The sequence below is a fragment of the Mercenaria mercenaria genome, chromosome 9 (genome assembly GCF_021730395.1).
Source record: "Mercenaria mercenaria strain notata chromosome 9, MADL_Memer_1, whole genome shotgun sequence".
Classification (NCBI taxonomy): Eukaryota; Metazoa; Mollusca; class Bivalvia; order Venerida; family Veneridae; genus Mercenaria; species Mercenaria mercenaria.
In genome coordinates, this window is record NC_069369.1 from 5892979 (window position 1) to 5965067 (window position 72089).

At 34.9% G+C, this 72089-nt stretch overlaps 2 protein-coding genes across 2 annotated transcripts in view; one reads left to right on the forward strand and one right to left on the reverse strand.

Moving 5' to 3' along the window:
- Positions 1–15846: 15846 nt before the first annotated feature.
- On the forward strand, positions 15847–34003 carry LOC123546401 (charged multivesicular body protein 3-like). The gene is made up of 6 exons (XM_045332640.2): positions 15847–15963; positions 20813–20873; positions 23098–23277; positions 24173–24294; positions 27035–27149; positions 27839–34003. The coding sequence occupies exons 1-6, from the start codon at positions 15919–15921 to the stop codon at positions 27970–27972; spliced, it is 657 nt and encodes a 218-aa protein (XP_045188575.1). The 5' UTR covers positions 15847–15918; the 3' UTR covers positions 27973–34003.
- A 27522-nt stretch (positions 34004–61525) lies between these two features.
- LOC123546402 (receptor expression-enhancing protein 2-like) overlaps positions 61526–72089 on the reverse strand; it is a 22602-nt gene continuing 12038 nt past the window's right edge. Inside the window, exons 2-5 of the mRNA XM_053550749.1 lie at positions 67429–67501; positions 66933–67009; positions 66145–66265; positions 61526–61672 (exon numbers count right to left, since the gene is read on the reverse strand). Of these exons, the coding sequence (XP_053406724.1) occupies positions 61541–61672; positions 66145–66265; positions 66933–67009; positions 67429–67501 (403 nt within the window). The 3' untranslated portion in view covers positions 61526–61540. The remainder of the gene's footprint in view (positions 61673–66144; positions 66266–66932; positions 67010–67428; positions 67502–72089) is intronic.

Genomic DNA, 72089 nt, shown 5'->3' on the forward strand with positions numbered 1-72089 from the left:
TTAAGATGGGGATGGGCTTAGAGTCAAATAATATTGATTCAGTTTGACGTAGATGCATAGATAATTTATTGATCAATTAACCATCGGCTTACTGGTTCCAGATGCTCAGATAATACCTATTCTATATATAACCTTTTGGGCCATGGAAAAATACTACCATTAATGTTGGCTGATGACGAGCAGATGAAACATCAACCTGTTTCTATTGGTCTGATAGTTAAGACTTGGACCAGGCCAAATACGCACGATTCTAATGGTATGTGGCAATGATCACGTTAATAAAGCTGTTTATATGTCATACATTATGAAGTTGAGCTCAGACATTATAACTTAGATGCTTATTTCTAAATATGTATAAATATGTATACCTTGAGCTGTGTCAAAATCGTATATGAACCGAAATATAATGATAATATAATACTACAATTACTCTGCTTTTTTATCATTATTACATCATTGTTTTCGTTTGAGAACAAGATTAACAACAATTATTTCAAACGCATCTTTGGCATCCTTCGAACTATTTTACAGACCATTTAAAAGATAAAACAATAAAGAAATTACCATAGCAAGACAAAATGTTTTCTATGGCTTTGTTTTATTTCGGAGCAATGTTTTAGTCTTTACTTTAAGCAACAATTACTCTATTACTTTGTTTGTACTTTAACTTGTTTTCTATTGCTTTTTTAATTGTTCTCTACTTCGTTAGAACTTGTTAAATGAATTGATGCTTTCAGAGGAAAAAAGATTACTTAACACTGTTATTTCTGCATTCTTTGACAGCGTTTGTCTTAAGCAGAGTTGCAATGCTGCTTAAAGTATGTTTGGAAGCATCCGGCCTCCAAACACTTTAAACTGCCATGCCTTCGTGTATTCTTTATACAACAAGTGTATTTTATATCCAGATGGTAACTTCATAGTCTTTAAATGAAAGTTAGGAAAACTAGTAGAGATAATATCAAGAATCGGTCCGAGAACACAATTTTAATCAATGGTTATTGTCTTTCTCTATCTCAATTGCCTCAATCAAGAAATCGTATCGCAAAATAATTATGCGTTTAAAAGGTGGTCATTCTGATTTTGGACATGCCTTGATTTGTGAGAAACGTTTTGGAGTTGCACTGCTCCACCGTAAAAACTCCTGAATCTATTTGAGTAATGTCATTGTATAGGGAATATTTATAAATTCTGGTTTTTAAAACCTAATGGCCAAACTAAGATATCATTTTTCAAATAAAAGTGTAAAAAAGGCGTATTGAAACAGGTACATTACAGTATTTACAAACTTTAAAAGAATAAAGAATAAAGTTTTTTCCAAAAGTTAAGAAAAATGAACGTTTTCTATTTCCTCCCTTTTGTCTATCTTGATGGAGCAACCAAATCGAGTTTTGGCGTCAGAAACAGTTACAAATAGGTCTGCATAAATAAACGTTTATCCTTTAAGAAATTTGATAAAAGTAAATAAAATCACACGATAACTCCATGTAACAAATATAGATACTGTGCAAAAAATATTGCTGAAATGTGGTTGACTACCTTTAACCTAACTTAAATCTGAGTGGGAAAGTGATTTAAAAATATATATTAGCATTCAGGGCATTGATCAATGCTTTCGTTATAGCTTGTCGTCTAAAATGATAAGGCTTCAATGTTTTAATATAAAAAACCGTGGTCTTAGCATTATTTTGATTATGATAGGAAATAAACTCACCTTACCTGTGAAGTTTCCACTTTTCTCTATTTTATCTTCAAATTGTCTGGAAAATATGTATCTGCTTTGGACAGTGACTTATTTCACCATGGCTTCAGCTTATAAGCTGAAATACGGTAAGGGAATTTAATAACTTGGAGGGTCGGTTTTTCAGATATTTTCCTTGCAAGATAACATGTCAAGCATTTTGAGATATAAATTCCTCCTAATGTTAGATTCTTTTCATACTATTTTCAGATGAATATTTTGTTGTCATTTCATGTGTAAAAAAATACTGACCTTTTAAACACCTATTTTTTCTAAAGTATTAGTTTCCTATTAAGCTGTAGACGCAAACAAAACATTTTAAATGAATATGTGACCACGTGTTATGACAGTAGTGAGGCTGAACAGTGTGCCTCCCGGTGGTTAGAATAAAGTTCACTAGCGGAATGCATTAAATTCTAACACTCATTATACCTATGTGTGTCCTTTCCGAAAGTAGCTTGTGTTCATTCTACGTCTCTTTAGCTATAGTCACTACAGTTCCAACCTCCTCGCCGACCCATCCCCCAGACCGCCGCAAAATCAGAATATTAATAAAAGTACTGTTATGACACCTTGTTGAAATAAATATTTCGATATAGTTGGAAATCAACTGCGTCGCCGTTCTTGAAAAAAGCATTTTGTTTAACGAAGAAGACGAACCATGGATGTAATATTTATTTGATTTAATGCAATATGCAATTGTAAATATAAAATTTTAAAAAATAAAATATTTTGCATCTAACACAGAGTCATCGAATTTGACATCGCCAGCCATCACTGTAGCAACTAGCTCAGCCACAACAAACGCCCTGATAACAAACGCAGCCTCAGCTCAGTCAAACATTTCTGCCTTATTTAAAAAAGCTACAATTAGATTTCATTCAATTCAACCAAAAGGTAAGATTTATTTTAGTCAATATTCTAGGAAATGCAGGCATATTTATGAATATATATCAAATCAATGGAGTAGACTGAATATCAGAATTCCAGATGAGAAGATAAGGTGGAGGTTCGGTTTGTTTGTGTGGCGGCCGTAAAATGTCTCCCCCTATCTTCAATCAGAACTGTTATATTTCGATCTCTTCAGATCGTTCAGCACGACATTTATGTTTTGTTAGAGTATTGTTAAATTTTTCAGCTTGACCATTTCGGCTTGGGTGGTTCCAATACTCCCACTTTAATAGCTTTGGGTATTGTTTAATCACCCCCTGGATATGGCGCCTGCTTTTTAATTTTGTCTTTTGACAGTTCCTATGATACGTAGGCTCCATAACCTCAGATCCCGCTCTACATTCCAGTTTGTTTAGTTCTGCTCATTGTTTTTTCGTTTAGGGCAAAGCCATCATTTTCACTGGGTACATACGCCGCTTTTCATGGAATTGCACTCTCAGCATCATTGAAGGTTCTATGTGCACCCCCGTATGAATACATCTACGATGTCTTGTACTTATAACATGTGTAAATGTTGAGTTCTGCTCAACCCGGGGCTAGAGAGCGTGAACGATAGCTTGCATTTCCACTACCGTCTATGAACAGCCTCAATCAAACCGAGCCTGCAACATTTTAGTTAATGTCGTGTTAAACGACCTGTGGTTTTCTACTTTTTCTATTGTAAATATTATTAAAATAATGATACACACTCATGAAATGAAATCTGTTCAAATATTAGTACACAATCTTATGAGCAAAATTAATGCAAAAAGAACAAAGAATACTAAACTATTACAATATGCCCATCACAGCAAATACATTTTAGCTTAAACAAGAGCTGTCAGCGGACAGCGTGCTCGACAAGTCTCAGTGCTTGATAGTAAAATATAAGCTATGAGTAAAACTTTAACATTACAATAAGCATATTCTAAGTCGAAAAGTAGCCATAATTCAGTCAATATGCTTGATAGAGTTGCCTCCTCCTTTTTACAGACTGGGGTCATGATGGTAAACAAGTATGCAAAATATCAAAGCAATATCTCAATGGACTTTGAAAATATTTGGGGTGGTACGCAAATTTATATTACAATAAGTATATTCTAAGTCGAAAAGGAGCAATAATTCAGTCAAAATGCTTGATAGAGTTGCCTCCTTTTTACAGACTGGGGTCATGATGGTAAACAAGTATGCAAAATATGAAAGCAATATCTCAATGGACTTTGAAAATATTTGGGGTGGTACGCAAACTTTAACATTACAATAAGCATATTCTAAGTCGAAAAGGAGCCATAATTCAGTCAAAATGCTTGATAGAGTTGCCTCCTCCTTTTTACAGACTGGATGGTAAACAAGTATGCAAAATATGAAAGCAATATCTCAATGGACTTTGAAAATATTTGGGGTGGTACTCAAACTTTGCGTGACGCTCACGCTCACGCCAACGCCAGGGCGAGTAGAATAGCTCCCCATTCTTCGAATAGTCGAGCTAAAAATAGTTATAGAGAAAACACTGCCTATTCACAATTTTGATAAATTCAGGGGTTATTACTCTTGAGATACTTATCCGATTGTTATCAGACTTTACTTAGATTTTATAGAGATAGATAGTCTGTTTCAATTTTTGTACCAGAAGACACTTTTAATTTTCAGAATTTTGAGTAGTTTCAAGGTAATAAGTTCAGACCAAGTGAGACATTCCAATTGCTTATCTACCTTGACCCAGGGAGTATGCCCTTAAATATCTCAGCTGGTAAATAAGACATAGTCTGTTTGACCTTGAGACACTAACTTTTCTGAATTTTTCGTAATTGAAATGTCATAACTCAAGTGCTACAGGGACGATCCGGTTGGTTATCAAAGAAAGCCGGTTTCTATTTTTTACAACATTCTGTGAATATCGGATAGGAACTGTACACGGAAGAGAGTGGATAAGTTATGTGGGCGCTATAAATTTTCCAATTCTAATAAAACTCATACTTTCGATTCTGGATGATGTCGAGTATATGTTGCTTACCCGTAATTAAGATTTATGAAGTTATTTACTTTCTTACAGATCTTGTCGCAAAACGAGGGAATAAAGGCTGCTAATCTACAAATTTCAACAACATATTATTACTAAGTTCCGAGAAAAAGTTCTTTGACATTTACAAGGCCGTGTGCAAAACAGACCCTCACAATTGTAGACCTGACTCAATTCTATCAACTTTTGTCAAATATAATTACTCCATTTACCTACCTAAGTTTACCTATCAGTCAGGTTAAAACATAACTGTTCTTGCCAAATTTCTCTTGTAAGTCTCACTTACGCATGTAGTTGTTTTTTTTTTAATATTTGCAATGGAGAATGATAGATGCCGTGTATTTATCTGCGGGAAGCTTTTGCCCGCCCTAGTCATCCATCAGATTAGCTCTTCAGTCATTGGCAAATCATATTTACGTTCTAAATCACATTCGGGAAATGATAACAAAATGTCTGCATCATTTCGTTGAACTGGTGGCCACCTTCAATAAGGATCCAGCCAGGTCCTTACACAAACTGAATAATGAATAATGATTTAAAACAAATGGTTTACAAAAATCTCCATAATCACATTTTCATGGAAGATATTAACTTTGTAGAAGACATGTGAACAGTTTTGCTTGGGGGTTGCTTCGGATTCGGGCCGGATAGGCAAGGAGCGTTGCGCGCGCGTAAAGGCCTTAACTTGCCATTAATTCTTCGCAAGGGAATTTATCTGGTATTGTTTCCGGGGAGTTCATCGGGCTACTGTTGGTGCATGTCGGGATGTGTTGATGCGTGTCTTTCGGAATTAACCAAACTGGTTTTATACAGTTGGACACGGCTGGTTGTGTTTGCAATGTCATGTGGAATATTTGAATGGCACTTTTCTGCGTGCCAGTTCATTCATTTCATTTTTACAACTTGATGTTGCACGACTCATAGGTACAGTGGTGAAGAGCACATACTTTATGTGTCAAGCCGCCCTATACACAAACTTAGATCGAAATAAGAGATCGTAAGCCCAGTTTTTAATCTGTTTTCTTGCAAAATCTGTTTCAGGAACGTTGGCCAACAAGTGGGTAAGTTCGTCTGGAAACAGAATATTTTATCTAGTTCGCAACGCAAAACTTGAATTCTCAGCATGCACGTCTTTCTGTGAGCTAGCTGGGAAACATTCTTCACTTGCTGTACTTGGAGAGATGATAGATCCCTGGTTTGACGACAATGGTATCGTATTGTCCGATGAGAAGTATTGGGTGGACAAAGAGGGTTCGGTAAGCCTGAAGTTAAACATAGATATTTTCTTCATATGTTCAAATATCACCAAAAAAAAAAAATGAAATACCATATGAAAAGGAATGTATTTAACTTATAATTATACGTTTCATCCTATCACGTTAAAGGATAGAACTCCCAAATAATATATAAAATGGCTGCAAATGATGCAACCTTTTCCACTGTCAAACTCTAAAATGATAGGCTAGGGTTTTTAAAAAGTCCGTGTCTTGTTTACTTTAACATTACTCGTCAAAGAATACTGTCTTTTTAAAATTTCTTATTCTCAGATTTAACGGTATTCACTCGTATAACTTTTGAATTTATTTGCAGCCGGTTGGATGTCATTGCATGTCAGCACAGACCTATCCAAGGGGAGTATACTGTCCTAAAATATTTGGAGAACATGACACATGCGATTATGCGACTTTGTACAAACGAAGTATTTTAAAATCGCTATCATGTACTGAAAAGTATGGATGCATATGTCAGAGGCGTATTTAAGATTGCTGCAAGAGCGTGACATGCTTATTTTAAAAGATGAAACATTGGAAACATGTATATATAGAAAATGACATAAGATTTAACAAATGAAGTATATTTTTCATTTAAATGACAAAACTTTTAATCATCTAACTAACACATTTTTGACAACACTTCTGAATTTCCTTTTACACAAGATTGAAGAACTGTCTAAGTAACTGAAATGTCATTTGAAAGTTGCAATGCGAAGCATTCGTTTGATTTATATTGGACTGTTTCAAAAAATGTCAAAACAGTTTCAGTGTGCATCAACGTATCATAATTCATTAGAATACGGAGTAGGTTGATTTGCGTTGTCAAAACCTGAATGAATCATTTTAGTTTTAGTATTCTATGCTGAAACGGAACAGACTCTAAATGATTTGAGACCAGACTTACACTCAATAACAAGGACAAAGAACCGGCAGGAATATCCACGTTCCCAACTTACATGAGGTTGAGCTTGTGTCAAGTAGTTAACGACTTATAAGCTCGTCAAGCATACACACTTACAAGCAATAGCATCAGTATTATGTCGCAGATGAATAGTTGAGAACAATATCAACTGAAGCTGCAAAGATTGTTTCACACACCTTTTCTCGCTGCGGTTGTAACCGATAATCCGCGGGTAAAACCAATTCTCATATTTATCAACATATTGCGCGGATCAAGTTTTGTAACATAAATTGACATTAAACTCAGCAGCTAGGATGTCAATGTTGTGAATTGTTTAATATTGGATTAGAGTGTGCGTTCTAATTACTTTTTATTTCAAAATGAAATTGTTTTTCCAAAAATAACAAACACTTAATGTTGATTAGATCGCACGGGTCGTTCTGACACTTAATACGTCAGTTTGATTTTAAACGCTATATTTTTTTATTTTGTTTTATTTTATTGGGACTTTAACGTCACAGTGACACATTTATAGGTCATATGGCGACTTTCCAGCTTTGATTGTTGAGGAAGACCCCAGGTGCGCCTCCGTACATTATTTCATCACGGGCGGGTACCTGGGTAGAACCACCGACCTTCCGTAAGTCAGCTTGATGGCTTCCTCATAGGAAGAATTCGTCACCCTTGAGGTACAAGTACCTTAACCACTCTGTCAAGATCACCGATCAAGAAAAATTCTGTAAGTGTTGATTCTAGATATGCTCATTTTAGATGATTTATGAGAACATATGTATTCCATACAATATTTAATCTCTAGATCTCTGTAGAAAGTCGTTCATATGTCAAACGTTTCTCCTGATTATATACTAGTAAGTCTTATACTTTTGGAGATTAAAACTGCAACAAAAGAATATGATTTTTCTTATAGTCTGCCTATATATCTAAAAAAGAGGCCTAGAAATTGGCTTTGATGGCATTTTTTGTTAATGCCCGACAGCCATGTTCATTGTTAACTTTATAAAAATTGGAAACTTTTCAGGGCGGGCTGTCGCCTTCTAAGGGTCATAGTAAGGTCACAGCACAAGGTCAAAGGTCAGTTAGTGCATTTTGTGTTATAAACTTCAGATATTTGCAATTTTTGCTACATTTTAATACAAAGTTGTAATTTTTCGGTGATAATTATGAATCTCAGAGGTAAGATAAATTACTTCAAACAGATTTATTGCATTTGAGACTGGCAAAATTCAAAACGACTAAAGTTATTTCTATAGAATGAGCTTAAATGTTCGTACGCTCTAATATTTTATTCATTTATGAAAGTTATCTTTCTCAGGCTTCTAAAATTTCCGTTTCCTGGCTAACAGTTTCCATAATGGCTGGTTGATTACCTGTATAATTGTCTGTATGAACAGTACAGGTAGAAAAAATCTATGGCGCATATTTTATAAAGGCAAGTACAGTCAAACTTCGTTTGCTCGAATTCGGATTATCCAATTACTACTTCTGCTCGCTCGAACTCGGTGTCAGGTCTATATAATGTATACCTCACGTTGGCTTGTACTACTGATATCTCGAACATGTTGCTTGTCCTATCAAGCTCTAGCGAAAATAGTTTGACTAGTAACTGTTGACAGATCTAAAGACAGACATAGAACTCCAGAACGTAAAAATAGCAAACTCGGTTTGATTAAGTCTGTTTGTGAGATAAAATCAAATGTAAAAATTCTCTCAAGCATTATCTATAACTGTCCATGCTGTCAATCAAAACTCTATTCCATTGGTTTACGCACGTATATCAGCATGAAAAATGGTACTTTTCATATTTTTGAATCGGCTAAAAAAAATGTTTCTTTGCACATTGAAATTAGGCTATTATAAGAACTTGTAACCGCTCTTTAAGTGTTTCAATATCTAAAATTTTGTAAATATTTGTTTATGTTGCTTCTTTAGATGTCATAACTTCAAAAAAGCTCTATAATTGTCAGAGAATTCGATAGTGTATCGAATGTTATTAGTATGATCTTTATGACTGTGAATATTGGGACAAAGCATGTTTGTTTTCCTGATACAACACCTGTAGATTTCCGAGTGATTAATTGGTGATAGAACCGTGTAGAGCAAACTTACCAATGTATCACGAAGGAATCTACTGATGTTATAAAATAAACACTTGTGAGCTAATGCTATTGTAGCCTTAAACGTGTAAAAATAAATATATTGTCAATTAAATTCAGTGCGGAATGTTAGAATGAATAGAAAAAAACTTGTTACCCTTATATATAAAAATGAATAAATTCCATAACACTTCACAAGCTATGGACGGGTTAGTCTGACATAGTTTATCAATCGACATTATTTGTTTATTACAAATCCATAATTTTGAATTTCAAATCTCTTCTTCATGCACTTCTCATACTGCAGGAAGTTATTTTTACGCATTTCATATCTCTTGGTAACTATCGAACCACCATATTTCATTATTTTGATTAGCTGAACCATCATATGTCAGTAATCATGAAAATATCGGAAGGTATAACTTCGATGTCTGAATGAACGAGCTTGAATGCTACTATTATAAAAAAATTCTAAAGCAACCTTCTGTTGTTTTTATATCTTTAATTTTACATTTTTATTTGTAAAACATCTGAATGACTAATGTTTAAGTTTCAAGACACAAGCTTTGTTTTCACAATGTTATCAAGGACATCCTGTCTGAAACAATGTGTCAGATCTGTAAATTGATAATGGTAATGATAAAAAGCAGAAAATACCGTGGTGAATTTTTAGAATAAAATTATGCAAATATCACATTAAGAGCTTCGGTAATAGAAAATCTAGTTCTTGAAATGTGCTACTTAATTGGAAATACCTAAAATATGATGATAAATGCCTGAGTTATAGTAAAAAAGAACTATATTACAGTAAATCAAGGGAATAGTGTATAGATTAACTAGTTGAAATCCTACAGATCACTTCTGTTTAGTTTATTACCGTACATGTACTGTGTAAACCTATGCTCTGACCAACATTTCAGTTATTCTTCTTAAATGATCCTATTTAACTATCGTCACGTGGACAAAGTAACATAAATATATATCATATAATGAATCATCACCAGATTTGAAATCATTTCTTTAGAGGCTGGAAAAGGATTCCATATAATATTATAAATGTTACTTTCAACATTATTTCAGTCATGTAACGGCGGTCATTTAACTTAATTAGTGTTTTTGGAGTCTCTACAAGTAGAGCCTTTTCCCTGCAATTAACTGCCAACATCTCCAAATGATTCAGAAAGTGGAGGACGAAATCACTCCTGACAATATCTATTCTCAAATCGTCATGGAGAACATTCACCTCTCTCGTTGATCGAACTCACGACCCCGCGATCCATAGATCTGCGCTTTACTGATTGAGCTAAAATACTTGTTTGTATACATGACAGTAAAGTGATTTTAACTATTTACGTGAGAATTTTATACATTTATATGTAATTCATTTCCCGGTGTAGTCTTCTTTCTCAAAACCTATTATATTTTCTCTTTCATTTCTTAAAAGGTGTACAATATGTAAATATTCTTATATGGTCAGTTCAAAGCTTAAATTCAAGTTTTATTGCTGCCTGAATGCAAGAAATGCATTTGCAGTGTCATTTTGTAATCATTTGCTCAACAATTTTTCTAACTGCACATCTGACTTTTGTTTTTATCTCTGCCAAATTTTGACAGATTTGAATGAAAATTGGACACATTGTTTAATGATCAGTTCTGTTAAATAAATGTAACAACGGTATCAATTGTTCGAACATTCGTTGTGCCATGACAGTTTAAATAAGGTACCCCCGCCCCCTACCAAAAAAGTCACTAAATGAATGCAACTTGGTGCTGGTCTGTATGCGACAAGTACTGTCTTCTGCGGGATTAAACAATTTTGTCATTAATTTGGTGTCATTAATGACGTCACAAACCTGATAAAAAATTAATATGTACATATTGAAAATATTACAGATATTCCATTACAACTAAACAGAGTTGAACATTCAGAATATAATAATTCTAATATCATTGAATTAATAGGATCAAAGTGTACTACTGTGATTTGGAATTTACTAATGTGACTTTTAATTTAAGGGTTACCTTATTGTTACCGTTACAGTTAAATGAATTTACATCAGGCTATGATCGTTTTTATGTTATATTATAATAGAATAATCATTTAACATTGTGTAAAACATTCATTCAAATCTGTCAAAAAAGGGAAAAACAGGTGTGGAGTCAGAAAACTTGTTGAGTATATTGTTAATATACGCACCATTTCGCTACCGTTAATAACTTAGAAGTCATTTTGAAAGTTCAGTTTTGACCTTGACATGTCTGTGACCTTGAAATTATATTGAAAAAAAAAACCCTTACAACATTTCCAAAAATATTTGTCTAGTTCATCCACATATAAAGATTAACAAACATGTTAAGTAAAACACACTTTGCCATCGTATGCCACTTTCCCCCAGATAAATATTATTCTATATAAAATTATATATATTAGATATATATTTTATATATTATCATCAGTTTTATTTACAAAATAGTAAAGGGCATTGAGACACAATATTTAAACCAATTTAGATGGTATATAGAAATAAAACGAGTGCACAGCCGCATAGTTTATTTGTAAAATGCACTTAATTGACCTTTGACCCCATTGTACTGTAATGAGGAACCCTAGAAGGCGACAGCCCCTTTTAAATTTCATGTCCGATTCTAAGGAACACTTTAATACTAATATCCGAGCATTAACAAAAAATGCCATCAGAAGTCACATTTTCCCAAGATATTGGCAGACTATTATCACTGCAGCAACATTACAAAAATAAGTAATAGGGATCGAGTATATGCTGTTTTGCATTCGAGTGATAAAGTTATGTATATGTTTTTGCTACACCACAATTATCTTTGTTACACATGTATAACTATTACATTTTGATTTACCTCCCAAAAGAGTCTAGCATTTTCATTAGATGAAAGTTGGTCACGTGGTGACCCCCTATATTTCTGTTGAGGGTCAGTAGATTATCATCTGGTTCTAGGCTAAAATACGTGGTCGATAAAACAAATCAATTATAGCGTTTGTTAGTGGCCCTTCACGGAAATATGTGGGGCCAATATGGTAAATAGGGAGACTCGGCTAACGCTTCGCCCCCGGGAACAATACTGACCCCACATAATTCCATGGGTCACTAACAAACCCAGTAATTAATAATATTTTCCCATTTGCAAGTATAAAACAAAATTAATTGAAAGAGCAAGTACTAGATGCTAACAGGTTTCAGATGTAAATACTCATTCTAGATACAATTATATAATCTAGCAAATAGTAATTTTATGACCGTAAAGCTGCATAACAAACTCCTCATGACATGAAGGTATTCACGACATACTTAGGTCAAGCGCCACCACTGCAATTTGGTGTGCTCTTTTGAATACATTTTCTTTCATCAAATAAGGCCGCTTATTTAAAGTGTTTATGCTTAAATATCATTGCTAGTTAGGAAAAATGGGTGTGTTGCTTAACAAAAATGTGCCCCCGTGTGTGAATACATATTCAAAAGACATTATGAAGGCGATGTTCAGTGAGCAAGTCACAATACAGAGCTCGAGATTTTGGGTCCAAGTGCGATTTTGGTCAAAAATGGAGTTTTTGGCTAATCTGACAGACTGACATGTTCCAAGTAAACAGCTACAATTTGACAACAGAAATCAGCCGTTGTCATGGAGAAATTACCCATTTTCGGACACCATGTTTTCGTCTAACTGTATCAAATGTGTGGCAGTATATCTTGATGATACCTCATTCTTAAAATAATATCAAGATAAACGAACATAATAAGTTAACAAACACAACATGCAATTATGTAAAACTGAATTTAAAAAATAACAGCTTTTTATCAGGTTTCATGATATTTTTGGATATTATTAAAACCGCCCTTATTATCGCGAAACTTTTCATGACAACTTTCCTTAAGTAGCGTCAGTTCAAAGCACTAAGTAGCATAACTTCATGCTAAGATATTTAACCAGTCTTTGAGATACGTTTACTGTTTTCGTGAATCCTCCATTATCAACGTGGACACTTCCTTTTTCATGAAGACTAATTTTTAAGTGGTGGCAGTTTCATGCCACCCGCCATATCACAATGGTACGTAAATTAATTCAAATGTTAACCGTGTTAAACTTCATCCAAAGTTATAAACTGTCACATCATAAAACTGTGTATGCTTGAAGTTGTATATGATCATTGTTTGCTGGAAAGTCGCTCTTGAAAATATCTCTTCAGCTTGTATGCATATGCCAGACAAAAATTAATTCTGTGGACACATTGTTTCAATAAAAAAAAATGTTTCACAGCAATCTTGTGCAACTTTTGAAAAATTAAAAGCTTTAAATAGCTAGTTAGAACTGACAGTAACGTAAATATCGTTTTGCATGTAATACGTAATTTAGGGAAAAGACACGAGTTTCGAAATGGATATTATTTTCCAAGCTTCTAAAGAGGAAACAAATATATTCACGTTCTGGAGCAAATTCATTAAAGTATTTAAAAAGTCATCATTTTTTGAACATTTTGTATAGTCATTCCAACATACCTATACGGTATTAATGGCAAATTTATGTAAAATACAAGTAAATGAAGCAATTCCATTCAATGTATATTTATGGTACTATTAATAAATAACAGGCCCCTACTTTGTTTTATTAGATGTGATTCTCCTACTTGTTACTCGTTAATTTCCCATATTTGGTAATGACCATATCATACTGAATTAAAAATGATAATGACATCGTGTCCGAAAAATTGTCCACCGTTACTTTCACAAATAACTGTATCTTCAACATTTACTGTCGTATTTATTTTCAGTTTTGTTTATGTTTCCGACAGCTCTGTCTGATAAGACATTATCTGAGATGTTCAGAATAATCCGCTACAAAATTCTTTTTAGGAAAATCTCGTAATACTGGGGCAACGGGATAAATAAAAATCTTAGGTTTAAACATGATCACAAGGCAGTCGAGTTGTTCTGAAGCATCTCAGGAACTAAGCAGTATTAAAAGTAAGCCTATCAAAAATCTCATTATTCAATAAGCATGTACACTCATTTGACAGAGGTTCAACGTAGCCGACGAGACGAACCTACCATGCAATATGTAAAGGCCCATAAAATTTGAAACTGTGGAAAAAGAACGTTTGGTATGAGTGTAGAAACGGCTACAGTAAATACATCAGAGATATGATCTCCTGTGAAATTGTACTCGCTCATAAAGATGAAGAGATGCGTCAGTATAAGAGTGCCCTTCTTACAGTCCAACAGAGCGATTTGACCACGGATGCGACTACCCTGCACAAGCAATAAACAGTCACTTGAAAGCAGTCCTCACCACGACATACACCGCTCCGACATGTGGAGTGGATTGCCCTCACAACGACACTGGGCAAAATCCCAAATCGGTTCCTGTCATCAATACGTGAACAAGACTTACAGCTATGGGTAACCTCCTCTGTACGTACCCTAAAGTTGTACTGGATCTTATACAAATGTCTCTAGGCGTGGTAACCGTGTCATTGATTTCTTTAACTTTTTTTTCTAAACTTCATTGCCTTTTTGATATGGCTCACGGTATCACACCCCATCAATGCTGTTATTCTCTGACAAAGTTGCCGCAAACAAGAAATACTGTGTAAGATTATATCTTATTTCTTTCATGACGCAGTACCTAAACTTTTAAACCATTGATGTTAATTTTAAAAACTAAAGGCGGTAATGGATATATATATCTTTTAAGCCCAGATACAACACGGAAATTCTGATTTAATATTTTTAAGCGTATTGTGAATCCAAAATCTGTGAAGTTCCTCGTGCAAATAGTTCTGTCTATGAAGTACTTTTAAATTGTAATTAGATTATCACTGGAAGAACTTTCCTGACTATAAACGACGGTAGTTGTCCAATACAAGCAATGTAAAGTATGACTTACAAAAATTGTTTTGAAGATTAAAGAAATTAATTTAGAAACACTATATACTTCAAATGAACTTTTGATACAATGTTTTGTGCAACCTTTTACACAATATATACATTCACCGTATATTTTTATGGAAAGAAGAAAAAACAATTTTATTATTGGGTAATGATAAAATCTGTAAAAAGATCCTTTGGAAGCAAAGAATGCAACCAAGAAGAATAATAGCAGACTCGGTTTGATTGAGTCTGTTCATGAGAGGTAATGAAATGTGCAACACCTCTCACGCCCCTTGCACCGGCCTAAGCGGAACTCTATTACACATATGTTGAATGGACTCCGTGATCCCAAAGGACCAGAAAATATAACAACACTTAATCCAATGTCAAGGACGGCCCTTTCCGCGAGATTGCACGTGCGCTGAATCAGACGCCATTCACAGAAAACATGAGCAGAGCAAATGGCATAGTTCAAAGTTTTACAAAATTTTAAAAAGATCATTAAATTATAGCTAAAACTAATTTTTCTGACGGTAAAGATCAAAATTGAATCGACACATGTACATGATTTTTTCATATTTAAAATACTTTAGGCGTACAAAAATGTTTGTTTCCGGTATCCCGAGCTACCCAAAATTTTTGGCCCGACCCTAAATATTTTTATTGCCTTGGAGAATAATATTTTCAACACAAAAAGAATTTCCGAAAAGTCTCTCTTAATAAAAAAATCCAAAATAAAAATTCCTACCTACCTACCCTAATTACCGGAAACAAAGAATTTTTTAGGCCTGTACTGTATTTTTTATCGGAAGGCGAAATTCCAAATGCTTTCCTGGTTCTTCATTGTGCAAGGAGTGAAGCATCAATCAACTGGACTCTTATCCAAATGTCAGTAAATTTTAGATTGAGGAGCACAACCCCTGGAATGATTGCCGCTGGAAAGTACAGTACGGTACGGTAGCGAACGGGTAATTTACGCTCATTACCTCCCTTGGCGGAAGTTTACATTTTGTCACAAATAAATGAGAAATTTTGCCAAAAATGGGACTTTTCGGCAAAGATCAGCAGAAATCGCCAAAAGATATGGTATATTTAATTAATTTTGTTAAGTTTATCATTGTTGGGTATCAGAGAAAGTTGTCATAATAAAGATATGTTGGGAAACTGCTTAAAACAGTCCATGGGAATACGCTCTACCAGGTCGGAGGACATCACAAATCGATGTGTTCACTACAAATCTGTAGTTATCACTAGTAACTACTGACCTGTATATAAATCTGAATAAAAAATTAAAATACCCTTTTAAGTTTGTAAACAAAGAAATATCCTGTTGTTCAGAAAGGCCGAGGCTACATAAACGGCTGCCGTGCGAATAATGTATTACGGACACGGCAGACCTGTCATTAGACTAAAAAATGTTATTCACAAGGCAGCCGTGTCCCTTCAAGAATATTTACATGGTAGCAATTGTAAGGGACCATTGAAGAAACCTACCGAAAGGATTTTTCTGCTGAACAGTCAGGGGTGTAACTGTTTCAAGTTATCGCAGTTTATAACCCATTTGACTTGACTTATTGCTTAAACTTTCATAACTTGTTTCAGTTATCATAAAATAAAACAAAGCCCTCCTGTGCCAATTCCTCATTTTGAATGAGACTTATGCAATTATTTCCTGAATCCTTGACCTTTTATCTTTCCAGTAAATTTTTACGCAAGACTGATAAAGTTTTACGCAAAAGTTTTAAAGCTATAAAACTCTTAAAGGTGGTCAATCACATTTAAACAACATTTAATGACATTTTTTACTTTTTGTATATTCTGGTAGAGAATTATTTAAGGAACAAAAAGACCGATTACATAGAGTTAGATTCCTATTTGAAATGTATATTTTATTATTTTTATAAAATTTTGTAATTACTCCCCTTTAATATGAAAGTATATAAAAAGCTGGGTATTTCTTTTTATTTCGATACAATGTCTAGTTTTACATTTGCATTTGATAGACATATCAAATATTGAACAATCTGAACCAAAATGCAAGTTTTAAAGCTGTGTGTAGCTTCTGAATTCATTTAGTTCCAATCTATCTTGGTTGCGCAACCAAGATAGGCAAAGGGAGGTAATAATAATTTTTCAAACTTGCGTTTCTAATGAATTCCATCTAAATACATAATTTTTAATGCAAATATTTTACAAATATGTTTCAATATGTCTAATATTTATACATTTCCTTAGGCAAAGTATGTTTATCAAAGTTATACTTATGATAAAATAACTCTATCTTGGTTGTGCAACCAGGATAGGAAAATGAAATTTTAAAAATACCTCCAGTGAAAATCTAATTTGTATTCAGTGTTAAGTGAACATAAATGAGTGTAAATGATCAGATGCTAAAGTTTTTAACAAATCCGTTACATGGCCAAAATCTGATTATCCACCTTTAATATCCCATTTTGCTTATCAGGTCATGCCCAGCCTAAAAGAGAATTTGATTAACCACAGTTTGCTACTAATTTCACTTTAAAGGTCACTTTTTGAGAACAGCAAAAGCACTTTTTTTGAGTAACTTACCCAAGTTAACTATATTTTATAACTAATACAGGTTATAAAATGCTTGAAAAAGTAACTGAAATAGGTTACATAACTTAAAACAGTTACACCCCTGATTGCTGAAAGTAGGGATTTTGCAATTTATTTTTAGATACATTTTCGCTCTTTGTTGTATTTCAAGGCCCAGAATTTTCAGTTATGTAAATGTGTTATGACTTTTTCCAAAGCATGCAATATTTCATACCTGAACAATATGGTATATGTATGTGGTGAAAAATGAACAATTTCATAATATTATTTTTTCCCTAGCACATGGTAGCTGGACTACCTAGGAGTGTGGAATTCCTATGTCCTACTTGGGTTTTTATTTCATTTGTCTACAGACCTGCGTATATTTTCAGGTATAAATTACGCTAAAAGCAAGAATAATTTAGTAAGAAGTTTATGGAGGTGATGAAATAATCTTATATACGAAATCCATGTTTTCTCCACCAAGGGCCTCTTGATTGCTGCAGTTTTGGAAAAACCATACTCTTGCATCTAAATATAGAATTTTGTCCATGTTATGATTGGCTCTTGGTCTTGGTCCCCTGTGATTTTACACACGGTAACTCTACGAATAGAAACTGGAAACGTTAACAGTTCTTGCCAACTTTTGGACAAATTCGTTGTTAGAACTTTGGTCGCAAACAAAAACTGAAGTCAATAATCAGGTAAAAACAAAAATCAAGAGCAGAGAGAGATCGCGAGTACGATTCAAAACGAGTCAGATAATTTCAAAAGTCTTGATTTTTAGCTCACCTGAGCAATGCTCAGGTGAGTTTTTCTGATCGCTCGATGTCCGGCGTCCATCGTCTGGCGTCTGTCGTCTGTCGTCCGTCGTCTGTCAACATTTAGCTTGTGTATGCGATAGAGGCTGTATTTTTCAGTTAATCTTCATGAATATTGGTCAGAATGATAACCTTGATGAAATCTAGGCCGAGTTCGAAAATGGGTCATCTCGGGTCAAAAACTAGGTCACTAGGTCAAATCAAAGAAAAACCTTGTGTATGCGATAGAGGCTGTATTTTTCATTTAATCTTCATGAATATTGGTCAGAATGATAACTTTGATGAAATCGAGGCCGAGTTCGAAAATGGGTCATCTCGGGTCAAAAACTAGGTCACTAGGTCAAATCAAAGAAAAACCTTGTGTATGCGATAGAGGTGGTATTTTTCAATTAATCTTCATGAATATTGGTCAGAATGATAACCTTGATGAAATCTAAGCCGAGTTTGAAAATGGGTCATCTCGGGTCAAAAACTAGGTCACTAGGTCAAATAAAAGAAAAACCTTGTGTATGCGATAGAGGCTGTATTTTTCAATTTTTCTTCATGAATATTGGTCAGAATGATAACCTTGATGAAATCTAAGCCGAGTCCGAAAATGGGTCATCTCATGTCAAAAACTAGGTCACTAGGTCAAATCAAAGAAAAACCTTGTGTATGCGATAGAGGCTGTATTTTTCAATTGATCTTCACGAATTTTGGTCAGAATGATTGCCTTGATGAAATCTAGGCCGAGTTCGAAAATGGGTCATCTCGGGTCAAAAACTAGGTCACTAGGTCAAATCAAAGAAAAACCTTGTGTATGCGATAGAGGCGGTATTTTTCAATTGATCTTCATGAATTTTGGTCAGAATGATTACCTTGATGAAATCTAGGCCGAGTTCGAAAATGGGTCATCTGGGGTCAAAAACTAGGTCACTAGGTCATATCACGTAAAAACCTTGTGTATGCAATAGAGGCTGTATTTTTCAATTGATCTTCATGAATTTTGGTCAGAATGATTGCCTTGATGAAATTTAGACCATGTTCGAAAATGGGTCATCTGGGGTCAAAAACTAGGTCACTAGGTCAAATCAAAGAAAAACCTTGTGTATGCAATAGAGGCTGTATTTTTCAACTGATCTTCATGAAATTTAGCCAGAATGATTACCTTGATAAAATCTAGGCTGATTTCGAAAATGGGTCATCTGGGGTCTAAAACTAGGTCACTAGGTCAAATTGAAGAAAAACATTGTGTATGCAATAGAGGATGTATTTTTCAATTGATCTTCATGAAATTTGGTCAGAGTGATTGCCTTGATGAAAACTAGGTCGGTTTTGAATATGGGTTATCTGAGGTCAAAAAGTAGGTCACTAGGTCAAATTTAAAAAAAAATCTTGTGTATGCGATAGAGACTGTTTTTTTCAGTTGATATTTATGAAATTTGGTCAGGTTGATTTGCCTTAATGAAATCTAGGTCGAATTTGAATATGGGTCATCTGAGGTCAAAAACTAGGTCACTTGGTCAAATCAAAGAAAAAACTTCTGTATGTGATAGAGGCTGTATTTTTCAGTTGATCTTCATGAATTTTGGTCAGAATGATTGCCTTGATAAAATCTAGGTCGAGTTTGAACATGGGTCATCTAGGGTCAAAAACTAGGTCATATCTAAGAAAATGCTTGTTTTATCGCAAGAGACCAATTTTTTGGTCCAATCTTAATGAAAATTGGTCAGAATATTTGTTTCCATGAAATCACTAGGTCAAACATGTTTTACACTGTTATGGAGTGTTTCTTAGGTGAGCGACCTAGGGCCATCTTGGCCCTCTTGTTTTATTTCACCTGGCTTCGCATTGGCAATGTTTCAGCATCCCATTTTGGTTATACTGAATCTGTTGAAGGTTACCTAGCCTCGCGGATGTGACTTCAGCCTTGTATACAGGCAGAAGTGCTGATAGCTTTTTTTGTCATGGTTACAGTAATACACTGTATTATGTTTGCTTTTGTCTCTACCTGTAGATTATAAAAAACACTTGACGTAAATAAAAAAAATTAGTTGCAGTTTAATGAAGATTTTAATGTTGAAAATCTAGATGAATGAAATTTGACTGTGGGCAAGTGGATTTTTATGTCTTACTGGTATGGTGATATTAAAGGAACAGCAGACTAAGATGTAAGATTGCTGTGGCCCTAGTAGAAATTATTTGCATGGCTGCCGTGTCCCTAAGAAATTATTTGCACGAGTGCCTTGTAAATAGTCACTTGGGTTCAGAAAAGCTTGCAATAAATTAACTTCTGCTATCGGAACAGAGTTGTTAAAAACAGTTCTGAGGAAAGACGCACGGCTTGCTGCCACGGATAAAAAGAAACGTTTGAGATCCTCTAAACTTAAGCTAGTGGTCTGGAACTGATATAACAATAAAGAATGGAAAAAATATGGGGGAAATAGAGACATACTTGATCCTTGTTTCTTGGCAAGAAAGGAATGTAAGACCTAGTTCACGTGGTTATACAGGGTTAATGTGACCAAGTAAAGGCACCAGAATATTATGAATTCACACACAAAAAATCTTTACAGGTAAATGAATGGACACACAAATTGAGAAAGGAAGGCTATGTACTGGAACGTCAAATTAAGGGTAAGTATCTTTTCCTTATCTACAGTAAAATGTTATGTTAAATTTCTCTTTATTATGGCTATTTGAACAAGCTCATATCTCTCAGTACATAGACGGGAGGTCGATTCCTAAGTCTGAATGTTTGTCAACCCAGTTGCTCATAGTTTAGTCAGTTAGTTAAGAAGTCAGCTGGAGAACTTTATTACTAATCTGTATCTCATACAGATATAAAAATACAATGTACATTTAAAAACTCAGAAAAGCAAGAGATATTGTTCTATTGAAGATATCTGATGTGTCACAGGTTTAGACAAGAGGGTCATGATGACCCTGAACCGCTCACCTGAGTAATAGGAGTCACGTGTTTCAAATGGCAAACCTATGCTAAAATATTAGTAAGTAGGTCAGTAGGTCAAATTCATGGTCACTGAAAGTCAGTTTTAAAATCGGTATGCAAAACTGTACATGTCATCCAAATTTCAAGGCTGTATCTTAAAAAACAAGAAAGTAGGTCAAGGTCACAGTAAGGTGGACCCGTAATCACTTGGGTACATCAGGTAAATAGGATTAAGCAGTCTAGGAAATAATTATGATCTGATAATTTTTGAAGTATTTTTTCCTACATAACTCGTATAACAAGTGACCCCCAGGGCGGGGCCTCTTTTTACCCCAGGAGCATAATTTGAACAATTCTGTTAGAGGTCCACTAGGCAATGCTACATACCAAATATCAAAAGCCTAGGCCTTTTAGTTTCAGACAAGAAGATTTTTAACGTTTTCTCCTATATAAATCTATGTAAAATTTGGGACCCCCAGGGTGGGGCCTCTTTTCACCCCAGGGGCACGATTTGAACAATTTTCATAGACGACCATTAGGTAATGTCACTTGCCAAATATCAAGGCTCTATGCCTTGCAGTTTTGGACAAGAAGATTTTTAAAGTTTTTCCTGTATAAGTCTTTGTAAAACTTGGGACCCCCGGGGCGGGGCCTCTTTTCATCCCAGGGGCACAATTTGAACAATCTTCATAGAGGACCATAAGATGATGTCACTTGCCAAATATCAAGGCTCTATGCCTTGCAGTTTTGGACAAGAAGATTTTTAAAGTTTTTCCTTTCGGTCGCCATGGCAACCAGAGTTCTGCATGGAATGAAATTCTTTTAACAATTTTGAAAGGGGACCACCCAAGGATCATTCCTTTGAAGTTTGGTGTAATTCTGCCCAGTGGTTTTCAAGAAGAAGATTTTTCTAGAAAATGTTGACGGACGGACGACTGACACTGCATGACGGACAATGGACATTGACCGGTCACAATAGCTCACCATGAGCCTTTGGCTCAGGTGAGCGAAAAAAGGTGCAGCCATGTTGGGAATCAAATGTCACAGAGTGAGAAAAATGTGCAGCCAGACCCGGACTAGGTTCATAAAACTTGGTATGTGAAAAGAGGGCATTATGTAGATTATGCACATACATGATTTATGCCTGTAGGTCATAGCTAAGTCAAGGTCACTATTGAAGATCAAGTAAAAATTGTTTCTGCTCAGTAACTTTTATATGCATTGATGTATTATCTTAGTGCTACACACAAATGTTCCCCATGATCAGACAATATATCAATCAGAGGTCAAAATTACCATTGAAGGTTAAGAATTTCTGCTCCATAACTATTAATTGCATTGAAGGATTATCTTAGTACTGCACACAAATGTTCCCCATGATGAGACAATGCTTTTAGGTCAAGTTCATTATTGAAATTTAAGTAAAAATATTTTTTGTTTCTTTCCTCCTAAATGCCTTAAAGCATTTTTAGTCCTAACACTGTTGCCAACAACAACAAGGGAAGACCACTAATAACAATTTCCACAGATAGGTGTATTGCCGCTGCAATACTCAGTCACTTGATTATATATATTTTTATATTTGTCTTACTTCTTAATGTCCATTTAATGCTACAGAGAATAAAATACAATTCAGTTTTGATAAATTTACTTTCATTTGGTGTAACAATTTAGCAACAATGTCTGCCAGATTATACAACAATAACAGACTACTGCTACATATGATATGACAACATATTTAAATAAATAACCGTTAGAAAGTGCACTTAGCTCTACAAAATGATACGAATTTAAGCGACCAATGCTACATATATGATATCTGAAAAATCGTTAAAAGGTGTATATTGCTCTTTTAGTCAACGATTATTCTCTCATCTGTAATTACTTGAATTTTTTCTCTGTGTTAAGCCATACAGAGAGAAGAAGAGAAAACAAAGAGACAGTTGAAGGATTCAGCTAAGAAAGGAGAGAAGGCAGCCTGCAGTATACTAGCAAAGGAAATTATTGGAGCGAGAAAAACTGTCAACAGATTATATGCCTCAAAAGCCCATCTTAATTCTATATCGATGAATATGAAAAACCAGCTAGGTAAATTTTTACAAGGGAAAATTTCTTTAATTGTACAGTTCTTACAGATTCATTAAGTTCTTACCAGGGAAAATTTCTAAGTTCTTACTAGGGAAAATTTCTTACTAGGGGAAATTTCTAAGTTCTTACTAGGGGAAATTTCTATATTCATTAAGTTCTTATTTCTGCTTATCTAATTGATATTCTAGGGAAATTTTCTTTATTTCTAGGTGATGAGTGGTTACTTTTTACTAGAGCACCCATATTTTCATTTTATGTATACTTGGTATCAATATTTATCACTACTTTATGGTGTACAGTGCACATTCATTGACCCAAGCTGTAAAGTCTGTGTTAGTAAGAAGAAGTAAAAAAGGATAAAGGTGTTGGGTGCTCTCTTTTTTGAGCCATATTTTTGTTACAAATATTCAAGTATTATATTAACTTGGCAGAAACATGAACTCTAGTTTGAAAATTTTTTGTCCAATTTGCAAGATGTAGGTAATGAGAGGTCCAAGAATTCTTTGGTCTTGCACTTTCTTATAATAAATCTTGTCCATGTTTTATACCTTAAAATTTATAGGCCTGTTTTGAAACACTGGACATATTATTTTCACCCCTTTATGAGTAGGCATTGTTAGTACATTAGGATAAAATCAGTGTCTGTACAATAATTGGTTTTATTTGAACTCACTTGACCCAAGCTAAAACAGTCCTATAGAGAAGCTTTCCATGTATTTGTGAGTGACAGGTATTAAGTAATGGTATAAGGTACATGTATAAGTAATGGAAATATTTTTTTGGGACAGGACTTATAATCCACAACTGTAGTAATACAGAAGATGTTTCACTATTAAGCTGTTTACAAGTTTTGGTTCTAATGTTGATATGCCTGTATTTGCTTGAATGTTTGCAGCGACATTACGGATAGCAGGTGCTCTTGAGAAGAGTACAGATGTGATGAAGTCAATGCAGGCATTGATAAAGCTTCCTGAGATACAGAGGACTATGATGGAAATGTCCAAAGAAATGATGAAGGTATGTTAACTTTAGGTAATAGACCCTTATCCGTCATCATGCTGGACACGATTGATTCTGTCTTTGCGACCAGTGCAGACCAAGATCAGCCTGCAGTCTGATCATGGTCTGCACTGTTCGCTATTCAGCCAGTATCTTTTTGGTAAGCACCCCTTTTAACAGTTAATGGTACTGTCTAAATTGGAAGATGGACAAGTTCATTATAGAAATGTAGCAGGGTAAGGGTTAATGACAGTTGTCAAATTCTATTTGATTACATATTCTTCTTGTGCTATTTCAGTTTCAGGATAAGTTAAGAAAGCCATGTGCCGAGTTCCATTTACATCCAAAGAATTCTGAAAAGTATATAAGAATACATGATTGCACTGAAATTATTGATTGCAGTTATACATTGACTACCATTATTTGAGCTTGACTGGGAAGAAAGTTTAAAGTTAGTGTTTGTAATATCATGTAGAATATCGGAGTGTCATTAGTCACCTTGAGCACACCACTGCCTTTTATAGATTTTGTTTATCTTATACCTGAATGTACCGGTAATTGTGCACATGTCTAGTTATTATATGTACTTCTGATTATTTACATCTGTAGTGTACAGTATTGTTAATACTGTGAATTCATTTAATGTCGTTCATCATCATCATCAGTAATCGCCTCATTCTAGAAGAGTATACTTGTAATCTGAGTTCTTATGAATATTCGTGGTTTTTGCCATAATAGCTTTTTTTATGAGAATATGTGAGGATTTGAAATTAACAGGTTTCAAATTTTGAACATAAAAATGAATAAGAATGTTACTTGTATATTGGGATTTAACCCTTATCATGCTGGACACGATTGATTCTGCCTTTGTGACCAGTGTAGATCATGATAAGCCTGCACATCCATGCAGTCTGATCAAGATCTGCACTGTTTGCCATTCAGTCAGTATCTTTTTGGTAAGCACCCCTTTTAACAGTTAATGGTACTGTCCAAATTTAAAAATGGGCAAGTTCATTGTAGGAATTTAGAGTTAATTTTGTGGATTGACTCAACCACAAAATCCACAAAAATTAGTCCCCTGTTAAAATTACTGATTTCATGGTTTTTAGCTCAACTATTTGAAGTATAGTCCGAGCTGTTCTACTCACCCTGGTGTCGGCGTCACATCTTGGTTAAAGTTTTGCATACAAGTATGTATAGCTAACATTTAAAGGCATATAGCTTTGAAAGTTATTTTGTTTCTTTTTCCAGGTCAATTACCAACCTCACTGGGTCAAGTTCCAAAACACTTACTTGTATTCTGGCCAAATTATGCCCCCTTTTGGACTTAGAAAATCTTGGTTGAAGTTTGTCATGCAAGTTACTATCTCAAAAACTAATACAGATATTGGATTGAAACTTCACACATTTTTGTGGGTTTGAAACTCTATACGTATTTAACATTTAGGGTAATATTCCTGCTTCTGGGACAACAATTCATATAGTCGAGCATTAGCTGTCTTACAAACAGCTCTTGTTATAGCAAGGTGTATATTAAGATAAAATAGAGAGAACAGTGACATGTTGGGATGTGTTATTGCAGGCTGGAATTGAGATGTGTTATTGCATGTTATTGCAGGCTGGAATTGAGATGTGTTGTTGCAGGCTGGAATTGAGATGTATTATTGCAGGCTGGAATTGAGATGTGTTGTTGCAGGCTGGAATTGAGATGTGTTATTGCAGGCTGGAATTGAGATGTGTTATTGCAGGCTGGAATTGAGGTGTGTTATTGCAGGCTGGAATTGAGGTGTGTTATTGCAGGCTGGAATTGAGGTGTGTTATTGCAGGCTGGAATTGAGATGTGTTATTGCAGGCTGGAATTGAGATGTGTTATTACAGGCTGGAATTGAGATGTGTTATTGCAGGCTGGAATTGAGATGTGTTATTGCAGGCTGGAATTGAGATGTGGTATTGCAGGCTGGAATTGAGATGTGTTATTGCAGGCTGGAATTGAGATGTGTTATTGCAGGCTGGAATTGAGATGTGTTGTTGCAGGCTGGAATTGAGATGTGGTATTGCAGGCTGGAATTGAGATGTGTTGTTGCAGGCTGGAATTGAGATGTGTTATTGCAGGCTGGAATTGAGATGTGTTATTGCAGGCTGGAATTGAGATGTGTTATTGCAGGCTGGAATTGAGGTGTGTTATTGCAGGCTGGAATTGAGGTGTGTTATTGCAGGCTGGAATTGAGATGTGGTATTGCAGGCTGGAATTGAGATGTGTTATTGCAGGCTGGAATTGAGATGTGTTATTGCAGGCTGGAATTGAGATGTGGTATTGCATGCTGGAATTGAGATGTGTTATTGCAGGCTGGAATTGAGATGTGTTATTGCAGGCTGGAATTGAGATGTGTTATTGCAGGCTGGAATTGAGATGTGTTATTATTGCAGGCTGGAATTGAGATCTATGTGTTATTATTGCAGGCTGGAATTGAGATCTATGTGTTATTACTGCAGGCTGGAATTGAGATCTATGTGTTATTATTGCAGGCTGGAATTGCGATTTGTTATTATTGCAGACTGGAATTGAGATGTGTTATTATTGCAGGCTGCAATTGAGATGTGTTATTATTGCAGACTGGAATTGAGATGTGTTATTGTTGCAGACTGGAATTGAGATGTGTTATTATTGCAGGCTGGAATTGAGATGTGTTATTATTGCATGCTGGAATTAAGATGTGTTATTATTGCAGACTGGAACTTAAATGTGTTATTATTGCAGGCTGGAATCATTGAGGAGATGATGGAGGACACAATGGAGGGCCTTGATGACTCCGAGGAAATGGAAGAGGCTGCACAAGAGGAAGTTGATAAAGTCTTGTATGAATTAACTGCTGGTTAGTACTCTTCTGGGTTTTGGGCTATTTTTCCAAATGTTTAAATAATGTGCTGGCAGAATGTTAATTGAACCATGTTCCTAGACAGTGTTGTATGAAGTGCTAACTTTTTTATAACATACAGAAAATAATGACCTAAAATAGAAAAGTGCTTTGAATGATATTGGTAAAGTCATTTACCATGTAAGGCATTACACTGGTACTACTCTGCAAGGGATTGCATCAGTATAAAAAGAATACATGAGAGATTGTGTTTACAGCAGCAGTACCATTAGTCATTGACCTTTTCATATCATTTTCGGAGGTACTATAGTCATGCTAGTCCACGATTGGTCTTAACATTTTTTCTTTCCAACTAGATTAAATGATACTTTCCATTTGTTTTGTAAATATGCCCCAAAATAAACTATGAGTTTTTTTCAGCGAAGTTTTGACCTTGTCTTTTTAAGTTCATTTGAGTGTGGCGTATATATCAATGGCATTTGAATCTGTCTCAAATCGTACTGCTAAAGATACATGAGTTTTTGGGATTGAATTCTTTTATGTAAGGAAGTTATTCAGCTGTCCTGCATTGATGGTTCATCCAAGATACAGTTTGAATGTGTATAATATGCAACATAGCCAATAAACATCTAAAATTTGTCTTAAGACTTAGTTAGAATAAACAAATATGTTATTTGTAATTCTAGGAGAATTAGGTAAAGCACCAACTGCAGTCACAGACACGTTACCAGCCACTAGTGAACCAGAGGGCGCCACTGCTGCAGTAAGTGATGATGAGGCGGAAGATCTCATGGCAAAACTGACGGCATTGCGGAGCTAGTTGTTACAGCTGTGATATATGTTACATAGACTGTTGTACCCATGCTGACAGTGAAATGATATAGTAGAGAGTAGAACAGAGAATAGTGTAGTGCTTGGGGAATTTAGTAAAGTGGGAAGTAAAATTTGTGTTTTGAAAAAATTTAAATACCAGAGTTGTTCAGAATTTCAGCATATCAGTCTACAAATGTTTCCTTATTGATGGATAACATTACAGTTTTTGAAAGGTCTTTATAGTTAAAATGTAGGATAGAAGCGTCATGCTTCTATGATTTGACAGTCACCAATACTATATTTACCTATACATATATATGCATGAAACTTGTTAGTGAGTTTTTTTACCATAAATTTATTTATATATATATATTATTTACTACCAGCTTTACTACATGTCCCTTGCATTATAAAAAAGACTAGTTTTAGGATAAATTCTGCAGGTCAGTTAATCGAAGAAGTATAAAATCTGTAGAAAATGAACAAAAACTGGAACCACATCATGGTAAAAAGGACCAACTGGCATTCATTTTCATTTTCAGAATTATTAATAAAAATGTCAAAATAAATGATGTCAAATACTAATTCATGCCCATGACACAAATACTACAATGTTTATAAAACTAAAGAACATATATTTCATCAAATAGATATCTTTTAGATACATTTTACCATGGCGTGGTTCACTATGAAGATGCGTATAGCAAAAGTTGTGTACCATGTCATGATATTATAATGATGTTTCATACTTTGTTTATAATGATAATATTGTTTGTCTGGGTGACATTGTAACTTATAAACATGTTTGATTATGTAAGTGTCTGTGTAGATTCATCATTTGTTTGAATAAGCTGGTAAGAGAGTGTCTGAATACCATTTCCAGATTTCTACATTTCAGGTTCATGTGTATATTCTGAAAGTCACTAAGGCTTGGGTAGTTTTTAGCTCATCTGATTTTTTGAAAAAAAATGATGAGTTATTGTCATCACTTGAGCGGTTGTCGGCGTCGGCGTTGCCTGGTTAAGTTTTATGTTTAGGTCAGCTTTTCTCCTAAACTATCAAAGCTATTGCTTTGAAACTTGGAATACTTGTTCACCATCATAAGCTGACCCTGTATAGCAAGAAACATAACTCCATCTTGCTTTTTGCAAGATTTATAGCCCCTTTTGTACTTAGAAAATATCATATTTCTTGGTTAAGTTTTATGTTTAGGTCAACTTTTCTCCTAAACTATCAAAGCTTTTGCTTTGAAACTTGGAATATTTGTTCACCATCATAAGCAGACCCTGTACATCAAGAAACATAACTCCATCTTGCTTTTTGCAAGAATTATTGTCCCTTTTGGACTTAGAAAATTTGTTTTCTTGGTTAAATTTTATGTTTAGGTCAGCTTTTATCCTAAACTATCAAAGCTATTCCTTTAAAACTTGCAACACTTGTTCACCATCATAAGCTGACCCTGTACAGCAAGAAACATAACTCCATCCTGCTTTTTGCAAGATTTATGGCCCCTTTTGGACTTAGAAAATATCAGATTTCTTGGTTAAGTTTTATGTTTAGGTCAACTTTTTCTCTTAAACTGTCAAAGCTATTGCTTTAAAACTTGCAACTCTTGTTCACCATCATAAGCTGACCCTGTACAGCAAGCAACATAACTCCATCCTGCTTTTTGCAATAATTATTGCCCCTTTTGGACTTAGAAAAATCATTTTCTTGGTTGAATATTATGTTTAAGTCAACTTTTCTCATAAACTATCAAAGCTATTGCTTTAAAACTTGCAACAGTTTTTCACCATCATAAGTGGACACTGTACATCAAGAAACATAACTCTATCCTGCTTTTTGCAAGAGTGATGGCCCTTTTTAGACTTAGAAAATCATGGGTAGGACAATATTTCTATTATACAAAAAAAATCAGATGAGCGTCAGCACCCGCAAGGCGGTGCTCTTGTTTGTTTTTGTTTTCATATCTAAAAACTTCATCAGGGAAGTATGAAAAATCATCTGATTAATTTAGTTACTAGAAATTTTCCAAAATTACATGAATGTACTGAATGCCGTAGAATTTTCAGACAAAAATTGACTGAATTGTGAACACATCTTTTTCATGTTAATTTTTGTTACAAATGCAGTAAACATTTGTTGGCTTGATCTCAATGGGACATTAGAAATTCATTCAAGCAATCAGTAGTTTAACTTTTCCCCCCTTGTTTTTGGACTTGGTGTTGTTATATTCTGGTCATTTGGTGACCATTTCGTGTTTCATATGTGCAACACAAAGGAAATGGGAACAAGTTCTTTTAACATTTTAATGAACGCCGTCTCCTATGTTTCTGTAGATTTGAACATAAAGTAAAATTGGTTGATCAAATATCATAAACTAGGTGGCTTGGGCAAATTGTAGAAAATTAACATTCTTGCGGTTACATTTTCTACCTGATCTTCATAAAGTTTGGTAAGAATATCTGTTTCAGTGAAATCTAGATAAGGTTTGAAACTGGGCTGTGGCAAAAAGTTAGGTCACTTGGTCAGTTCATTAAAAATTCACATTTTCATACTAGAGACCTTATTCATGTTTTTTTTTTCAGTATGTCTATCTTTATAAAATCTACGTGAAGTTCAAAACTCACTCAGGTAGAATCAAAAACTAAGGCATTATGTTAGATAATTGAAAAACTGGTTTACTGATCACCTGATTTGGATAAAGCATGACCAGAATGTCTGTTGTAATGTAATGTAGATCAGATTGTCAGATTCTAAGGTACCTAGGGTAAAAACAAGGTCAGGTGAGCAATATCAGGCTATCACAGCTATTTTGTTTAAAATAATTTTAATCTGGATGTGAATCACCATTGATATAGCTGGACTGACAAAGTTTTGTTGCCCATAATAATACTGACATATTTTTATGTATACAAGAATAGTCAGTTCTGTTTTATTGTATCGAGAGTGTATGGAGGTTCAGGTTACAATAGTCAGGATTTGGACAACAATATACTCAGTTAAAGTAGGTTAGGTATGTTTTATGTTATACTTTTAACAGTTGTCCAGGTTTTTAATTTACCACTGTCATTTTTCTTTCTCTTGGAAAAAATAAAATGTGTACACAAAAAGTACCTCCTGATTGATCTAGCAAATCTGTAACAGATGTTTCATGTTGCAAGATCCAAATAAAAGTTATACCAGTACATCATTCTGCAAGTCTCTATGAATAAACTGTTTTATTCAGTTATTACCCGTGGTAATGGTAGGTCAGGTATACATACTTGAGAATATGCATTTAATAAGTACCCATTTGTTAACTTACTCCTCCTGACATAATGTATATACTTTCAGTTTTAACTTATAGAATACCGTCATATTTGTAGACTTTCTATAGTCAGTGTACATACTGATTTATGTAGAGGTGTATAATGTCCTTGCTCCTTTTTTATTGCTGTACATGTCATCCATTATTTTTAAGTTATGAAAGCAGTTATGAATACATAAAATTGTAAACAATATTATGTCGTAAGTTTACTTGTAATTGTACTTCACATTAGGGACACATTTAGCTCAGCTGTAGATATGTACAAACTGCATTTTTCTGTTCAGTTATTTTCTGTATTTTAAGGATATGAAAAAGGGTACAGTTTCTGTAAAAAAATACACTATTGGTTACTTTTACAGAAAATTTCTTATAAAGTTTATGAAGGAACCTCGAGTATGTTGTTTTAGCTTAAAAATCACAACCATGTCAATATACAAGAGACCTGTTGATAACTGGTAATTTTTATGAACTTGTGTTAGATAAGAGCCAAGTTCAGCATGATAAGAGCACATGTATTGTCAGGAGTTTAACTTTGAACTAAAAAATTGTTTATATTATAGTTTCTGTACACTGCTTTTCTTGTTATGGCTTGCTTTTTATTTTTTGTTTTTAGCTCACCTGAGCACAAAGTGCTCATGGTGAGCTATTGTGATCACGCTGTGTCTGTCATCTGTTGTGCATCCGTCAATCAAGTTCGTCCGTCCATCATCAATCATTGTGTTTAAACGACATGTCCTCCAAAACCACTGCATGGATTTTAATAGAACTTGGTGAGGATGGTCCTCTACCAAATTTGTTCAAACGGTTCTGCTTGGTTGCACCTAAGGACTGCCAGAGCTAAAAATAGAATAATCTTCAAATCTTCCTCCTAACTGATGGTCTGATTTTGAAATTTACACAAATCGTCCATATGTCACTCTCTACCAAGATTGTTCAAATTATACCGATTCGTCAAAAAACATGGACGCCTGGGAGCGTGGTCACTTTTCTCTATATCTATATAGTGGAAATTTAAAAAATCTTCTTTAGTAAAATAGCTAGCCCAATTTTAAAATAATTTTACACAAATGGTCCTTGTGCGACACTACCAAGATTGTTCAGGTTATTCGGGGGGGGGGGGGGGGGTCACTTTTCCCTATATCTATATAGTGGAAATTTAAAAAATCTTCTTGAGTGAAATAGCTAGGCTGCCGGTGGGGGCGTGGTCACTTTTCCCTATATCTATATAGTAGAAACTTAGAAAATCTTCTTGTGTAAATCTGTTAGCCCGATTTTAAAATAATTTCACACAAATTGTCCTTGTCTGACCTTCTACAAATATTGTTCAAATTTTTCTGATTCAGAGGGCATGGTCACTTTTCATCAACAATTTCTTTGAATAACATCTCCTCCAAAACCAGCCCCATGTGGTTCTGGGACGATCTGTGTATGAAAAGAATTGTAACCACTGCCTTACCACTGCATGATTGTAAAAAGCGACTAATAGGGTCTAAACACTTGGTTTTGCTGTAACTCTGTGATTCCAGCAGGTATGCAAATTTTGATTCCATACCTCATGTTTTTATTTCGATGTAAATGAGATGTGAAACCAAAATTTGTAGTCCTGTTTGGCGCCATATAACCTATACTGTGCGCCATAAAACCCAAATAAGTAAATAAATCCTCCAAAACCACTGAATAGATTTTGATGAAACTTTTCACAAATAATCTCAGGGTAGCCCTCTTTCAAAGTTGTTCAAATGGTTCCAGTTCATTGAACATGGGTCTGTTTGGTAAAAAAAAAATAGGTTGTCACCTTTCAGATGTTTAAAATATTTTTCTCTAGAGCTTTGATATTTGGCATGTGACATAAGGGTTTTACTGTCTACCATATTTATCCAAATTATTGCCCTAAGGTCAAAAATGGCCACGCCCCAGTGCGTGACATGTACTTATAGGCTTATATTTACATTTGCCCTATTCTTTTCCATTGAAAATTATGATGTTCATTTCGTACGAACAGCAAAAGGAAAGGCGCGAAAGTTACGTCATCTCTGTTTAGTGATAACCAAGCGCTGTTTTGACGACGTCCACGTATAGTCAGGGAGAACGTTCCTTAGATGACATCGCAGTTGTTCTGTCAAGTGAACAGAATAGCCGGGAAGCTGATTTTAATGTTAAATGCCATAAAATATGTACAATTTATAATAATATCTTGTTTACAAATGGAAAGGAAATATGAGGTAAATATAAGAAATGAAACTTTTTTTCGGTGTTCGACAGAATAGGATCGGCAAATTAAACATGAATCCCTAGTGCGATTCATAGATTTGCCGATCCTATTCTGTTGTTCATTTCGCATGAACACCGAAAAAAATCTTAATTTTAAATCTTAATTTCTTAATTACATGTGTATAAGAAACTTTGAAAATCTTCTCTGACTCAACAATAGCTACAGCTTTGATATTTGACATGTGATATCAGAGTTGTACTGTCTACCATAATTGTTAAAGTTATTGCCCTAGGTTCAAAAATGTGTGTTACATTTATATAAAATAGGCTAACATAGAAGAAACCTAACTCTGTTCTTGTACTATTACGTTATACAAACACACTTGAAGCCTTGTACACAGGTGAGCGCTTTAGGGTCAATGACATTCTTGTTTTCCTATATTTACTAGGCTTAAAATATTATATTTGTGTATAATTGTTGATTTTTTACAAAAGAGAAAATAAAATTTGGTGCAAATTTGTTTATGTTTTCTCTCCGATAGACTCTAACAGCTGCTAAGAATATTGAAGCCTAGAGCAAATCTCTGTCTCAACAGCTGTAGGACATTCATGTCTAGAGTGAATGCATTTCTGATTCAGATTGAGACTAGAAGATGCTTTTGTAGAAAAGTGCATGTCTCCCCCAATGCATAGTCATATAGGAAAGAAGTCAATAGGGGACAGGAGTGAAAGTCAAAGAGACACTGATGGTTGACTGCAATAGGGATCACCTACATGGCATGTCCAATCATCCCACTTAGTTTCAACATTCTGGGCCAAGTGGTTCTCAAGTTATGAATTGGAAAGTTTCCATGTTCTGGCCCCTGTGACCTTGACCTTTGATCGAGTGACCCCAAATTCAGTAGGGGTCATCTACTCTGCATGTCCAATCATCCTATTAAGTTTCAACATTCTGGGTCAAGTGGTTCTCAAGTTATTGATCGGAAATTGTTTTCCATGTTCAGGCCCATGACCTTGACCTTAGCTCAAGTGACCCCAAAAACAATAAAGGTCATCTTCTCTTCAAGTTCTGTTACGCTATGAACTTTGAAGCGTCTAGGCCAAATGGTTCTTGAGTTACTGATCGGAAACAGTTTTTAGCTCGACTATTCGAAGAATAGTCTAGCTATTCTACTCACCCTGGCGTCGGCGTCACACCTTGGTTAAGTTTTTGCATGCAAGTACATACAGCTATCATTTAAAGGCATAGCTTTGTAACTTATTTATTCTTTTTCTAGGTCAATTACCAACCTCACTGGGTCAAGTTCCTTAACTCTGACATGTATTTTGAACAAATTATGCCCCCTTTTTGACTTAGAAAATTCTGGTTAAAGTTTTACATGCAAGTTACTATCTCCAAAACTAATGCAGATATTGAATTGAAACTTCACATGTGTCTTCGGGGTTATAAAACTCGTTGATAGCAGCAAGTCCCATAACTCTGACCTTCATTTTGGCCAAATTATGCCCCCTTTTGGACTTGGAAAATTCTGGTTAAAGTTTTGCATGCAAGTACATACAGCTATTACTAAAAGGCATATAGATTAGAAACTTATTTCTTCTTTTTCTAGGTCAATAACCAACCTCACTGGGTCAAGTCCCATAACTCTGACATGTATTTTGAGCAAATTATGCCCCCTTTTAGACTTAGAAAATTCTGGTTAAGGTTTTCCATGCAAGTTACTATCTCCAAAACTAATGCAGATTTTGAATTGAAACTTCACGTGTCTTTGGGGTTATAAAACTAGTTGAAAGCAGCAAGTCCCATAACTCTGACCATCATTTTGGCCAAATTTTGCCCCCTTTTCGACTTGTAAAATTCTGGTTAGTACATACAGCTATTACTAAAAGGCATATAGATTTGAAACTTATTTTTTCTTTTTCTAGGTCAATAACCAACCTCACTGGGTCAAGTCCCATAACTCTGACATGTATTTTGGGCGAATTATGCCCCCTTTTGGACTTAGAAAATTCTGGTTAGGATTTTACATGCATGTTACTATCTCCAAAACTAATGCAGATTTTGAATTGAAACTTCACGTGTCTTCGGGGTTATAAAACAAGTTGATAGCAGCAAGTCCCATAACTCTGACCTTCATTTTGGCCAAATAATTCCCCTTTTTTGGACTTAGAAAATTCTGGTTAAAGTTTTGCGTGCAAGTACATACAGCTATTACTAAAAGGCATATAGATTAGAAACTTATTTCTTCTTTTTCTAGGTCAATAACCAACCTCACTGTGTCAAGTCCTATAACTCTGACGTGTATTTTGGGCAAATTATCCCCCTTTTGGACTTAGAAAATTCTGGTTAAGGTTTTACATGCAAGTTACTATCTCCAAAACTAATGGAGATATTGAATTGAAACTTCACATGGGTCTTCGGGGTTATAAAACTAGTTGATAGCAGCAAATCCCATAACTCTGATATGCATTTTGGTCAAATTTTTTCCCCTTTTGAACTTAAAACTCTTTTGATATTTAACATTTTGGGTAATATTTTCTTGCTTCTGGGACAATATTTCGAATAGTCGAGCTTGGCTGTCTTACGGACAGCTCTTGTTCATGTTCTGGTCCCTGTGACTTTGACTTTTGGTCAAGTGACCAAAAAAGCAATAGAGGTCATCTACTCTACATGTTTAATCATCCTATGAAGTTTCAACATTCTGGGCCAAGTGGTTCTGAAGTTATTGATGAGAAATTGTTTTCCATGTTCAGGCCCCTGTGACCTTGACTTTGATTAGTAACCACAAAAATAATAGGGGTCATCTTCTCTGCAAGCCCTATTACCGTATGTACCATATGAAGTTTGAAGGCTGTAGATCAAATGGTTCTCCTGTTATTAATCGAAAATGAAGTGTGACAGACAGATGGCCCCTGTGACCTTGACCTTTGATGGAGTTGCCCCAAAAACTATATATCATCTGCTATGTAAGTTCTATCACCCTGTGAAGTTTTAAGGGTTCTGAAGTTATTGGCTGTACCCTTGACCTTTAATAGTGACCCTAAAATCAGTAGGGGTCATCTACTCTGCATGTCCAATCATCCCATTAAGTTCCAACATTCTGGGTCAAGCGATTCTCAAATTACTGAACAGAAATGGTTTACATGTTCAGGCCCCTGTGACCTTGATCTTTGATATAGTGACCCCAAAATCAATAGGGGTCATCTACTCTGCATGTCCAATCATCCTATGAAATTTCAACATTCTGGGTCAGGTGGTTCTCAAGTTATTGATCTGAAATGGTTTTCCATGTTCAGGCCCCTATGACATTGACCTTTGATGGAGTGACCCCAAAATCAGTAGGGTCATATACTCTGCATGACCAATCATCCTATAAAGTTTCAACATTCTGGGTCAAATGATTCTCTAGTTATTGATTGGAAATGGTTTTCCATATTCAGGCCCCTGTGACCTTGACCTTAAATGGAATGACCCCAAAAACAATAGGGGTTGTCTACTCCACAAAAGCCCTGCCACCCTATGAAGTTTGAAGGTTCTAGGTCAAATGGTTCTCGTTATTGATCTGTGGGACGGATGGACAGGGCAAAAACAATGTCTCCCAAAGTGCGGTGGGGGAGGGGAGCGGGGATTGTGAGACATAAATATTCAAGTAGAGTAAATTAATTTCAGAAATACTCGCAACAGGTTTAAAATATTCAAGTCTAAAGTGAATGAATTCCTGACACACTCTCACAACACATTGAGAATACACAAAACCTAGAGTGAATGCATTTCTGATATACTTGTATCAGTTAAGAACATTCATGATTCAGGAGTGAATTTCTGGTACACTCGCATCAACTAAGTCCAGTGTGAATTTTATACAGTCGTTCATATCATTGAAAAACCACCCTTTTCAAACTCCATGTCAGGTCCTGACAAAATCCCTATATAATGAATTTTGTTTGATGGCTCAAACCACTGGAAACGGACAAATTTTGCTGATCCTGTAGAATTTGAACAATGAAATTCTCCTATACTCGCATTATCTTAGAACATTGAAGTCTAGGAATGAATAAATTTCTGATACACTCACAGCAACTGGAGAACATTTGACTGTAAAGTGAATGAATTTCTGATTCACAGCATATTTAGGACATGCAAGTCTAGTGTGAATGAATTTCTGATGCACTCAGAGCAGACTGAGAACACTGTATTAGAGGATACAGCTGTCTCTAATTCTGCCCTACTGTTCAATGCCATGAGATTGCAATTAGTATCCAATTTAGCGGGAGGGGTGGGGAAGTAAACAAGTAACAAAAGTACCAAAGATTTAACATCTTTTACTTACAAACATCATTGTAAATATTGCTTACATTATTTCAACTTTAAATCTACAAGATTTGTTACATGAAACCTCACCAAGACTGTTAAATGGAATAAATAAGATGGGGAAATGTGAACTGAATAAACAAGTGCAGAAACAGCTATATATGGGGTGGTTAAAACTGAGTAAAGGGTTTAGAATATTAAAATGAATCGAGTGGAACTCATAATTTCAGTATTCTTATTTCAATCAAATACTACTTTTACTAGAGGGGTGATATGTTGCCTTCCTAATATCTAAATGCACACTAATTGCCTTCCTTGAAATATCAGTTCACAAAATTGTTTTTTAACAAAATCTGAATAAACATCTCATTTCTGGGGCAAACTGAACATTTTCACCACAGTCTATTTTTAGCAGCTGAATTCACGAAATAAAACCAAATTCATGCCACTAAAGGAATGGACTGGATGATACAAATACCAAAGCATCAAATTTTAAGAGAAAAATATTGTCAAAAATCCAATTTATCGTGGATGTTTTATTTAAAACATGCTTAAATCTTCTTTGTTCATAACTTCAAAAATAGACTTGTCTGTCCAGGTTGAAAGGATACAAAGTCTGCCACAAAAACATAATTCAAAATGCTAAATTTTGATACAAAATCTAACTTAAACATCTATTCAACACCATTCTATTAACAAACAAGAATCTCTCCTGCCATTTATTACTGTTGCTGAAACAGCTGTTTCATGTTGGCAAGGAAAACTGGCAACCCCAAAATTTATTCATATGACAAATATAACCACAGTGAGTGAAAATAGATATAAATGAGCCGCGCCATGAGAAAACCAACATAGTGGGTGTGCGACCAGCATGGATCCAGACCAGCCTGCGCATCCGCGCAGTCTGGTCAGGATCCATGCTGTTCGCTTTTAAAGCCTACTGCAATTAGAGAAACCATTAGCGAACAGCATGGATCCTGACCAGACTGCGCGGATGCGCAGGCTGGTCTGGATCCATGCTGGTCGCAAACCCACTATGTTGATTTTCTCATGGCACAGCTCAAATTTTCCCTAAAAATAGTTACAGCATTTTATTTGTATTTTACTGTATTCTGAAATCATAAAACATCCATGAATACAGAAAATTCCGTTTAAGCATCTCTAAAATCTTATCTGGATTAAAGATATCTTTTTATATAACACTATAGTAAATTATTTGTTTCATGAAAAATGTTAAGTACTGATTTCAATTGAGCAATATCTGAAAAAAAAATCCAAGTAAAAAGATTTTCCTATGGACATAAAAATTTTATAAAGCATTTACTTCAAAATGAAATTGAAGAATTTTTTGTCATGGAAACAGATCAGAACAGATGTAGCAATGATAAATGTTCACTATCATTATGCATTATAAAGTTTAGATCAATTAAGAAAACAAAGCTTTGAGCACAATAAGGAATGCTTAGAAGAGAATTACACAGTTCACTATCTGAATTAATAAATACAATACATTATATATCTCTTGTAATTATTATTACTGCAACTTAGTTATAACAAATTCTCATCAAAAGAACTCTAAAATTACTCTAGCAATACATGTGCCTAGAAACATTTAATAAGCTTGTTTCTTTTTTTTTCTATAAATTAATAAGGACCAAAACTCTTAGCCCCACCCCCTTGGCCAAGAATTAACACCTACATATAATGTAGTATGTAAGGATTTGTAACAGCACATCTATACCTGCTTCTATTCTGAGGGGGCACAAAAAATATTTGATTAACTCTATCACATATCAATTTACAAAATTTCAAGAGCTGTTTATTTGTAGTATAAAGGATAGAGATATGTGTGTATTTATTAATTCAGACAGGGTACAATACAATGTCAGCAAAAATGGAAGTTTCATGTTTTTTTCTGATGGCAGATTGAGGTTAATAATATGACTTTTCTATACCTTTCTGGTGAGAAAACAAAATGCAAATGAACAATAAACATAGTAGTTGAGGATAAATCTTTTCTATTCCATCTTTTCCTTTCTGATCTTTAACCAAAAAAATCCCGACCTTTATTCTATGAAATGCATTCTGATACGTTAGCACCCCAAAACAATGTCAACAATACACACATGTATCTCTAGTGCTTTGCACTGGAACTGCACATTTTTTCACAATCTACATGTACTTTTATAGCCTATAATATTTGTGTAAACATCCAACAAAATAAACATCCACATTGAAAAAATTCTTTTTGCCATTCAAAAGTTATGCTTGCCTGGTAGATCATTCATATCTGTCAAAACTGTTTCAACTCGTTTTTTTTCTCTCAATAATTATGACAGAAATAGTGTTAGCATAAGGTCAAATACTAAAATTCAGTAAATACAGTGAGAGTGTAAACACAGCAGTATGTGAATCCTACAATACTATATTTAGTAATCTAATGCATAGACAGAATATTATGTTAAATCTATCCCAGGCTATCTCTTTATCTCTAAAAAAGCATCTTCTCCCCTCTAAAATAATCATTTATTTAACACAAAGCAAAACCTACAACTCAACAGACATTATTTTATCCAATATTTTACTATGAAACTAACGGCTGAAAGGTGTTTACAGTAAAATTACAAAGGAAGCTTTCTAACTGGTGGTGACATGTATTTCAGATATATACAGTACTACTTTATGGGCCCAATTCAATCGTGCCAAAATGCAAACAAAATATACACAAGCACCTTATTAAATAATGACCATAAACCCTTACTATGTAACAGAAAAAAACAAACTGAGGTATTTTATTCAGCATAAACAATAACACCTGACTGTACTATATTACATTACTGCAAAGCATAAAGATTCCTTCTATGAAAACCTAACATTTAAATCAATTAATAAATCTATAGGCCGTCAGACACACTATCAAGTAACCAAGTGTTTTTAATGATATTTTTCTTTCTTCAGAAATATTCAGTTCACCAACTCCAGACAAGAATAACTGAAGTGTTACTGGTAAAATTTTAAATTGTCTTTGAAAATCTCTTATCATGTACTGACCCTAAACTTTTTGAACAGCTTTAAAAAGAAAATATATTTCAATTACAATCAGATGGTAAAGTAACATTTACAAAGTTTTTTTATAAACTAAATTCTGACTGTAAAACATTTGCCTTGTATAGAAACATAAAGCATGAAGCATACTGACAATAAATATGATAAACATGACTTCCAATGAATGAAGCCTTTCTAAATAAATACAAGCATAACATATTATACAACTCAAATCTTTTCCTCATCAAACACAATTTCAGAATTCATGCTCTATAAATATTGGGTAGACTATTCAGCATCCTTAAAATCTACAGTCCTTTATTTTACCGAAGAATTCACAGTAATGAAGCTTTTGCTGATAATAGTTTTTGCAACTGTAAATTTTAACATGTATTTCAGTTTTCTCTTAATAACAAAAGGTGCAGCATGTTAAACTGTGCATTTATATACTGAAGAAAATCAAAGAAATAGCAAAATAATTAATCTCAATCACTAATGCAACGCCACACATGGAAGACAATCCAGAGAAAAAATTCATTTACCCTTTCATTTATTACAATTTCTAACAATTTTTGCCAACCAAAGTTGTCATTTAATGACTACAGATAACCTTACAGTACTTCTATTACACTACTCTATTCTATATGAGTATCGAAGTCTCAGAAGTAACAGAAAGATAAGAACAAGGAATCAAAGTACTCAAAGTACTATTAATTAAACCAAACACCATTATCAATCAAAATTAATTAAGTGACTTACAGCAACAAAGACACTACAATATTTAACAAAAATAGAGTACATGAATGTGCACGAGATCCCAGAATTAATGAAAATAAGAGAACACTGGACAAACTAAGATTAATCAAATAATGGTTCACCACCAAAGAAAAATCAAAGTACTAAGGTATCAGATACCATAAATCACTCCTCTTCTAGTGAATTTACCAAAGGAAAGCCGACTTAGGCAAAGTAAAGGGAGATCATTAAGTGAATCAGTATTTTTAATTAAGAGGAGAACTCAAGATGTCAGAAATCATATTCATGCAATAGATAAAAGTACCTCAAGTTACTGGAGAACAAAATACAACATAGAAAACAAAATAATTTCAAAGAAATTGAAGAACTAACAGTAAAAGAAATACCATTCAATGAAGGTCCACAAAGTCACTTCACTGCAATGTGTCATAACATCTAACCTATCTGCAATTAACAATTACTTTACTGAAGGAGAATCGTTTTGTGAAAAAATACTATTTCGCCTCCTTGACCAATTAGTAATCTTGGTGTCATATCAAAAAATGGCTACAAACTTGACAGATAGGATACATTTTAGACAAGTCACAGAAGACGTTTTGGCAGCAAACAACATGAAAGAGTGCTAACTGCTTTCTAGCATGTGGTGTAACTGTTGTCAAGTGTCAATAAAATCTAAATTTCGCCTTCAATATGTCCCTAGAATTACACACATGTTGATATTTGTTAATATCACAAAAAAGGTGTCATTCTTCTTATGAAAAAATATATATCTAACACAAACAATGCAAAAAAAACAAACACGCATAACAAAACCATGAAAGACATAGGGTATCCCAAATGTTATGCAGATTACTGAACAAGGCTGATCTTTATTGAAAAAGGATGTGTCAATAAAACACAGGAAGTTGAAAAACGGTGTCAATTTCAATTGCTCTTCGTCTTGGTATGAAAATATGTAATATGGATAAACAAAAAGAAAATGTTTTCACAACACTAAGTCTTATACAATAATGGGAGTGTTTAAAGAGAAAAAGATATTTATGTACATATCACTCGCAAAACTTCCTCACAATTACAGATAGAACTGAGAAAATTTCACCATAAACACTCCACGTGCTTTTGAACTCTTCACAGCAATTTTGTACAGATTTCAGTCTGTTAAAAAAGTTCATTAGAAATTTTGTTATTTATTCACTTCCTGTCAAATATATATATATTAAATATCTCTTGTAATATATATAGTAATTATACAGATTTTGCTGGTAAGATATGAAAATGCATGCCAAAAAATCTTTTTAAAAACTCACATAAATTATGACAGATACCTACAAACTGTTTGAAATCATAAAAGTTCAACTCCTCCAACTGCCCTTAAACTGACACACACAACAAATATATATTTACACAGTAGCACACATCCAAGTACGCATATATATAACTCATTCAAGAAACAGGTACACACATGTACATCAACAATTTATGCAAGGCTTTCCTCAACATTTCTCCAAGTTTTAATGAGCAAATTTCATGTGGACTGAAATATACACTGTAAGCCTCTTTCCATTAATGACCAATTCAAAAATTGCAACAAAAAAAAAAGAGAAAAATTATCTTACATGCAGATTACATGAAAACAGTCCTCAAAAGATGCAGAAAAACAGTAACTGTTGTTACACCAAAGCTCTCAATCTACAGCCTGTGAAATATTTTGAAAGGCTTTATTTTTCCTTATCAAGGTAAGGTTACACATAAATCACCAAAACTATTACTTCAAATGTGCTGGTATGTACAGAAACGTACAAAGCTTTTCACACAATACCCTGTTGCACTAGTACATAAACAACCTAAGCAAGCCTAAGAATAAACCCAAATTAAAGCCCAGAGGTCCCAGACAGACAACTACAAATTTATAATAATCATTCCACTGCAACTACATTATAAGAATCCTACTGGAATATGTTTTAAATTATACCACAAGAATTACCTACAAGAAATAGTCCAAAAAATATCTGTTTTAAAACCTCATAACATCAATATTATGTAACAGGATAGTGTCATGTCACTTAAATGATTTCATGTCTGAAAATATGAAAATGTAGAGTTTGGTATTTATACAGAATGAGAAAAACATAATTTTCAAGAAAATATAACAGAAGAAAAAGTCACATTTCAAGCTTAAATTCACAATGCATTTTGAATCCATTCAGAACTGTTTACTTTAATCACACAAAAGTGAAACACACGTCCATCTCCAGTAATGATGAATATATCACAGTTTTATATGAGGAAAATGGTTAGTGCTGATTTAGTCTTGGCCGTTGTCTTGAGCGCGTACGTGGCAGTGTCGCATAGGGGTCAGCTTTCACCTGTAATCAGTAAAAAGATCTACTGTGACTGGTATCAAATAATATTGTTCAACACAGATAGCAATTATTCACAATTCTAATATGCTTGTCTCTGTTAAAACACTCTTACGCTAGAATGAAGTCACGTTAACGTACGGTGACGTCCATGTTTTTGTTGCGATCAAGAAAGAGCTCTTCTATATCTTCACTACTGTTTTAGATTATAGGCAAATTAGATTGAAATAATTTATAGCAAAACCGCATTTTAACACTATTTATACACTGGAGGGGTAATACGTCGTACAAATAATTTCGCGAGGGCACATTACGCTCGACGTTCAACCGCCCACTATGCATAAATAGTGTTGAAACACTCTTTTGCTATAAATTATTTCGTAAATAATACATGAATGGATACTATAGGAGTATCTGATAAGACATTTTTCTGACTTTAACTAACTTGCATATAAACAGCAAAGAAATACTTGCTGTTTCACGGGGGGAACAAGTCGTACCTAATGTCTGATTCGTGAACTCAATAACAACATTTCATAGCTTAATTTGTAAGAACTTGACAATAACAGTTGTATAATATTATTCTAAAACAAGAATTATAACTGTGGTATTATGTTATTTTCAGATGTTGTAATCTATCTTAAGTAAACAAATGTACCGGGTATTTTAATAGAGTAAAATTTTCCAGTTACTGATCTAGTACTTGATTAGAAACTATTTACAGTCTAAAAACCTTAACTTTGAACTAATACCCTAGAAAATCATCTTTAAGTTACAAAGCTAAATGACAGAAAGTTCAAGCTTTCTCTATAAACTGATCTGAAACAGTTTTATGCTTCTAGTTTAATGTCACCATAACCTTTATCCTACTAACCCTAGAAATGAATCAAGTTCATATTTTTAGTTTTACCGGCAGTACACCTAAGCATGACTTTGCCCACTACCTTACATGGTACATACCCCAGGAACATTTAGAGAGTCATGTATAGACAACAGAAAATCAACCTACAAAATTTGATAGCATTCTCCAAACCTAATGGAGTACTGATGGACTAAATATATATAGCAAATCAGTTTGGCTAAACCAGAACAAATGTGCAGACCTGACTTGCTAGGCAAGTATAGGTGCATACTTCACTAGGAATTCTTCTTGTGTAGAACTTGTGTATGTGTGTTTTATGGCATGTCTAGGACTAAAAATAAGTTTCTGAAAATCATGTGCAGTCAAAGCTTACAGTACCTACAAGGAGTTACATCAGTTACTATACACCTTGTTATAATGGTGCACTACATAGCTTGTAAAGATATACATGGTTATATGGTGAACCTCTTCATACTGTTGATTCACTAAAACTTAATTTTCAACATTATTAAGCAGTTGTAACAAGTTCTTTGTACATAACACTCCAGAGCCTAACTGACAACTTTCCCACAAGACACACAGGTGAACACTGATCTTGTTAGTTGATTTAGAAACACCATTATTTCAGGCATGCAACGGTCCCTGGGTAGAACATTTTATTTGCAAGTAAGCTGGATGACTTGTGATGTCCAAATCCACAGAGAAGAGGAGCAACTGATTACAGTCAAAATACTTACCAAAAGGATGATACCATCATGGAGGGGAAATGTGGGGAAAGATATCAATGCTTGGTCTTGCCTTTAAACCATTGTAAAATGGTCCCACTTCTAATGTGTGCAAAGTAGGTTAACATTTTGAGGTTTACACAGAGATATTAAGTGAAATAGAAAATGGTTAATTCATGTGTCTTTATAAAGAAAAGAAGCCATTTCACACCCCAGGTAGAAAGAACAGGAAAAATTACTTCAAACCAGGTAAAAAAAAAGCTCTACAATACCTTTTAGATTTATTTGGCTGGTAAAATATTCCAACACACATACTTAACATACAAATTACAGGCAATGATATAATCACACAGTAAGCATAATATCCATTCCTGGAAAATGTTTCCAGAAGCTTTTCATGATAACAACAGACACAAGTAAAAGCAACTGCACCTCATAATAAAAAACTGATTTTCAGTTTTTCAGTCATGCTATATCTGGCATTTTTACAATATTATGTTTTGTATCAAAGATAATTGAAAGATCTGTCTTGTTAGGCAATACAAAATTGCACTAGAGATGTATGCACTGTATTTTGGCTTAATATCTGTAGAATACATGTTTGAATGGTTAACTGTATTATCGTTTTTTGTTACATTTATATCATATCAGACAGATGTATCTAGATACAAAAAAAGTACACTTTCCAGTTCCCAAGGACTGCAGTAAATATTCCTATACCTTTGAGATATCGTTCTAGAGGAATAAATAAATTTTTCAAGGTAAAACATGTAGTTTTGTTTTTAAACTTATATGGAAATAATCTTTGTAAGATGTATAAAGTTTGCAATTTATTCCAATCTGTGTTCGTATTTTCCATGCATAACAGTAAGAATTTTATTTAGCTGATACTGGTTTTTAAAAAAAAGCAGTCGATAAGCTTTAATATGACAAGAATATCTACAACCACTCTGAAAATATGCCATTTAATGAAGTTATGTGCCACAGAAAAAGCAAGTTTAAAATATGTGTTTCCTTAAACAGATCTAGGATGATATAACACAAGTGTAAACAACAGAAAAGTTAGCATGGCTAAAATTCTCCTAATGCACAGACCAAATGATACCAAATAAGTAAATGAACTTTATTCAATTTTTCCAACTACATTTTTCATTTCTTTGACTTTGACAATCTAACTGAGCCGCGCCATGAGAAAACCAACATAGTGGCTTTGCTACCAGCATGGATCCAGACCAGCCTGCGCATCCGCGCTGTCTGGTCAGGATCCATGCTGTTCGCTTTCATAGCCTATTTTGATTAGAGAACCCATTAGTGAACAGCATGGATCCTGACTATACTGCGCAGATGCGCAGGCTGGTCTGGATCCATGCTGGTCGCAAAGCCATTATGTTGGTTTTCTCATGGCACGGCTCAACTATCATCCTACATCTGTAGCAACCTTTTTCTGGTGTTCTCTTCCACTAAAATACAAATACTCACATTATCATGAATCGGCTGGCGCTAAAAATAAATCTTGTATTGACTATCCCAGTCAATTACGAATATTCCATTTTTTAGTAAAGAAAAAGTTATGAAAAGGGACTTTAATGTTGAAACATCTGTTTGATGGTGGTTTTAAAATTCATTTTTTAAAACTGTGGCATTAATTCTATCAATAGCAGGCAGGAGACAGTATTTCATTTTTTTAATTTGTAAACTAAATTTCTAACTAATGTTATAATAGTTATTCCTTTTACACAGAAATTATACCATTTTCAAAGAAATCAAACTGTATTTGCAAAAAACAAGGAGCTGCATTCAATAAATGCTTGATGCCACCAGTGGCATCCTTGTCAATAGATTTTGCACCTAAGTCCAAAATGAGGTCAAGGTCAAACTGAGGTCAGGTGATGTTTGAAGATGAGGAATGGTCACAGTTTACATCTGTGTAAGTATTAATTCATTCTTGTAAGGGGTATTGATGCTAGACGAAACGGTCCCATTTGGTTAACCAAGAGATGGCCCATATAAAGCAACCCAAGTCCAAAATGAGGTCAAGGTCAAACTTAGGTCAGGTGATGTCTGAAAATGAGGAATGGTCACAGATTACATCTGCATTAGTATAAAGTCATTCTAGTAAGGGGTATTGATGCTAGACAAAACGGTCCGATTTTGTTAACCTCGTACAGACGGACAAACGGAGAGGACAATCACTATATGCCTCCCACATCAGTAGATGCTGGGGGCATAAAAATCCATCTTGTTTTTGTTTTTCATTAGTCAATACAATATACACTGTATACAAATGTCCACCAAAATAAATCTTTAACCAAGACAATTTAGCAACCTGATTTTCTAAACTTTCCATCAAAAAGTAAACATTGTCTCAACATTTTGGGAGTAAGCTGGTTTTCAATGTTAGCCTGGCGTATTAATATTAAGTATGGGCTAAATACTTGACACTGTCAACACACAAGATACCAAAGATAATGAAAGCTGTTACATGACACGCTAATATTAAATATTACATAAACAAAACAAGAATAATTTTCTCAATAATTATTTTCTGCATACCTCTTTACTGGTATAATGCCCTGACTTTCTCGGTGAGTAGTAGATAATTTCCTCGGTGTAAGTCTCCATGGTTTCCTCCTCATTATCTCCAGCGCGTTCCTTCTCTAACATTGCCATCGAGTTCTCGTGCTCTACCTCCTCTACACGAGACAAACCTGGGGAAAAACGAGCATTGAGTAAATATCATGTCACCGTTTTAACTGATTTTAAACATTCTAAATACTTTCCTCAAACACTTCACCCAAATGCTTTTTTCATGGACCAAATGTACAGATAATGTGCACACTGGGATTTGAATGTGTGGCAGATGCTTTCTGCCAATGACAACACTTGTTTTCCAGTCTTTGACGCTTTTTATCTTATAAAAATCCGTCGAGAAATAAAAAAGGTATAAGCAGAATTGTTACCTCAATGGAGCAATTTTGCCCAATACCGAAAAGTCATCCTGTACACTATAGACTCACAATATTTAAAGGTGTTATTATCAGAAGTATATCATTTATTTTACAGCAATAATTTAATTCCAGAAAGTATTCTCAGATTTTGGTCTAGTCCCTGACAAGTATCTGATGAACTTCTTTCTGAAAACAAAATGAGTCATAGTGACAGTGTGTGGTCAATTCAAATGATCATATTGTATTTTATCATCTATATTATATAATGGTACCTCTGAATAAGCACTCAGTAGCAAATTTTGAATTGAAATAGAGTGACTATGACCAGTCATTGTAGAAACTAGGATTTACTACTATAATTTACCTTATTTGATTAACATTATTGTATTTCTCCCAATAAGATGCAAAAATTTTCAGCATAAACAATTATATTTTATGTAATGAAACCACAGTAACAGACGGAAACCCTTTTCACAATAAATCATGCCGCACAGTTCAACTGAAACTAAACTGAACTTAAACTGAACATAAAACTGGCACAAAATGAAATAAAGGAACTGGGGTGGTGCTCAGAAGCAAGCCAACAAAATACGCTGCAGTTAAACAACTTGCAAAGGAAAAAAGCAGTCATAAACATATCTTGAAAAATCTCATCAAATTTTTATGAAACTTTGAAACGTTCTGAAAAATATAATCATGAAAATCTATATTTCCAAGTCTTTAATAGACGTTAAGATTGAACATTTTCTGAAATTAAAATTTAGCAAGTTCTGACTGACAAAATTTCTGTAGCCTTTAGCAACTGTAAAATTTACTGGTAACAAAACACAATACTAACAAGATCGCTTCACGGAAAGGAATAACATATTGAGATTTTTCAAGCCCTGTTATTGTCGGTGCATGAACTATTATGACTCTAATGTTAGCAATGAATTTAAAATGACCTATACCTTCATCGTCAAAGTATGAACCACCTGTTAAAATGATACGCTGATGAAAACTCACAAAAAAAAATTGTCTTATAGAATAAAACACCTCTCACTCAATTCACAAGGGCTGCTTCAAGCAATTCATTTGGTCCTCAGTCATTTTCATTACGATTTCTATGCTTGGATTGCTAAAAAATCTGAATAACTTTGGAGAGCATTTTGCTAATCTTGTGACTATGAGTGAGTGTAATATAATGGAAACATGATGATTTTCTTTTGTACTATGTTCAGCATGATTTTATAATAAACTAATAAAATTTAATGTCAGGATGTAAAATTACCTTCTATCTGAATATTTACCCTTCAACATAAAAAGATAAGATTAACTCTGGTTTAACAGTAAAAATATTGTAAACTATCGAAAAAATCAAGTCAAGTTTTTTTAAAACACTATGACTTTTGTTTGGATTTATTCAGCAATTGGCGAGATATAAATTTCCTAGCAAAAAATTTTCCAAAAGACTGACATAAAATTTAGAATGAAATATACCACTTAACAAAAACAAAAGTAAAACCTCTGTCTGGCTACCAGTGTGCACTATCAACACAACGGAAACATTTTTCTCACACATAACTGTTTTTCAATGGTTTAATTCAACAAGAACTTTGGTCTTACACTAGCAAGAAAAGAACAGTCGATTTTGGCAAAACAAGTCAGCAGGCTCCTGTTTCAAAATTCTTCTATGGGAATGATTCAGCCTAATGAAATTTGTCAACAGCCTGCTGACCTCCTATACCTAACTTTAAAAAAAAACAAAAAACAGTCAACTATTGCCAATACTCAAAAATATAACTGATCTAAAACAGTTTTGAATTTTATGAGTCCTGAAGGTTAAATATAAGTATGTAACAAAAGGAAGTAAAAAAAATTGAATCTTTGAAGCTGCCACTAACAGAGGTCCCACTATGTGCAATTATTTTTTTCTCATAATCAAACCAGAGTTAATCCATCTAAAGCTAAAAGCATAATGGAAATGAATAAAATCAAGGAGATTAAAGCTAAAAGGTCATGAACCAGCCACTTGTTTTAGTAAGAAACTATGACCTTCACACTTTAATCAGCGGATATATATAGATATAAATGCTGAAGTGCATCCTAGCACAGCAGGTAAAAGCACCTGAATGAGGGCGTGCTCGTTTGGGTCTTCGTTCGGAAGCATCACTCTTACTTCTGGATAGAGGGCGCCTTTCTAGTTTCTCATAATCTTGCTTTTCACGGCGGTCCAGTTCTCTGTTGTCAGCACGTAATCTGTTTTCTACAGAAACACATGAAGTTATTATATATATATTGCATTTCTGGTATCAAAGCCATGTTTCCCTACTGTGTGACAGACCAGTATATCATCATTTTCTGAATTAGTCAAATCAGCAGTGTCACATTCACATTCAGAGGTAAAACTTAAATGCTAAAAAATTAATGCATTCTATATTATAAAATGATTATGCATTCCAATATATAAAGCCAGTGTCTCAAAGATGATGCGATGCTCATTCCTACATTTCTAAGTTAGATATGCTCTTGAAAAATACCACTATCCTATTTTTTGCAAATCTATGAGTTTGGATTGAAAACTAAAGATGGTGGCATTCAATGGAAAAGCCAATGATTGTATGAAAATGATTTTATATTTTTCTAATAGAAAAATTGTTGTTATTTTCTTCTAGAATTACTACAGGTGACAACAATGCAGCATTCACACTGTAAGCTCAATACATGTACATGATCTAACTATAAAACTATAACATATATCAATTTAATGCACTTGAGAGATTTGCATAATCATTGAAATAAATGCTGCAAAAGTCTACAAACACTGCTATTGTAACTATTGTACAGCAAAAAGAGCAAAAAAAGATCAGATCAATTTAAAGTCTGCAGTCTTGCAAAATTTATAACGTAAGCTCATATGAGCTTTTGAGTTAACAAGTTCATACTTATGTATGAAATACAGATGTTTTGAATCATTATATCATTGTATGGAATGATTGTTAAATACAATCCCGACAACTCTGGTCAGTGATCTATCCAAATATATCCTGAACCTCGGCAAACTATTTGGTACAAGAACTCTCATACCAGTTTTTCACCCTACAAAATCTAACGTATGTTAAGGACACTGAATTTCTAACCACTTTGCTCAGCATTTCATATAAACAAGAGCTCGTAGAACACGAAATGCCCCCCTTGATGCATTCAGTAATTGCACAAGGAACATAAATTATCTGGTCACTGTATACAAAAGTTCTACTGTTCTGGGTCAATGTGACCTTGACCATTGACCTACCGACCTCAAATCAATAGGGGTCATCTGCTGCTCATGACCGACCTCCCTATCAACTTTCATGATCCTAGGCCCAAACATTCTCGAGTTATTATCCAGAAACGATTTAACTGTTCTGGGTAACTGTGACCTTGACCTTTGACCTACTGACCTCAAAATCAATAGGGGTCATCTTCTGGTCATGATTAACCTCCCTATCAACTTTCATGATCCTAGGCCAAAGCGTTCTTGAGTTATCATCCAAAAACCGTTAAACTGTTCCTGGACACTTGTGTTTTCTTTTAGGTTTAACGCCATTTTTCAACAGTATTTCAGTTGACCTCTGACCTACTGACCTCAAAATCAATAGGGGTCATCTGCTGCTCATGACCAACCTCCCTATCAACTTTCATGATCCTAGGCCCAAGTGTTCTCAAGTTATCGTCCGGAAACGATTTAACTGTTCTAGGTCACTGTGACCTTAACCTTTGACCTACTGACCTCAAAATCAATAAGGGTCATCTGCTGGTCAAGCTTAACCTCCTTATCAAATTTCATGATCCTAGGCCAAAGCATTCTTGAGTTATCATCCAGAAACCGTTTAACTGTTCCAGGTCACTGTGACCATGACCTTTGACCTACTGACCTCAAAATCAATAGGGGTCATCTGCTGGTCATGATTAACCTCCCTATCAACTTTCAGGATCCTAGGCCCAAGCTTTCTTGAGTTATCATCCGGAAACGGTTTAACTGTTCCAGGTCACCGTGACCTTAACCTTTGACCTTCTGATCTCAAAATCAATAGGGGTCATCTGCTTGTTATGATCAACCTCCGCATCAACTTTCATGATCCTAGGCCCAAGCATACTGGAGTTATCATCCGAAAACGGATTGGTCTACATACCAACCAACAGACTGACCGACATCTGCAGAACTGTATACCCCTTCTTCTTTGAAGGGGGACATAAAAAGTGAACAAAAGCCATTCTATTCTGAAATCTTATTTAACATAAACAAGTTAGATAATTTGCTTTCATAAAAACAGAGTACATGGAAAAAATTTAGGAGCATGCTTTCAAACATAAGAACAGGTGACTGTTACATTTTATATTTAAATAAATCCATGCAAACAGACTTAGAAATAAACCGCTAAATAACTTCTAGGAACATTCATGGAAAATAACTTTTGGAAATAAAATCAGTTGTGCCAAAAATTAAATGGATTAAATAACCAACAAGGATGTGTGTAGGAAATTTTTTAGGTCTGAAACCTGGGTGCCAAACCAACATGACTTTTCACTGTCATACAAGCTGTAAACATCTGTTTAAATTGAAGCATATTTTCTGCAAATAGCATTCCTAATAGGAGAGATCGCCGTGACGTCACGCGTTAACATCTGTTTATCTGGTGGTTGGCAAAACAAATGATTTTAACACCGTTTGCGTATTGAATCAGAATTTTTAATTTTTAATAACTTTTTTGCTCATTTATGGATTTTCAAAATTCAAAAAGATTTGAAATACTAACAATCTTCATATTTTTGTATCCAAATATCTTTTTTCAATGAATAACCGTTTTAAATGACATATAATTTTAAAAGCGGCGTAGTGATTTTCACAACCTTTAGAAAAACAGTGTAAGTTAAGCGTTCATAATTAATCCATTTTATTTCGAAATAACAATTAAAAGTAATCAATAAATTGCTTGTTTTATAACCTTTCCATTGATCAAAAAATTATTTATGTAATTTGTGTTTTAAGAAAGTTTAGACCGTTAGAAAAACATCACTGTTTACAAAAAACATGGGCGGTCGGCTTCTGCCCACCCGATCACTGTCTTATCAGTTCTAAAAATAGAATTTGTATACAAACACGATCTCTCCTATACTGAGACCATTTGTACCTGGCAACCAGGTAAAAGATTTTTTTGTATAAAGATTTTTTTTTATTTGCAGAAACAGTTTGTCCGCTCTACATTATTTTTGAAATACATTTTCCAAGCATTTCAACAATTAAGAGATAAGGAAAGAAAACAGATCTGAAAAAAAAGCACGCTCTGCAAATTGTATTCAGAACCATGATTGTCAGATGTTTCGAGTTGACAAAAAGCATACTTCACGAACACCTGTGCAATAATAAGGAAAGTTTCAAAATCAAAATGTTTCTGTACAATATGAAGTCCGCCAGCTGGCCACCCAGGAAACAGTATTATGAAGAAAGAGTAAGCTTGACTCCCAGGTTTATAAAAACAACCAGGGGATAGCAAAAATAGTGTACCAGATCCCTTCTTTGAGGTGAGCTTGGTTTTATCGGAAGACCTTGGGAGTTTCAAATTAGACTGTGCCTTGTTTATTTTAGAACCAGTCTGGTGTTTAGAGCTCGAAGCCACAGGCTTAGGGTTTGAGCTTTCAGTATCGGTCACAGACTTAGAGCTTGAATTTTCTGTTTGAGCTCTAGAGCTTGAAGTTTTAGAGCTTGAAGTTTCAGCCTGAGATTGTAAATCTGATGTATGTGTTTCGGTGGGTGTTTCTTGCAATACAAGACCTGAAATATGGCGGATATAAACATACACTACACACAGTATGTAATGCCATTACTCTAGTGTACTTCCATATAAACATACACTACACACAGTATGTAATGCCATTACTCTAGTGTACTTCCATATAAACATACACTACACACAGTATGTAATGCCATTACTCTAGTGTACTTCCAGTCATCCATATCATAACATTTTTCAAACATTTACTTGATGACTTTTCTATTATAATTATTATTAAAAGCAATTTTAATAGGAACAAATTTCTCCTAATTTACATTTAAAATTGGTACAATTTCATAAATAAAAGTTTAGCAATAAATGAAGATTATTTCATTACTGTGAAAAGTACTTTTTCACCAAACACTTAAAATATTTTTTTTTGTTCTGCAAGTCAATACCCAGGTATACATTTATAAAAAATTATCTTACCATTTTTACCTCACACAAAACATCAAATGGAAAGGGAACTTTACATCATTCAAAATTTTGACAAATAAAAACTCTTAAAAAAAAAAACGTTGAAAATTCTAAAATTTTTTATCTATTTCATATGTTTCACTTGAATCTTCAGCATCTTTAAACTGAATTTACCAAACTCTCACGCTATCATTTTTATGAAAATCCCGTCTATTCATCTCGCCCTCGGCACGATGTCCGGACCCGAAAATCATTGGTCTATAACCTTTTTGATCTGTTCTATAGAGTGTTGCCCCTGAACATAAAACAAGGGGGACCATGAGGGTCCTGAACGCTACCTACCCCCACTGCCCCAGTGTTAAAAGAGTATGATGTTATTTTATTTTTTGACATGTGACCAAGTTTTTAGCATAGGACCCAAATACATCAAAAATAAAAAATTTTGCCAATTTTTATGAAGTCCTTGAAAAAAATGGTCTCGAGAGGCAAAGGTTTTTTATTTTTGACCTAAGATAGTTTTTTAAGGGGACTTGACCCACTTTTAAACGACCTAGATATCTCAAGGTGAACATTTCACCAATTTTTTAGAAGATTCGTAAAAAATATGGCCTCTAGAGAGGTACAAGGTTTTTTTATTTTTAGACCTACTACCTAGTTTTTTGACCGCAAGACCCCGTTTGCCTGCCCAGAAACATAAACTGAAAATTCTCACAAAAATTTTTATGAAAATCCCTGAAAAATATGGCCTTAGAGAGGTCACAAGGTTTTTTTTTATTTTTAGGCCCAGACCTGTTTTTTGACCCATGGACCCCGTTCGAATTTTTATTAGAATCATCAAAATGAACATTTGACAATATTCATGAAATCTCATGAAAATATGGCCCCTTTGAGAGGGCAAAGGTTTTTTTATTTTAGACAGGGCCCCGTTTTTGACCCCCCGGAGCCCGTTTCGAATTTACCAGATTCATCAAGGGCAAATTTTGACCAATTTTCTGAGATCCATTTAAAAACGCCTCTAGAGAGGGGTCACAAGGTTTTCCTATTTTTAGACCTATGACCCAGTTTTGACCCCCCAAAGACCCGTTTCAATTGACCCAAATCTAAGGTGAACATTCTGCCAAAATTATGAAGATTAGAAAAATATGGCCCCTAGAGAGGTACAAGGTTTTTTTTTTTTATTTTTAGATCTATGACTAGTTTTACCCCCCGTGACCCAGTTTCGAATGACCCAGATATCACCCAAAAGAAAATTCTGACCAATTTTCATGAAGATCCATTTAGAAAAAATGGCCCTTTGAGAGGTCCAAGGTTTTTCTATTTTTAGACCCATGACCTAGTTTTGACCTACAGGGCCAGTTTTGACATGACCTAGATATCATCAAAATGAACATTTGACCAATTTTTTTGAAAATTTGGAAAATATATGGCCTCTAGAGAGGTCCCAAAGGTTTTTCTTTTTTTCCTTTTGACCTAGATTTTTATGGCAGTGACCCAGTTTCGAACTTGACCTGATATCTCAAAATGAAATTCTGACCCAAATTCCTAAAGATCCCCGAAAATGTGACCCTAGAGTGGTCACAAGCAAAAAATTACAGCGCCGGAGCCGACGGACACCCCGCGTCACAAAGCTCACCTTGTCACTTTGTGACGGTGAGTAAAAAAGAGAAATAGATTTTCTTTAATATATTTAAAAATGTCATACAGTAAAACATTGCTTTTATTAATGACTTTTTCCCCTTTTCCAAGTAAGAATTAGAATCCTTTTTACATTTTTTTACATAGTAGGCTTTTTTGCGAATGATTTAACCTTTTCCCCAATCTTGCTTACTTGGGGAAGGGGCTTATAATGGTTAAAACAATATAAAAACTAGTGCTTGATCAGTCTTCAATGTTCCCCATATAACAAGGCAGTCTGAAAGAAGCTAAATCCCCCCCCATGCATGGATGTGAAAGGGTAAACCTTTGATTTTTGCTGTAACCTTTCCCCTTTAACTGACATGGGACTTAATTTGCAAACGTCTTTATGAGGGATCATTTTTACCCAAAATTTATAAAAACCTTCAAGGGGGTTTAGGAGAAACAGAGTGAAAAAACCCTTTGACCTTAGTTGTGCCTGACCTTGAGTTGACATGGTGACTCATAAGTTCTTGATGAGGTGCCATTTGACCCAAGTTTTTGAAAATCCCTTCAAGGGGTTGGAGATACAGAGGGCACCAAATGGAAGGCTCAAACCTTCGACCCTTTGTTTTGACCTGACCTTGGCTGGGGATGGTTTTTACTCTAATTTCTGCACACGTTCTGTGAGGTAAACATTTGACCCCAAGTTTTATAAAATTCCTTCAAGTGGTTTAGGAGATATAGAGCGGACACGAAATGGAAGGCTCAAACCTTTGACCTTCAGTTGTGACCTTGACCTTGCGCCGACATAGCTGACTCATAAGTTCTGCACATTGCCTTGATGAGGTGATTGTTCGACCCAAGTTTGATGAAAATCCTTCAAGGGGTTTAGGAGATATAGAGCGGACACAAAATGGAAGGCTCAAACCTTTGACCCTAAGTTGTGACCTTGACCTTGAGCCGGCATGACTGACTCATGGGTTCTGCACATCGTCTTAATGAGGTGATCATTTGACCCAAGTTTTATAAAATTCCTTTAAGGGGTTTAAGAGATATAGAGCGGACACAAAATGGAAGGCTCAAACCTTTGACCTCGAGTTGTGACCTTGACCTTGAGCCGGCATGGCTGACTCATGAGTTCTGCACATTATCTTGATGAGGTGATCATTTGACCCAAGTTTTATAAAATTCCTTCAAGGGGTTTAAGAGATATAGAGGGACACAAAATGGCAGGCTCAAACCTTTGACCTTGACCTTGAACCGACAAGGCTGACTCATGGGTTCTGCACATCATCTTAATGAGGTGATCATTTGACCCAAGTTTCATGAAAATCCTTCAAGGGGTTTAGGAGACATGGACCGGACTTGATTTTGTTACGGACGGAAGGACTGACGGACGGATGGACGCAGACCATTCCTATAATCCCTCCGCCATGGCGGAGGATTAATAAAAACCATGTGTATTACACCAACATTAATGTGTCTACTTCATAAACAAATCATTTGTTGCATATTTCACCCAAATGTGACCAACCTGCATTAATTACTAACACACGGCTACTAAACGCTAGCGCCACCACCAAATAGTGGTGATAAGGAAAAGAGCTATTGACATTTCCGTGGTGCAGCTATCGCCCGTTTCTACTTGTAAACACGTGAGTAAAATTTATATTTTATCTTATATTTTCATTGATAGAACTTTTTTTGAAATTCGGAGAATGTAGTTCCGTGTAAGAACTCTTTTACTACTGGTTGGCTGTAATTTTATTAAAATATTATGCAAATTGTGGTGCCAGGAGCTTTTCTCCCGAATTTGACAGTGGCATATTTTTATATCGGCCAGTATTCGAACACCATTCCGATGAATAGACACACTGTAAGAACATACCTGAGCATGCAAATGGTGTAGAAATGAATTATACGTATTCCCATACACCAAACAATTACGAAAATTAAAGTAAAAAGTTAAAACACACTTATTTTTGAAAGTGGTGGCGCTATCACTCAAGTGGTGGCGCTGTACAGTAGTGGTGGCGCTATTAAATATGATTAGTGGCTGATATATTCACTTTTAATATATAAAAATATCTGTCTGCAAGCCATGGAAATTTCTACAATAACCGATGTTATCAACCTATCCCACACTACACCCAAATAACGTCACTAGACAAAATACATGTAGTAACCCCTACATGATTGCAAAATAATCTACATGTATATGGATTCAGACTGTACATCTAAGCTCTAATGATTAATCATATTTAATCGATTGGAATTGAAAATGTACTGTATTCACTTTTCAGAAAGGACTTTTGTTTACAATGACATGCAAACGACGTATAAAAACAAAGGGGAGTAACTTTCAGAATCTTAATAATTATAACAAATAAATTCTACACTATCTTCAAATTATTTCCTGGACACAAATCTTTGTTTGAAATAAAAGTATTGCTACTATTTTTCTTGACCTGAATTTAAAGTACACTTACGTTTGTATTTAAGTAGAACATTAAAGGTTAAAAATAATTCTACATTAACATTTTAAACAAAGGAAAATATTTACTTTTACTACAAGAATCCAAAGGGTCTGTGAGTATTTTGTTCTTTTTTTGGATAGAGAATGTTTCATAATGGTAAGTAAACTATGATCGTGGTTTTCTTTCTGTAATAAAACTAGAAAATGCTTTTGTAAAAAAGCGCATGTCTCCCCCAATGCAAAGTCCTATAGGCAAGAAGTCAATAGGGGTCAGGAGCGAAAGTCAAAGAGACACTGATGGTTGGCTGCAATTGGGATCATCTACTTGGCATGTCCAGTCATCCCGCAAAATTCAACATTCTTGGCCTAGCAGTTCTCAAGTCACTGTTCAGGCACTTGTGACCTTGACCTTTGATCAAGTGACCTCAAAATAAATAGGGGTCATCTACTCTGCATGTCCAATCATCCTATTAAGTTTCAACATAGTAGGTCAAGTGGTTCTCAAGTAATTTCCAAAAAATGATTTTACATAAACAGGCCACTGTGACCTTGACCTTTAATAGACTAACCGCAAAATCAATAGGGGTCATCTACTCTGCATGTTCAATCATCCTATGAAGTTTCAACATTCTGGGTCAAGTGGTTCTCAAGTTACTGATCGGAACTGGTTATCAATGTTCAGGCCTCTGTGACTTTGACCTTTAACAGAGTGACCCCAAAAACAATAGGGGTCATTTACTCTGCATGAAAAACATCCTATGAAGTTTCAACATTCTGGGTCGAGAGGTTCTCAAGTTATTGATTGGAAATGGTTTTCCATGTTCAGGCCCCTGTGGCCTTGACCTTTTACAGAGTGACCCTAAAATCGTTAGGGGTCATCTACTCTGCATGACCAATCATCCTATGAAGTTTCATCATTCTGGGTCAAGTGGTTCTCAAGTTACTGACCCGAAATGGTTTTCAATGTTCAGGCCCCTGTGACCTTGACCTTTAATGGAGTGACCCCAAAATCGATAGGGGTCATCTACTTTGCATGTACAATCATCCTATGAAGTTTCAACATTCTGGGTCAAGTGGTTCTCTAGTTATTGACCGGAAATGGTTTTCAATGTTCAGGCCCCTGTGACCTTGACCTTTGACGGAGTGACCCCAAAATCAATAGGGGTCATCTACTCTTCATGACCAATCATCCTATGAAGTTTCAACATTCTGGGTTAAGTGGTTCTCTAGTTATTGATCGGAAATGGTTTTCAATGTTCAGGCCCCTGTGACCTTGACCTTTGATGGAGTGACCCCAAAATCAATAGGGGTCATCTACTCTTCATGACCAATCATCCTATGAAGTTTCAACATTCTGGGTCAAGTGGTTCTCTAGTTATTGATCGGAAATGGTTTTCCATGTTCAGGCCCCTGTGACCTTGAACTTTGATGGAGTGACCCCAAAATCAATAGGGGTCATCTACTCTTCATGAACAATCATCCTATGAAGTTTCAACATTCTGGGTCAAGTGGTTCTCTAGTTATTGATTGGAAATGGTTTTCAATGTTCAGGCCCCTGTGACCTTGACCTTTGACAGAGTGACCCCAAAATCAATAGGGGTCATCTACTCTTCATGACCAATCATCCTATGAAGTTTGAACATTCTGGGTCAAGTGGTTCTCTAGTTATTGATCGGAAATGGTTTTCAATGTTCAGGTCCCTGTGACCTTGACCTTTGACTGAGTGACCCCAAAAACAATAGGGGTCGTCTACTCCAGCAGCCCTACAACCCTATGAAGTTTGAAGGTTCTAGGTCAAATGGTTCTCCAGTTATTGCTCGGAAATGAAGTGTGACGTACGGACGGACGGACGGAAGGACGGACGGACGGACAGGGCAAAAACAATATGTCTCCTGGGGGAGACATAATAAATCCTTGCAGGAAAATTATCAATTAGAGAATGTTGGTGTTTGTTTTGTGATGCGTCAGCAGTTCGTATTATTAGATGCCGTAACAGCGCCACCACTACTGTATAGCGCCATCACTAGAGTTATAGCACCACCACTTTTTAAAATCCTGGTATATTTCTTCTAACCCGAGATTCTATTATTCATGGTGTGTACGTATATAATTATTTATCATTTCTACACCATTTGCATGCGCAGGTATGTTCTTACAGTGTGTCTATTCATCGGAATGGTATTCGAATACTGGCCGATATGAAAATGTGCCACTGTCAGATTTGGGAGAAAAGCTCCTGACACCACAATTTGCATATTATTTTAATGAAATCACAGCCAACCTGTAGTAAAAGTGTTCTTACACGGAACTACATTCTCCGTTTTTCGAAAAAAGTTCTATCAATGAAAATATAAGATAAAATATAAATTTTACTCACGTGTTTACCAGTAGAAACGGGCGATAGCTGCACCACGGAAATGTCGATAGCTCTTTTCCTTATCACCACAATTTGGTGGTGGCGCTAGCGTTTAATAGCCGTGTAACAGTATTATCAATTTTCAAAGACTGAAATTTTCAACTCTCAAATTTTTTTTTTTCCTTGTTGTATGTATCTACCAGTACATCTAGCAGATTGGGTTATATCTTAGTAAAAATACTGCTCCTGTAACTGCAAAATGGAATGTAACTTTTAGCAGTAGCAATATAGATACACTTTACAAGCTAAGTCACAGAATTTACACATTTGAAACTTACAATCTGTATTTCAAAGTATTTAGTGAACACTTGTTCAGGTGTCAAATTTAAACACTATCACTTACTTTTATAGCTGTGTTAACTACAACATTGGTAGCATATGTGAGACCTCTATGACCTAATGTCATCAATGTACTATATCCCTTAGTCCTGGCTTGAGCAATGGCCTCATCTATTTCCTGAAACATAACAATAACAACAGAATCAAATACAACAGCTGTGATTTATATGCGAGACCAATTTATGATTTTGCAACTTAATTTTGATTTCATAATCACTGGCCCCCAAATGGAGCTGACAATATCAATACATGTTCATTACTCACAACTTGGCATAAAGAGAGATACATAATAAAGTTATGCAATAATTAGTTAAAACAAGAGACCCAACAAGTGCACAATGGCATACAAAGCAACCAGAATAAATATTACATTTTTCGCACCAAAGTCTTCCCCCTAAAAGACACCAAGTGCACTGTGTCAGTTAAAAACTAGAATGTGTCTGTAGGACTCCCTGCCCCTCTGGTACATTTGTCACAAATAAGGGGAAATAATACAAATGTTTGCAGTCTTAATGGGGTATAGCCTCAAAAAAAATTATGAAAAGGATTCATTATTCTATACCATATAGTTTTTGAGCTATGAGCATCACAAACAAAAAATCCACTATTTTGGCTATTTCAAGGGCCATAACTCTGTAATTAACGCTAAAATTCTCAAGAAGAATGCCAAGTGTGCAAGGTCACATTATGATAAAGACTCAAGCAAGGTTTCATCAATTTACATTAAGTACTTTCTGCGTGAGGCACTTAATTAGGTGAAAATGTGCATTTTTTTACTATTTCAGGGGCCATAACTCTGGAAATAGAGGGCAGACCCAGATGAAAAATAGTATGTGCGCAAGTTCATATCACGATAAAGACTCATGCAAGGTTTCATGAATTTACATTAAATACTTTCTGAGTGAGGCATTTTTTTACTATTTCAGGGGCCATAACTCTGGAAATAGGGTGCGGACCCAGATTAAAGATAGGAGATGTGCAAGTTCATATCATGATTAAGACTCAGGCAAGGTTTCATGAATCTATATCAAATACTTTTTGAGCTAAGCGTGTCACAAGGTGAAAATGTGCATTTTTGACTATTTCAGGGGCCATAACTCTAAAAATAGGGGGCGGAGCCAGACAAAAAGTAGGAGGTGCGTAAGTTCATATCATGATAAAGACTCATGCAAGGTTTCATCAATTTATATCAAATAGTTTTTGAGCTAGGCGTGTCACAAGGTGAAAATGTGCATTTTTGACTATTTCAGGGGCCATAACTCTAGAAATAGGGGGGGGACCCAGATGAAAATTAGGAGTTGCGCAAGTTCATATCATGATTAAGACTCATGCAAGGTTTCATGAATCTATATCAAATACTTTTTGAGCTAGGCGTGTCACAAGGTGAAAATGTGCATTTTTGACTATTTCAGGGGCCATAACTCTAAAATTAGGCGGCGGAGCCAGACGAAAAATAGGAGGTGCACAAGTTCATATCATGATAAAGACTCGTGCAAGGTTTCATCAATTTATATCAAATACTTTTTGAGCTAGGCGCGTCACGAACTTCGGACGGACGCACGGACGAGAGCAAATCTATATGCACCCACCACTCACTGGGGTGGGGGGGGCACAATAACATTACAAGCGATCAGAACAGGCTAAATGCAAACTGACCTGTTTACATGCAAAACTAACCTTAATTTTGACAAAATATCAGGTAAAGTTATGTAAATTGCCCCATGGCTGATGTGATAGGCATTTGTGAAGTTTGAAAGCATCTGGCCAAGTAGTTTTTGAGAAAACATGCTTACATTCAAAACTTTAATCTGAAACTCTAAGTAAACAAGGAGCTGCGTTCAATAAACGCTTAATGCCCCCGGTGGCATCCTTGTCGATACAAAGCAACCTAAGTCCAAAACGAGGTCAAGGTCAAACTGGGGTCAGGTGATGTTTGAAGATGAGGAATGGTCACAGGTTTCATCTGTATTAGTACCAATTAATTCTTGTAAGCAGTATTAATGCTAGATGAAAACAGTCCCATTTGGTTAACCAAGAGATGGCCCATATAAAGCAAACCGAGTCCAAAATGAGGTCAAGGTCAAACTGAGGTCAGGCAATGTTTGAGGATGAGGAATGGTCACAGGTTACATCTGTTTAGTATCAATTCATTCTTGTAAGCGGTATTGATGCGAGACGGAACTGTCCCATTTGGTTAACCAAGAGATGGCCTATATAAAGCAACCTGAGTCCAAAATGAGGTCAAGGTCAAGGTCAAACTGAGGTCAGGTGATGTCTGAGGATGAGGAATGTTCACAGGTTACATCTGAATTAGTATCAAGTCATTCTAGTAAGGGGTATTGATGCTAGACGAAACGGTCCCATTTGGTTAACCTTGTACGGACGAATGGACGGACGAACTAACGGACAGGACAATCACTATATGCCTCTGGCATCAGTAGATGCCGGGGGCATAACAAGAAGCTGCATTCAATAAACGCTTGATGCCCCCGGTGGCATCCTTGTCGATACAAAGCAACCTAAGTCCAAAACGAGGTCAAGTTCAAGGTCAAACTAAGGTCAGGTGATGTCTGAAGATGAGGAATGGTCACAAGTTACATCTGCATTAGTATCAAGTCATTCTAGTAAGGGGTATTGATGCTAGACGAAATGGTCCCATTTGGTTAACCAAGAGATGGCCCATATAAAGCAACCTAAGTCCAAAATGAGGTCAAGTTCAAGGTCAAACTGAGGTCAGATGATGTCTGAAGATGAGGAATGGTCACAGGTTACATCTGCATTAGTATCAAGTCATTCTAGTAAGGGGTATTGATGCTAGACGAAACAGTCCCATTTGGTTAACCTCGTATGGACGGACGGACAGGACTATCACTATATGCCTCCCGCATCAGTAGATGCCGGGGGCGTAAAAAGAGGAATAATTTTTACCAAATAACAGCTCCAGTTATATTACTTGTTGAATAATATATGTGAAGTATGAAAGCACGAGGCCAAGCAAAGTTAGAGAAGCCTGCTTACAAAACTTCTGTGACACAGACACCAAAACCAACAAAAGTTCGACAGCAATATCTCCACTATTTGAAACATTTTAAATAACCGGGCTGAATATCAAAGTTTCATTGAAATCCTATTAGTAGTTTCAGAGGAAAAGTCTGAATAAACTTTTGTGGCAGACAGACAAGACAAAATCAATATATCTCCCAATGACATGAGGACACATAAATATGTAACTGGAATATTCTAGACCAAGACTGGTAAAAAATACAAGCATGTAATGAAGTGACTATGATACAAATGAGCAAATCTCTCAAGGTACAAGCACATTTCTTAGAAATAAATCCATCACCAGGTACACTTCCTTCCAAGAACCATTATTTTAATAAATTACACATTGTGTTTCATATCCTATCTAAGATCTTGTTTTCCTATTGAACAAAAAACAAGTTTTACACTGCAGAAAACAGCTGTCACTTTTTCACAGAAAACTGATGCTATTTTTTTTTTACAATATACATATATACATTGTGTTATATCTTCTGAATTTCACATACAAACATTCTAAGGAAAGAAGAAATAGATATGGATTATCGGTATGTGACTTGCAGATCTAAAAGGGCCAGGAGCCTGAGTGGTAAGTTAAGTAATATATCCGGATTTATTTTCTGTACAACATAAAACATCAGTATCAAAAAAAGCTAAATAATTCAAACTGTGTAAATTGACTGACACATCCTGCCTACCATATCTCAATAGCCTAGCTGTAGATGTCAAACGATCAACATAACAACATAAAACTGTTGTCTTTTTGTTGTATTGTATAGTTAGTTAGGAGATTGCCTAACTCAGGAAAAATGCAGAGTGGCATTGGCATAGGAGTATTCTCAAAGATGGGTGGGCTTAATGGAGGTCCGGCCAGCTAAACCTACCAATAATAAAAAAGTTCTTCCCCTTATTAACAATAGACATCACATCAAATCCTGATCAGTACATCTACATGCTCTCTCATTTTTCCCTTTATCTACTGTAATTACTAAGAAAAATCAGTTTCCTTGAGTCAAAAATTGGGGAAGGGCCAAAGTATACCACTATGCCTGTAAGTGGTCATATGTATAAGTGTAAGCAGACAGGAGCTTCTGTTTTCCACAAAATGTGTGGTTTTTCTTAAAACAGATGCATCAAAAAACATACACTGCCTGGAAAATACCTTGACTTCTGGGTCTTGCAGACTACTTAGAGCAGGCAAGGTAGCCACCCTAATCCCGTAATAACAATAAAAATCTACACTTAACATTATACTAAATATCAAGATGGTCTTTAATTTTTTTCATTGATAAAGAAGTTTTCTTCAGTAACTTTTTTCAAGAAAACCGTTTTTGTAAAAGCCATTTTAACTTTGAATTACATAAGCATCTGGGACATTTTACTCCTTTCAAATCCTTGTTTTGACTTCCGCAGACACACTGCATACATTATATGTTCTGCGTACATTATATGTAATGAAGGCCACTATTACAAAACACAGATTTAACAAATCTGGAAGAACTGCTTCCCAGAACATGTATATAATATAAAATTTCAAAGCAAACTCACCTTTTCTCTTTTGGCAAGGTTGGGATGTACAAATTTTCTATATATAAAGCTTGACCCTCTAGTGACAGGTGACAACAACCAGAACACAAATATTATCTTTATTTCATAGTAAAATGGAATCCTGAAAATACAAATATTGTGTATTTGTCATTGTGCTTTGGGGGTCACACTGGCTCAAAAAAAAAATTTCAGCCATTTTCAATTCGAAAGTAACATAATGTAAATGAGCATTTTATGTAACACAAAGTCTCATAATGCCCTTGTTTATAATATGGCTGTCACAATTTTTTGTCTTGAAAATCGAAGTTGTTGTTTTTTTCTACAATCCTGATTTTGATCATTCTTTTCTCATTATTTTGCTAAAAATTTGAATATTGATTTACACAGCAGGAAATACTGAATCCATGAATTGTAATTACCTCCCTTTATTACACATTAACTGTGTAAGTTCATGTGTAATATTGGAAGTAGTAACATTCTATCTATGTAGTTATGCTTTTATTTGGATAGCTGCTTTTTCTGTTTCTAACATAAAATTAAAAGACTGGTAGAACTTCTAAGAGCCCAAGAAACAAGACTCAGTCACTCTCATGAAGAAATTGTAGGAAATGGCCCATGGGATAAACGGCTGAATGACCTTTGGGCCGGCATATAACTGAGCTGACATATCAAGCTGAACAAAATTACTGTATAGATCTTTAACACCTTGTAGTTTATTCAAAAGCGAACAAATATGCAGACAATTGACGGAATATTCAAGTAAAGAAGAGTAATGTTGTTGCACCTACCATGACAAAAATACATCTGCGAATGTTTCAGCGGCACAAAATAAAGCAAAGACTATCCAATACATCATCCATTTCACCTGAAATCAAACAGTAACAATTGTCAATTTCTACAAGACAATGTTACGAAACTCTACAATTTGTGAAAAGTGTTCAACTTAACAATATTCTAGTGGGATTTATTCTGCGTAAACAAACACAAAAATTGTGCGAATCAATTTAACATTTGATCGCAACAACTGTACACCCAGAAATTGAAAAGCTTTTAAACAATTTATCTATTCTTGCAAGTAAGACGATCTATTAAAGTAACCTTCTGTTTGAAACTTAACATGAAAATTGCAAGCAAATAAAGTAATGACGAAGAATTATTGAGATAATGTACATGATAATTAATACAATGGTAAACATGATAATAGAAACCATAACGAGTAACGAGTACATCTAAAATAATCTGGCCATTCAAGCAGGTAAAATTCTTCTTTATTATGGTACTTACATATTCTTTCACATTTTTTGTCTTCACAGCTTTATATGATGCATAGGCCGGGTACAGCGTGCCGAACACCAGTCTGCAAAACACATACATTATAGGTAACACAGTCTGTAGACTGGTCAAAACAATGGTTACAGCATGACGATGTATGACCCTCCCAATATACAATCTGTTCTCGGAATCATACCGGTCCACATATACTACCAGCAGTATCAAAACTATGACAAATTTGACACGTTTAGGTAGCCTCCAACAAAACCGAAGACTCCAGCAAAAACATCTCCAGAAATGTCTAGCAAATGTCATAGTCCATGTTATCTCACATTACTGGTTGTTAAATATCCTATGGTACAAAATTACCTAATCCTCCAGCCATGAAATGTCAAATGAATGAGCCATTCTAACATCTTTCACCAGGAACTGAGTTTTCCCTTATTCGGCTTAATGTCCGCAAAATTATGCAGGGCAAAAGTTTTCTTACTGACTTTTAACATCCTGTGATTTATCTCACATGAAATGAGAAACCTCTCCTTTCTTCACTTTTTTGATATCTCACAAATCTTGCTCTTCAACATAAACTGTAGTTCATTCAAGTAATGAATCATTGCTATATATCCATACTGCTTTATGCTAGCATTACATCAATATCACCCACTACTTTCATTCATATACTGTATACAATAATAGTACAAATACACAACTTATGTATGCATGTGGCTGATTTACATATGCAACGTATGTGCAATTCGATGCACAGGTAATTATGCAGAAAATTTATGACACCAAATAATTAGCATCTTGTATCAAAGTTTCAGTCAAAGAATTTTTCATATGATTTTGTGCTACCCTAATATAAAAACATCTCAATACACTAAACAACTGTTTTCATGCATGTATCTCCACATTCAACAGGTATTCAAGCTATTTTGATCACTCCCTCAACATCATAAATTATATACTTAGTCCACACAAAACTTGCACCTCTTTTGCTGATTTTACAAATATTCATATATAAAATATCCAAGCTATTTAAGAATCACATGTCTTATAAAGAACTAATTTCATATAATTATGAAAATTCATATCCTTGGAAATATTCCAGTAGCTTGTTACTATAACAATATGACCTGTGTTCTTGAAGAAAACAGATCAAGGCAGTCCCTAGTAATTACATATACACATTGATCTTCCAGAGATTGTATCAATAATACAACCAAATACTGATCACAGGATAGACACATATGTTTAGCACACATATAACTACTCATCACAACATATGTAAAGATTGTCTGTGAAATAATAAAAGCATCTCTGATTCACACAGAACTATACTAGAGAATATATTGATAATCAGAGACTGCTCCCTGAGAAAATATTTCAGGTAGAAGTCTGCTGAAGTTGGACACTGCACTCAATATGATTTGCAGGAGCTACCTGTATTTACGCAAAACAGAGCACAGCACTGACTACAGTACAGTGTTTACCAGATTTTTTTTTTCAAAATGGTACCACACCCTCCCCACTTGGAAAAACACCTGCATAGGTATAACTCTTGCATACTGCAAGGATTATAATTATTATTGCCCTAAAGTATTACTTTAAAGCAAAGATAAATTTTGCAACATTTTCTATTTTGTAATGCTATAAATACTTTTCACACAGGACTGACTGTCTCTCTACTTGTTGTATAACTCATTTTTATTTTAAAAAGGCCAGTGATACAGGAAGCTGAAGTGTTTTAATCATGTCAAAATCTCTAAATAATGCAATCAATGCAACAACAAAAAAAATGTCTTGAAAGTTCAATGAAAACAACAAAAAGGCACTGTCTCTGAAACAATGTAGCTTTATACCTAACTGTAACACAAGGCTGTACTATATCAACCTTAATCCATATGTAATGGATTTAATCAATCATAGGGCAATTAAGATATTTTCCTCACATGACATGTGGATGGATAAAAACCATTTTTTTTGTTTGGATAAATTCCCATAAGCAAATCTTTATCTGAAATCATAGCAAGCTGTTATGTAGAAAAGGTGAAACTTTCAACAAAATGAGAATGCAGTTAAGTTAAGACCAGAGTCTTGATCAAGAATAAGTTGTCTCTTTATTCCAACATCAGCATGAACATCATTCATTACAGGTTTGTCAGAATGGGTCCAAACTTTTCAGGATTTATTTGTATACTGACTACAATGTAGCGATCAGCTGTATAGTTTAGAGACCCTCCTGGCAGTACAGTGCAACTAGTGAATGCTTCCAGTTGAATTATCTGGAACTTCATCAACTGGCTGACAGGAGTTACTTTATAAATCACTGGGCCCAACCAATTGGCCCCAGACAGGCAAGGAAATCATCCCTTCCACTAGTGGATGTTTCCGGGCTCCAGTCAAACTGTGCGAAACTCTTTCAAGTCATTCTGGAGAAAAGTTTTTGAAGGAAATGAATTTCAAGTTATAAGGGAATCAACTCACTGGTACTCATGTCAAGGTAAATGGTAATAATAAAAGTTATAGACATCCAGAAAAACCTGATTTCATTTCATAAAGTAATTTCTGTTTGAAGAAATCCTTACTACCAATTAGGAACATTGCCCTTGCTTCAACTCATACAGAAAATTCCAGTCAAATTTGGTCGAAATTCCATACATCAAATGGAAAACTTTGCTATATTTGTGGATAGAGGGAAGTATAACAAAGCAATGGACAGCTGTCTTGCAAAAGTCAGTCTGCAAGTTTTGCTAGCCTCTGCCTTTGGTAACAGTAGTACTTGTTCAATGGAAAAAGGGGTCAAAGAAGATTCCACAGTACTTCTACTTACCAACATAGATCATTAGATGTGTAATGTCCAATGTAGCATGTTGCGTACTTTTTTTTTTTTTTTACTTCAAATGGATCATTTTATTTTGTTTGTTTTGTGTTTAACACCGTTTTTTCAACAGTATTTCAGTCATGTAACGGCGGGCAGTTAACTAGCCAGTGTTCCTGGATTCTGTACCAGTACAAACCTGTTCTTCGCAAGTAACTGCCAACTTCCCCACATGAATTATCAGAGGTGGAGGACGAATGATTTTAGACACAATGTTTTTTATCAAATTGTCACGGAGAATATACGCCCCGCCCGAGGATAGAACTCGCAACCCCGCGATTCGTAGACCAACACTCTCCCTATTGAGCTAAGCGGGCGGGCTGAATCATTTTAGATAAACAGTAAAACAGGTATATAGGAAGAATAGTTTTAATAACTTCTATAACAGAGCCCATATAAGAAATGTGGATGGGAATATAGTGAAGCTATCCGTCTGCTATTTATAACAAATGGATATTTTTGGTTATGTTATGGAGAGAATATAAGTTTAGCCTTCTGCCAATCGCACTGTCCTGCAATATCTCTGAAAACACTTATAAAGGGAAAAGCAACATTATACTATTGTTAATTTCGTCAGCTGGGATTTCTTAAATCATTTAAAGTGAAAAAAATTTCAAAATGGGAGTAAAAATGAGAAAGTTATGAGCATTTAAATATATTTGGTCAAATTGGTGGCCATTTTGTTTCCATGGCAACAAAAACAAAATGGCGGTTTTATTAAATTTTTAGATGCACATTTGAACAGTATTTACTTTTTTTCTGTAAAATATTTTCTCTACTTTTTCCAGCTATAATGAAAGAAATTATCATGTTTTACATCTTACACTCAAGAAACATATGAAAACTAATCTATTTAAAAGGTTATTCGCTAAATAAAGAATTCACAGTGTGTAAATGACGTCATAAACACACTTAAATGGCTGCCTCCCTGATCAGCCATTTTCTTAAATTTTAATCTGCCATTTCTTTTTCAACAGTGGTCCGATTTTAAAAATTCTTTCAACGTTATGAAAGTCTTGAGGATGGCTTTCATATAAAATTAACATATTGTCAGGCTTTCCTTATCCTTTAATGTGAATTTGAAGAAACCTATAAAATATGGAAAAAAAGAGAAATTTTTGACAAGTACTGTTACTCTATCTTGAATATTTTGTTTTAGTTGGGTTAATGGTCCCATTAACAGAATTTAGGTCATTATGGCAACAATTTTTCCAGCTTTTAAGGATGCAGGAAGATCCAAGGTGCCCCTATGAGCACTGTTCCAGACATAGGTGGGTACCTGGATAGAACAATTAACTGACTTTCTGTAAGCCTGCTGGATGACTTCCTCACATGAAGAATTCCACACCTCAAGTGAGGTTTCGAACCAACATCGGCAAGACGCAAGTGATTCGAAGTCAGTGACCTTAACAATCTGGTCAATGAGGTCAATTCACTGAACTTTCGAATTAAAGGCTGAAATATTTTCTTATTCGTTTTTCTCAACACTTTTTCAAAGTTATAGAATTCAAAGTATTCGCTGTCATATAAAATAGGTGACCACCATAAGATTATTTTCAACCCCTAGGTCACATTTTTGCTTCATTATTTTGAAAGCCACCCACATGTTCATTTGATTTGCAAGGTGAACTTATCTTCTGTTAGTTTCAAATCATGTTTTGTCGCCATATTACAGCAAATCATAGGTAGACCTATCATAAATAGCTGCACTTTTTTACTTTAACAAAGCCAGCATCGTAAAAAGTTTTAAAACAATGCAGTAAAAAAAATTGTGACTTGCAAAATATTTCGT

Excerpts from the sequence above, each read along its gene's own strand:
- LOC123546401 (XM_045332640.2), top strand. The coding sequence starts at position 15,919 with ATGGGACTTTTCGGCAAAGATCAGCAGAAATCGCCAAAAGATATG. Across the intron at positions 20,874-23,097 it reads ACTGGAACGTCAAATTAAGG|CCATACAGAGAGAAGAAGAG; the intron begins GTAAGTATCTTT and ends CTCTGTGTTAAG. Across the intron at positions 23,278-24,172 it reads GAATATGAAAAACCAGCTAG|CGACATTACGGATAGCAGGT; the intron begins GTAAATTTTTAC and ends GAATGTTTGCAG.